General features: G+C 35.2%; 3 protein-coding genes and 3 non-coding genes across 18 annotated transcripts in view; 4 read left to right on the forward strand and 2 right to left on the reverse strand.

Moving 5' to 3' along the window:
• Positions 1-3,695, reverse strand: part of LOC148578242 (uncharacterized) — a 3,721-nt gene extending 26 nt beyond the window's left edge. The window contains exons 1-5 of one of the 2 annotated variants that reach the window (XM_088499265.1): positions 1,420-3,695; positions 1,222-1,316; positions 1,020-1,089; positions 829-928; positions 1-736 (exon numbers count right to left, since the gene is read on the reverse strand). The exon at positions 1-736 is cut by the window's left edge and continues 26 nt beyond it. In XM_088499265.1, coding sequence (XP_088355391.1) covers positions 1-736; positions 829-928; positions 1,020-1,089; positions 1,222-1,316; positions 1,420-3,695 — 3,277 coding nt within the window. Of the gene's footprint in view, positions 737-828; positions 929-1,019; positions 1,317-1,419 lie in introns of both variants that reach the window. The other variant, XM_088499262.1, reaches the window with a different exon arrangement.
• A 7,254-nt stretch (positions 3,696-10,949) lies between these two features.
• LOC148578243 (uncharacterized) lies at positions 10,950-12,055 on the forward strand. The gene is made up of 3 exons (XM_088500727.1): positions 10,950-11,237; positions 11,336-11,437; positions 11,552-12,055. Exons 1-3 carry the CDS (start codon positions 10,950-10,952, stop codon positions 12,053-12,055), a joined length of 894 nt encoding a protein of 297 aa, XP_088356853.1.
• Positions 12,056-23,577: 11,522 nt separating this feature from the next.
• LOC107633453 (uncharacterized) lies at positions 23,578-28,506 on the forward strand. 12 transcript variants are annotated; one of them, XM_088501698.1, is made up of 12 exons: positions 23,578-23,872; positions 23,961-24,033; positions 24,142-24,195; positions 24,824-24,973; positions 25,128-25,219; positions 25,487-25,686; positions 25,848-25,913; positions 25,995-26,063; positions 26,315-26,788; positions 27,052-27,173; positions 27,515-27,641; positions 27,780-28,506. In XM_088501698.1, the coding sequence occupies exons 1-7, from the start codon at positions 23,586-23,588 to the stop codon at positions 25,850-25,852; spliced, it is 861 nt and encodes a 286-aa protein (XP_088357824.1). In that variant the 5' UTR covers positions 23,578-23,585; the 3' UTR covers positions 25,853-25,913; positions 25,995-26,063; positions 26,315-26,788; positions 27,052-27,173; positions 27,515-27,641; positions 27,780-28,506. The 12 variants fall into 12 exon arrangements, with proteins under 12 accessions (XP_088357824.1, XP_088357818.1, XP_088357821.1 ...); XM_088501692.1 differs by lacking the exons at positions 25,848-25,913; positions 25,995-26,063; positions 26,315-26,788; ... (1 more) ...; positions 27,515-27,641; positions 27,780-28,506 and adding an exon at positions 25,312-25,359 and having other exon boundaries at positions 25,491-25,630; XM_088501695.1 differs by lacking the exons at positions 25,848-25,913; positions 25,995-26,063; positions 26,315-26,788; ... (1 more) ...; positions 27,515-27,641; positions 27,780-28,506 and adding an exon at positions 25,312-25,346 and having other exon boundaries at positions 25,487-25,626.
• A 14,190-nt stretch (positions 28,507-42,696) lies between these two features.
• Positions 42,697-42,804, forward strand: LOC148578244 (small nucleolar RNA R71). Its single transcript, XR_015904638.1, has one exon. It is a non-coding gene; the product is annotated as a small nucleolar RNA R71 (small nucleolar RNA).
• Positions 42,805-52,381: 9,577 nt separating this feature from the next.
• LOC148578245 (small nucleolar RNA R71) lies at positions 52,382-52,489 on the reverse strand. The gene has a single exon (XR_015903438.1). It is a non-coding gene; the product is annotated as a small nucleolar RNA R71 (small nucleolar RNA).
• A 10,819-nt stretch (positions 52,490-63,308) lies between these two features.
• LOC148578246 (small nucleolar RNA R71) lies at positions 63,309-63,416 on the forward strand. The gene has a single exon (XR_015903551.1). It is a non-coding gene; the product is annotated as a small nucleolar RNA R71 (small nucleolar RNA).
• The last annotated feature ends 8,673 nt before the right edge of the window (positions 63,417-72,089 follow it).

Raw genomic sequence — 72,089 nt, forward strand, 5'->3', positions numbered from 1 at the left:
TGTTCTCGTCGTCGTCCTCGTCTTCGTTCTCATCCTCATCCATATCTTCGTCTTCATCCCCAAGTGGCTCATCATCATCATCATCATCATCATCATCATCATCATCATCATCTTCTTCTTCTTCTTCATATCTTGTACTATTGGTATCCAGTAAATCAACAGTAATGTCAATATCATTTGAGATATGATTGTTAGATTGATTTGTGCCATCTTCTTGATATGCAAAATCCTCTGTTGTTTCAATCTCAATCTCACCTCTTGCTTTAGTCTTGAATACAAACCACCATTCTGCTTTTTCCTTGGTGTTGCTCATTGGATGAGGTGCAAAATATACTTGAATTGCTTTATGTGCAATGATAAACGGATCATATTTACCATATCGTCGATTCTTTCGAATCTGTATGATTCCATACTCTTTGTTTACCTTTGTTCCTTTGCCAATTGTGGGATCAAACCATTCACATTTAAATAGTACAACTCTTTTTAGTGGTAGCCCAGTATACTCAACTTGAATAATTTCATTAAGCTGGCCATAGAAATCATTTTCATATTCACCATAACCTGTGCCTTTGACACATATTCCATAATTCTGAGTTGACTTTCCACTTGAGTGAGATCTTGTGTGAAACTTGAAGCCATTGACTTTGTAGATAGGCCAACATTTAACAATTCTTAAAGGACCCCATGCCAAGGAATGAATATTCGAATCTGTCACATTATTTAAAGGATCATGAACCTGTATTAAATAAGAACCAATAAGTTAGAATATAATATGTCATCTACCAAAAATTGTGTGTACAATAAGACTATCATATCATGTTGACTTACATAATTTTTAAACCATTTTGCAAACTCCGCTTCAATAAATTGATCAACTTGTTCATCACTTAAAGTTATATGATCTTGGCGTATGAAATCCACAAAGATCCTATAGTACATAAATTTCAAATAAATTAAAATTATTAATATAAGAAAATATTATTAATAGTAAGAATATATATAGAAAGATAAATACTCACTCAATATATGGCTTAATTTCATCACAGTTTATTAGTATATGATTCATGGCTGCACTGAATTCTTTGTCATCTAAATAACGAGTTTTGCATTCACCAGCAAAACAACCAGGCAAATTAAAAATAGACAAATTTTGCTCAACTGAATCATCACCTTCATCATTTTGCTTTGCGTCGATGCTAGTTTGGTTAAAATAGTACTCACAAAAGTAAGAAATCTCCTCAATTAGGTATGATTCAACGATAGATCCTTCAACATGTGCTTTGTTCTTGACCTTTTTCTTAAGATGATGGAGAAACCTATCATGAAAAAATTCATAACAAAAATCAAATAACAAATAGTTGACCTAATAAAACAGTAAAAAGAAATTTGAGAGTAAATATAGAGGTGTAAATAAGGTACCTCTCAAAAGGATACATCCATCTATATTGCACAGGACCACCAAGCAATGCTTCAAATGGCAAATGAATAGGTAGATGTTCCATTGAGTCAAAAAATCCAGGAGGAAAAATACGTTCTAGCTTGCATAGCACAATTGGAATATTTTCTTCTAGCTTATTTAGAACATCTTCTCGTAACGATGTTGAGCACAAATCTCGAAAGAATTGACTTAACTCTGTTATTGGCTTCCATATCTGCTCTGGCAATGAACTAAAAGCAATTGGCAGTAAACGTTCCATAAATATATGACAATCATGACTTTTCATTCCATATAACTTGCCCTCCTTCATGTCAACACATCTCCCTAAATTTGAAACATACCCACCAGGCATCCTTAACTCTTTCACCCATTCACATATTGCCCTCTTTTGCTGGAGGGTAAATGTGTAGTTTGCTTTGGGTTTTATAATTTTACCTCCACTTTGTTCTGGCAGTTCTAAATTTTTTCGCTTGCAGTATAATGACAGATCCATTCTAGCCTTTACATTATCTTTAGTCTTCTCTTTGATGTCCATGACAGTATTGAATATATTATCAAATACGTTCTTCTCAATATGCATTACATCAAGGTTATGACGGATTAAATTATGACGCCAATAAGGTAAATCCCAAAATATGCTTCTTTTGGTCCAATTATGCGTACTTCCATATCCTTCTATCTCAAGTTGCTCAACATCACTTATCTTATCATAATTCTGAACTATATACCATATTTGATCTCCAGTCAATCTTGGAGGAGGTTCTGATCTCTCAATTCTATTCTTATAGAATGCATCCTTGTTTCTTCTAAACATGTGATTATTTGGCAAGAATTGTCTGTGGCAGTCAAACCATGATGGCTTTCCCCCATTTTTTAATTGGAATGCCTTGGTTCGTTCCATACAGTATGGGCATGCTAGCCTGCCTGCTGTCATCCATCCAGACAACATTCCATATGCAGGAAAATCATTAATAGTCCACAACAATGCAGCTCGCATTACAAAATTTGACTTGGAATGAATATCATAAGTTAAAACGCCATCTTTCCATAGTAGTTTTAGCTCATCAATCAAGGGCTGCAGGTATACATCAATCCTGGTTTTGGGATTACGAGGACCAGGGATAATCATGGATAAAAACATGTAAGGAGTTTTCATGCACATAGAAGGAGGCAGGTTATACGGAGTGACAATTATTGGCCAACATGAATATTGTTTACCGGATTGACCAAAAGGGGTGAATCCATCAGCACATAATCCTAGTCTGACATTGCGTGGTTCTTGAGAAAATTGTGGATGTTTTCTATCAAAATACTTCCATGCTTTTGAATCCGATGGATGCTCAAGAACTCCTTTAAACTCGTGATCAAAATGCCATCGCATGTGAGATGCTGTATTCATTGAAGCATAAAGTCTTCTTAAACGAGGTATAAGTGGTAAATAGTGCATTCGTTTCAAAGGAACTTGTTTACCCTTTTTACCTATCTTGTACCTTGGAGAATGACAAAATTTACATTCCTTTCGTAGTATATCATCCTCCTTGTAATACAGCATACAACCATTAATGCAACAATCAATTTTATTGCTTTTCATGCCAAGTTTCGATACTAGCTTCTTTGCTTCATAAAAATTGGAGACAAGTAAGTTATCCTTCGGCATCACTTCTTTCATAGCTTTCACGAAATCATAAAAGATTTGTTGAGATACATTTCCTTTAGCTTTTATACTCAACATTTTAACTGCCATTGATAATTCTGAATGATCAATACATCCCTCAAATAATGGGCGCTGAGCAGACTGTAATAAATCATAAAATTTTTTAGCTTCTGCATTCGGAGGCTCCTCCATGTTTTCTTCAAATTGACTCATAAATTCTGGTCCAGCAGCATCAACCACCATAGATTCATACGAATTTCTTATTGGCACATTAGCATGCGGAGAAGAACATGTACCTTCTTGATTATTATCTTGATCTAAATTCAAATGCAAAGGACTCTCTCCATGTGAATCCCAACACCAGTATCTTGGCATGAAACCATATTTATATAAATCTAATGAAACCTCATCCGGAGTTAAGAAAATCTTATTTTTATGTTTGTTGTAAGGACATCTAAGTACACTGCCTTCAAGTACAAATTGAGGTTGTTTTGTAACTGTATCAATAAAATTTCGAACGCCATTGACAAATTCCTGTCGTAATCCTCCTCGATTTGGCAAATTTCTATTGTACATCCACTTTCGATGTTCTGAAATTTCCATATCTACATATAAAGTATATTAAAAATTAGATTAATTAAATTATATTTTTATGAGATAACCAACTATGAGTATAATTAATTTAATGTTACAAAATTATAATATTATATTTTGATAAATAATAAATCATCTAAAAAATATGTACCACACTTCACCGATAATTCATATTACTATTAAAAAATTAGTATATCATACTATTAAAATGAACTATTTCACTATAATTTTTTAGGAAAAAAACTTAAATGTATGTGTTGAAATTTATAATATGAAAAAATGATAATAATAAATAAAATATATACTAATTTTAAAAACACAAGATAAAAATTACACAAAGTCAAATAAAATAATAATATTATTCTATAAAAAAATATATATCGATAATAATGATAAAAAAATTTATATCAACAATGAATAATAAAAATTCATGTAAAAAATTATAAAAATATACTTCAGTGAACATAAAAAAATTCCAAAAATTTTAAAAAATACAAAAATATAAAAATAAACTTGCAAAGATCTTATCCATTTTTATTAAAATTGAATCAGATCGACCGCTTCGACAAAAAAATCAGTCAAATCCAAAAAAACCGGTCAAATTCGATAAAGTCGGTCTGACCGCACCGTATGAAGTTTAAAATTTCTCAAAATGTGTGAATTGGGTTCGAACCCTTGTCATTTACAATAAAAATATCTTTTTATGCCACTAAGCTGATTTAACTCTCATTAATATATATGCAAATTATAATATATATATATATATATATATATATATATATATATATATATATATATTTTATCATATAGTTTACTTCTACTTAATTTATTTTAATTTTAATTATAAACTCATTCATTCTTAAATTAATTATATTTTTATTTAATAATAATTATAAATTCACTTATTTTTTTTAATAATGATATAATATCTATTAATATCATTTTTGAGACAATTACTTGTAGTATATAATAGATATAAACTAATAAATAAATTATTAAAATTTAAAAATAATAGTTATTTTAATATAAAAATAAAATACAAATATTTATAATAGAATAAAATTAACAAAATATTTATTATTTCTGTTCTATATTGTTTTAAATTAGCTAAATATTTTTAAAATATTAGTAAAAATATGTATTTTAAAAAATTTTTTTTTATTACATTACTTTTTCAAATTGTTCAATCATAAAATTTCAAAGAGATCTACTGGAACCTTACTAAATCATACGGTATTATAAATCTCATCGTTTTGAATATGACTGTTCATTGTTTCAAGTTTTTAACGTTATCTAATTTAAAACTTAAAAAGTATTCCATTCTTATGGCTGTGTTTGTTTATAGAGACAGGACATGATATGATACTGAGACAGAGACAATAGGATGGAGATACTAAAAATTATTCTTTGTGTATTATATTTGGATACGATGTACAAGACACTAATGTAATGTCCAGTATTATGTTTGGATACACATGGACAAGACTAAAATATTATAGTGAATGACTAAAATAGCCATGTAATTCCAAATTTTCTACATCAAATACAAACTAATTTAATAGAGAATGAGAGGACATAGGAGTACAGACAGAACTTGAAAAAAATGTTTGAAGAAGCCAAAAATTTTAATAAAAAAATATATAATAATATTTATATTAAAATAAAATTTATAAATATAATTATTTTATTTTTAAATTTAATATTTATATGTAGCAATACATATGGTTAAGATTAACAAAAAAATAAATCTGAGTTTGATTAATAAAAAAATTTGTTTAGGTTAATAAGCCAAACTAATTTTAAATAAAAAATCAGTATTAAAAAAGAATTCGTTTTTACATGAAAAAAAATAGTTTTTACACATAAAAATCTATTAAATATTTAGAAAACCAATTTTTTTATCTAAAAACTGATTTTTCTTTAAATTATATAAAATCAATTATAACTTATAAATTATTTTTTAGCATTTTAAAAGATCAATTTTACCTTTGATAATATTTTCAAAAGTTTTAAGATTAATTATTTTTGTCATTATTTTTATTACAAATCAAATAATATAATACAAAGTTAAAATGGTATTGAAGTAAGAACGATAAGAAGGAAGGAATTATGAAGTCCAATAAAAAATTCTACAAAAAGGAGAGAATACCTGAAAGAAAGAGAAAGAAAGAACGCAGAGATAAAGAAAGACCAGGAAGAAGATAGTACCTCTCTGAACATAACGCAATAAGAAAAATAAAAACGGGTAATAGTGGAATAATAAAAAATATCTATAGACACAAAGGAAAACAAAATTTATAAAAAAGTCTATGCCTATCCTTCTAAATCCTGTGTCCATCACTGTCCTTCGTAGAAGAATGGACACAAAAGTATAAAAAACTGTCTCGGTTAGATATTAAAAAAATTTTTATTCTTTATTCTTTTTTTTATAAAAAGACACAAATAACTTTTTATCTTAAAAATTATTAATTCAACTAAACAAGATAAAGTAAATAAAGAACTAATCGGTAAATAATAAATTATTAATAATAAAAAATTATAATAATAAACATTAAATCACATAATGATAGATATTAAAACAAATTTTACCTATGTACGGATTGTGTTTAAGACAATTTGTCTTATTGGAACGATGGGTGAGTACTTATAAAGATACTCCAACACAGAATATATTTAAAAAGTATATGTGTGTGGAATGAGTAATATAATTGAGGAGTCTTTAACACCTTTTTATATAATTTGAGACAATTATCTTATCTTATTTTATCTTATCTATCTTATCCATTAATATAAAATTTGTATTTAATTAATATGATCTTCTAAATATTTAGTTTTTAAGATTATTATGTAACAAAAATTTAAAAACATAATTTAATTCAAATACTTTAAAATTAATATTAGATATAATTTTTTAAAATATCTATCTTTTAAAAATCAATATTCCATAACTTATTTTTGGATATTTTCGTTATAATCTTTTTTTTTAATTTAAAAATAAAAATTAGATATAATATTAATTTTAAATATTTTCGTTATAATCTTATCTTTTTTAAAATTGATAGTAAAAAGTAGATATAATATTAATTTTAAAATTTATTATATGTAGTTATTTTAAAGCCACTTATTTACCTGCGCCAAAAATCCAAAATTTTTAATCAAGACCGCCATTTGGGTTCCAGGGATTTCAGATTTAGAGTGCCTTCTCCCTTCTCATATCACAGCTAGGGTCACTTTCTTCTGCGTGCTCTGCCTCCTACTTGTGGCCGCCGGTGATCTTCCGGGACGAACGCTAGGCAAGCCTCGGACCTCACACCTCAGGCAACCTCCACGCTCGTGCGTCGCGCTCAAGGCTACAACCCCAGTCGCTCACACTGCTTTGCTCACACCGTTCTGCCTCCTGCATGTGGCCACCTCTTCCGGTCTCAGCGCGCCAGTAAGGGAAGGCTTCCGTGCAGGTAGTTAAAGCCTGGGATCTGGATAGCGAAGAGAAGAGTTTTGCCCGGCAAGCGAATCATAGAAAAAGCACTTCCCTAATTCTTGACGTGAGAAAGGAATAGAATCTGGTAAGTAGAGGTGAGTGGGGTGTCTTCCATAGAGGAGGAATGCTCCACCGATCTATACATGCTTTTATTTTATTTTATTTTGTTTCGTATCTTATGGTGAATGAATGTGTTTTTTTGAAGTTTTGCTTTCAGTAAAGAGAAACCAGCTCCCTGGATTCTTTTGAAGTTTTGCTTTCAAAAATTGTAAATGTCTATTTTATTTTATTTATGATTTGTTATTAATTTATTATGATACTTCAATGAAACTATAATTGCTATGACCAGACTGAATCATAAGTTTTGTATTTCCGAAGCTTCAAATTGATGGTTTTATTAAGAGCTTTTGTCACAAATGGCTTTCCTGCTATCAATGTATCCTGTTTTGAATGAATGTGTTTTTTTGAAGTTTTGCTTTCAGTAAAGAGAAACCAGCTCCCTGGATTCTTTTGAAGTTTTGCTTTCAAAAATTGTAAATGTCTATTTTATTTTATTTATGATTTGTTATTAATTTATTATGATACTTCAATGAAACTATAATTGCTATGACCAGACTGAATCATAAGTTTTGTATTTCCGAAGCTTCAAATTGATGGTTTTATTAAGAGCTTTTGTCATAAATGGCTTTCCTGCTATCAATGTATCCTGTTTTGAATGAATGTGTTTTTTTGAAGTTTTGCTTTCAGTAAAGAGAAACCAGCTCCCTGGATTCTTTTGAAGTTTTGCTTTCAAAAATTGTAAATGTCTATTTTATTTTATTTATGATTTGTTATTAATTTATTATGATACTTCAATGAAACTATAATTGCTATGACCAGACTGAATCATAAGTTTTGTATTTCCGAAGCTTCAAATTGATGGTTTTATTAAGAGCTTTTATCACAAATGGCTTTCCTGCTATCAATGTATCCTGTTTTGAATGAATGTGTTTTTTTGAAGTTTTGCTTTCAGTAAAGAGAAACCAGCTCCCTGGATTCTTTTGAAGTTTTGCTTTCAAAAATTGTAAATGTCTATTTTATTTTATTTATGATTTGTTATTAATTTATTATGATACTTCAATGAAACTATAATTGCTATGACCAGACTGAATCATAAGTTTTGTATTTCCGAAGCTTCAAATTGATGGTTTTATTAAGAGCTTTTGTCACAAATGGCTTTCCTGCTATCAATGTATCCTGTTTTGAATGAATGTGTTTTTTTGAAGTTTTGCTTTCAGTAAAGAGAAACCAGCTCCCTGGATTCTTTTGAAGTTTTGCTTTCAAAAATTGTAAATGTCTATTTTATTTTATTTATGATTTGTTATTAATTTATTATGATACTTCAATGAAACTATAATTGCTATGACCAGACTGAATCATAAGTTTTGTATTTCCGAAGCTTCAAATTGATGGTTTTATTAAGAGCTTTTGTCACAAATGGCTTTCCTGCTATCAATGTATCATGTTTTCAACTGTGTTAACTGCTTTTATGATACTTATGTAGATAAACCTGTAAGAAAAATGTAGTACCTTACATATGAATTCTTCATTCTTTTGCACGCTTATCTATTGTCAACTGTTGATTTTCTGTGGTATGAGTCCTAAAACTATAATTGTCCCTCAATAATTGTTACATATGAATTCTTCATTCTTTTGCACGCTTATCTTCTTTTTTTAGTCTGATACTGTAAGTGTAAAAATTTCTGAACTTGAATTGAAATTGGCAAGTGGCACAAATAATTTTATTTATGCCAAAAGGTCTTGAAATGTATTGAAATGGAGAGCAAGTTAGAGATAATTTATGCCAAAAATATTATATGCCAAAAAGAATGTTTAAGAATCCATTGAGATGAAGTTTGAAATGGAGAGAGTGGCAGAGTACAAATGATAAATATTTTCTGTTAAAGTTTAGGAAGAATTTATCTTTTTAGTTGTGTTTATCTTTTTCTTTTATAAGAAAAAACAACATATTAGGAACACATAGAAGAACTATAAATTATTAAGTTGTTGAATAAAAAATATTCTTTAAATTTATTAAAAATAAAAAGAGTTTTGTTATTAAATCATATTAAATTCACAAATTATGAGTTGTTTGTACAATAATTTTATACTTTATTCATCCGGTTTTGAATCTATAGTCTTTTATAAATATGAGACTTTCTTTTCTTGATTGCATTCATCATATTATTATTAGTTTATCTATGTATATAAGTAATAAATATTGATAAGAATTATCTAATATAGTTGTGAGCAATAATAGTTCCTTATTGCATTATTTCATATTATTCTTTGGCTTCAATATGGAATTTGCACTTGTACAATGGAGTAGTTATGAGCAGTAGTGGAATATAAGTATAATATATATATAGAAAAAAAGGACCTTAATTTTAACAATATTTAAAACTATATAAAGTCAATTAGTTGCATTTTATTCAAATTGTTTCTTCTAGGCGCTTCTCAAGAGTTGTGAATCCTTCGTGAATTGTTTAAGTTTGTTAACTTTTTGATTGTGTCTTTTGTATGGCTTCTTTTAAGAAAGTGGGAGTCAGTAACAAGCTACACGCACACATATTTTAGTGAAGACTACGGCATAATCATGCATTCTTATGAAGAAAGGAGTAAAAAGGTATTTATGACTGGAAGTTTGATGTTAAAACACCCAGTGTTGTATTATGTGATTATTTGACGTAATTGACTTTAGTTTTTGACTATGAATTATAATTGTCATTGATATTATTGTGATTATAGTTTATTGGTTGGATTTAGTTTGATTATGTCTGTGTTGCAATTATGACTATGAACTTGTTAAAATACTCATGTGTACATATATATTAGTAGTTTAGTACTAAAGCATAGTAGCACTTTATTTTACATCCTCATTGATTATTTTGGCAGCTAAGTATTATTTTACATTGTTATTTTTTTAATTATTTCGATGATGTACATGTTACTGAAATTTAAATGCAATGTCTTAGTAATCTTATAAATCTTTGTTGTTTTAGATGTCAGGTTCTAAAAAAAATAAAACACACTTGTCAATTAAAGTACAACAGTCTGGTAATAAGGAGGTGATTAGTGCACACAAAACTAAGCTTTCACACCCTAAACCTACAAAATCACGAGCTCCAGTTCCTTCACATGTATCTAAAAAGCCTTCAGCATTACCACCCTCTTCTTCGCAGCCACCACAAAAATTCAAGAGAAATTTACTATCTTCCCATGCCGATCATACACCATCACCATCACAATCACCAGCTGAATCACCATATTGTTCACCTATCCAACCTCAGTCATTTGATAATGCTCCTAATAATGAACGAAATTTACATCATGCTCACTCATCGGATGAAAATCATCAAGATGAATCTCTTGCTCAAGAAGGTGAACTTGTCACTCAAGAAGGGCTCTTGAAAATAGAGCCTTTTGGCAATGAGTAAGTACAACAATCAGTTTTCTATTTTAATGTTCTCTCTATATTATTTTTATTATGAATACATGTGTAATTACTCATTATTTGAACTTCTTATAGGTTTAATCCATGTACTGCTGTTCGTCATGTAACAAATGCCATTAAAAGCAAATTTTCAGAATTCTGCCCTTCCTGGAGACATGCTAGTGAGCAAATGCGAGATTTGTGGTTTATTGAATTTAAGGTAAGTATTTATTATCATTTTTTTTGTTATTTTGATATTATACATAGTGGGTAATTCAATGTATATGTTTGTTTTCTTTTATAGAAAAATTGTATGTGGGAACCTCAACACAATGCAAGAATTCGTCAAATTTTTGAGATTAAAGGGAGTAATCGATTAAGATCATTGATGAATCAGAAGAGACGCAATTATTCAAAAGACCCTAACCATGTACCAAAATATATTCCTGAACCCGTTTGGCGTCAACTATTACATTATTTTGCTACAGATTCAAAATTTAAGAACTGGTCAGCAGCAAATACTGTGAATCGAGCATCAAATGCTGGAAGTTCTATGCATACTGGTGGTTCCATATCTATTGGTGAACATGCACGCAGAATGGTAAGATAAAAATAGTTTATTTATAGTCTTATTCTTATTATTTTTGCAATGTTCTCTTATTCTTTTTTTTTCTATCGATTAAAACTGTTATATTATAGGAGAAAGCTACGGGAGTAAAACCTTCTCTAGAAGAAGTTTATACTAAATGCCACACCAAAAAAGACAAAAGTTGGATTGATGAAAGATCTGAGAAAGTCATTGTATGTGATGCTAATTTGTTCTTCTTTTTGTTTTTTTCAACTGCTAATTTTCACTATATGTTAGTATTTGTTCATGGCATATTTAGTTGCGATTAACATGAATTGATTTTGTAGGGTGAATTCAAAAAGCAAAAGACAGAACTTTCTCAAGTAGCTTTATCCTTGGATAATGAGGGAGATGTTGAGGCATCTAAGGAAGGCCTAGATATACCAGATGATTATACTGTTTGGAACGAAGTTGTGACAAAGGGAAAAAAGAAAGCTGCTTTTGGTTTAGGTTCTTTTGGTTTAGATCTCTCTTCAAAGTTGGATTCCAGAAATTGTTCAGAGACATCCAAAGATAATCTAAATATTGAGCAAGAACTTCACATGTGGAAAGAAAAAGCAAAGGAGCAAGAAATGATCAATGAAGAGCAAAAGGTTAAGTTGAAAGATGCTGAGCACAAGTTAAAAGATCAAGGACGTCAACTAAAAGTTCAACAGAAAAGAATTGGTTCTACTGAAAAGACAATTCATGCTTTGTATAAAAAGTTGAATCTCCCACTTCCTTCAACCTTGTCTGATCCTACGGAAGATGAGCTTGGGACAGGCTCTAGTGATGATAACATGAGTGATTGATATTTGGAGTATATGTTTCTTCTGATTTAGATTAAGGAATTTTAGGTGAATTAGTTAGTACATTTTATTTTATTCATGATATTTGACCTTTTTAAAGGCTTTCTTTGTTTTAGTTTAAGTATTTTTTTTCTTATTTTAGTTTGATTACATTTATGGACAAAAGTATTTTAATAATAAATATTTTTTTAACTCTTTTATGGTAATTAACTTTTTCATGATTTTATTATGTGTTTATAATTTGGATGATGTAATATGAAAAAAATGATTATGATGGTCTTAATATAGAAAGCAAATCGAATACAATTTATTTTCTAAAATATTTATCTATTAAATAGCAAATTATTTTGTATGAAAATTATTTGAAATATTATATTAAATTTGTAGAAAATTTGTGCGAAAATAATTGGTTGTTTTGTATGAAATTTGTTTCAAATATTTAAATTCTTTTAAATTAAATTTGTCTGAAATTTAATTGAAAAGAAATATTTGATTTGTCTAAAATTTGTTCGAAAAAAATTTGTTATATTTGACTAAATTCGTTAGAAATTTGTCTGAAATAAAGTATATTTTTTGTTTGAAATTTGTCTGAAATACGTTGTTTTTATGTTAGCTAATCTGTCTGAAATTCGTCTAAAATATATCATAATAGTTAGAAATCTAGCAGATAAATGCCTATTCGAAATCTGTCACAAAATCGTCTGAAAAAATTTCGGACGAAATTTCAGACAAAATTTAAATTAGCAACAAGGCTTTTTGGGACAAAAAAAATCCGTCCCAATTTTGTTTGAAAGAAAAAATTTGTCTATAATTTGTTCGAAATTTATTTCAATTTCGTCTCAAATTCGTCCGAAAAAGCCTTATTTCTAGTAGTGTATTATATATTGCTGGAAAGCCCAGGATGTCTAATTTTTAACGCAATTGAGAGCGCGCCAATTGGGCTTCTGTAGCTTCAGAAAATCCACTTTGAGTGCACAGAGGTCAGAATCCAACAGCATCTGCAGTCCTTTTTCAGCCTCTGAATCATATTTTTGCTCAGGTCCCTCAATTTCAGCCAGAAAATACCTAAAATCACAGAAAAACACACAAACTCATAGTCAAGTCCAGAAGAGTGATTTTTATGTAAAAACTAAAAAAAATATAATAAAAACTAATTAAAATATACTGAAAACATACTAAAAATAATGCCAAAAAGCGTATAAATTATCCGCTCATCAGATACTTATGTAATTCATTGGTGAGAATTTCAGATAAGCGTATGGAGATGCTTTGGTCCTTCTGAATCTCTGCTTTCCTACTGTCTTCATTCAATCATTCATACTCCTTTTCCATGGCAAGCTGTATGTTGGGCATCACCGTTGTCAATGGCTACTTCCCGTTCTCTTAGTGAAAATGGTCCAAATGCGCTGTCACCGCATGGCTAATCATCTGTCGGTTCTCAATCATGTTGAAATAGGATCCATTAATCCTTTTGCGTCTGTCACTACGCCCAACACTCGCGAGTTTGAAGCTCGTCACAGTCATCCCTTCACAGATCCTACTCGGAATACCACAGACAAGGTTTAGACTTTCCGGATCTCAGGAATGGCCGCCAATAATTCTAGCTTATACCACGAAGACTCCGATCTTTCGGAATGGAGGCTAAGAGATACACGCTCAATCTAGGATAGGATGGAAGTAGTTGTCAGGCACGCGTTCATAGGTTGAGAATAGTGATGAGTGTCACGGATCATCATATTCATCATGTTGAAGTGCAAGCGAATATCTTAGAATATGAATAAGCTTGAATTGAATAATAAAACAATAGTACTTTGCATTAATTCATGAGGAACAGCAGAGTTCCACACTTTAATCTATGAGGTGTAGAAACTCTACTGTTGAAAATACATAAGTGATGAAGGTCCAGGCATGGCCGAATGGCCAGCCCCCTAAACGTGATCACTGAACATAAAATTATTCAAAGACTAACCAGAGATATAAAATAAATCACTAAAAGTAGTTTTTATACTAAACTAGTAGCTAGGGTTACATAAGATAAGTAAATGATGTAGAAATCCACTTCCGGGCCCACTTGGTGTGTGCTTGGGCTGAGCATTGAGCTTTCATGTGTAGAGACTCTTTTTGGAGTTAAACACCAGGTTGTAGCCTGTTTCTGGCGTTACTCTGATTTGCAACCTGTTTCTGGCGTTTAACTCCAGAATAGGGCAGGAAGTTGGCGTTTGAACGCCAGTTTTGCATCGTCAAAACTCGGGAAAAGTATAGAATATTATATATTGCTGGAAAGCCCTAGATGTCTACTTTCCAACGCAACTAAGAGGGCGCCAATTAGGTTTTTGTAGCTCCAGAAAATCCATTTCGAGTGCAGGGAGGTCAAAATCCAATAGCATCTGCAGTCCTTTTTCAACATCTGAATCAGATTTTTGCTCAAGTCCCTCAATTTCAGCCAGAAATGACCTGAAATCATAGAAAAACACACAAACTCATAGTAAAGTCCAGAAATATGATTTTTATTTAAAAATAATAAAAATATACTAAAAAGTAACTAAAACATACTAAAAACTATGCAAAAACAATGCCAATTGGTGACTCTTGAGTTATGAGTTAGATTTTGTTCCTCTTGGCCTAGGTAGAGTAATTGGGGACTCTTGAGTTATCAAACTCCTTTATTGATTGATAATTAGAAGTTGCTAATTAACTTGAATGCCACTAAAGCTAGTCTTTCATCATGATTAGGCTAGGACTTGTGGAATCAAGTTAATTCATCCACTTGACTTTCCTTCATAGTTAGAGGTTAACTAAGTGGAAGCAATGGACAATTGTTGTCACAATTGAGGGGGATAATGAGGATAGAACTTCTAGTTCTCATACCTTGCCAAGAGCTTTGTTAGTTGTTAGTTTATCTTCTTTGCCATTTATATTTCTTGTCTATTACCTCAAAAAACCCCAAACATACTTCATAACCAATAACAAGAACACTTTATTGCAACTCCTAGGGAGAACGACCCGAGGTTTGAATACTTTGGTTATTTTTATAGGGGTTTGTTACTTGTGACAACCAAATGTTTGAATGAATGAATTGTTTGTTAGTTTAGAACTATGCTTGCAACGAGATTTCATTTGTGAAATTCTTTACCATCAAAAAATCTATTCATAAAAATGGCGCCGTTGCCGGGAAGTTGCAATTGTGTGCCTTATTATTGGTTAATGTATATATGTGAATATTGTGAATATGTTTGCCTTTTGCTTCTTTGTTAGTTTTTGGTAGTTGTAGGAGTTTGTTCCCTTTATTTGTTACTAGTTTTTGTTGTAATTTTCTCTTGCTACTATGAATTCTCACTTTGGCTATGAGTTTGGTTCTCACTATGTTGTAGGAAGTGGGAGCTACAATGAAGATGTGCATCAAGGATGGGACACTCAAAGGTGGGAGGAGCCATATGTATATGATCAATTCTCTTGGCAACAACCACCACTAATGTACTATGAACAAGAGCCCTTCTATGATACATATCAATCTAATGGTTATGGTGAATCTCCTTGTGAATTTCAAAAACCACCACCATATGCCTATGAGCCATATCCTCAACATAATCCTCAACCACACTCCCAAGCCCCTTTTTACCAAACACCTCTATATGACCCTAACCCATATCCACCATACCAACCACCTTTTGAGCCATATGAGCCACATATAGAATCACTGCCATTCCAACCTCAATACTTCCAAGAACCACCTCCTCCATACTATGACCAAGATGACCACCTCCAATGTGTGCAAATTTTTAACCTCAAGATGAATTCTATCTCCTACCACAACTCTCCATGGAAGAATATCAATGTCCATCTCTCAAGGAAATCATGGATCGGCTTCAAGCAATAGTCCGTCAAAAGTTAGATGCATGGGACTCATACCACATGTCCACAGATGATTGCGGGAGAGCAACCGAAGAGGGTAGTTTGAAGGGGATTGTAGAATCTCAACTTGAGAACAATGGATTGGAGTGTGTTGAGCAACAAGAAGAACAAATGGAGAACATGGAACCACCACATCCTTACTATGATGAACCACCTTCTTATTATGAACCCTTCCTCCGATATAATGAACCCTCTCATCCACCCCAAGCTCCAATGGATGACATCCTTGGTGTTCTTCTTCAAGGGCAAGCGGAGATGAAAAGGGATATACAAAATTTCACGGCCGCCTTAGATGAGGTGGTAAACCGGTTAGCATCCCAATGCTTGGACACTCAAGGAACTCCCATGGCTACATGTGAAGAATCCAAGGAAGAGCATAGCATGAAGGAGAGATTGGATGATGAGAAATATTGCTTTGTGTTGGAACAATTAGAGGAAGCTATAATTGTTGAAGAAAAGAAAGAAGTGGTTGAAGACTTAGGAGATGCAGAACCTCCATGGGAACCTAGATTTGAAGAAAACCCCTCCAAAATGATTGAATTTGATGCTAAGGGGGAATGTGCACAACCTCCAAGGCATATTCCATATGAAAAATTGGACAGGATAGAGCAAGAGTTGAGTTCCCTTGGCAATGAAGATCAAGCATCAAGTCTTAGTGGTGAAGAATCCTTTGAGCATAAAGAACCTTCCCCTAGTGGATTTGAAAGCGTTGTGGAGGTAAATTTTTCTCATCCTCCCAATTATGATTTGAGTAAGGAAAAAGGCTTAGATAAAATTGTTGAACAAAGGATTACATTTGAGGAATCTTGTGAAGAGGTGGAAGTCCTTATAAGAAGAAGGACGGGAGATGGATACGCTTTGTCAAGATCCTTAGAAGCCTCTTTACCTGGGTTGTCATCTACTCCTTCACTTGAGTGGGTAAAATTCATCTCTATTAGCTTTATTATCCCACTTGAATATGGCTTGCTTGAAACGGATGGTCAACTTAGGACACTTTGCGGGATGAAGCGTAAAAGAAAGATGTTTCATGGTTGACGTTGCAAATCACACATGAAATATAAATGTTGGAATAATACTCAACTAGATGGGTCTAGAAGGATGTTTGGTCACTTCATTGAGAATTCATCTTGCTTACCACCCGGATGGACTAATAATGATCAACTTCAAGACGGGTGTGAAAATAAAGTGTGGGATCCTGGATTACAAGAAGCGGATCGACTTTGGGAGCCCCAAGCTTGTGAAGAACTCCACCAAGACTTGGTGCAACTCATGAGAAATCTTGGGGCACAATGGAGAACCAAGCATTGGTGGGAGTTCAAAGAAGAATTTAAGCACAAGCCACCTTGAGAGGAGCTCCCCATAAGTCCAACTTAAGGACAATAAACAAAAGTGTTAGGTGGGAGGCACCCCACCATGGTAAACTCTTTTCATTTTTTTTTCTTTTTTATAAATATTGGTAGAATTAGTGTAATTTCATGTTTTTTTTGGTTAGTTGAGTTTATTTGCTAGTCTAATATGTTAAATAAGGTTTTATGGTGTTTTGGTAGCTGTTTGGAGGTTTGGAATGCTTGGTTTAGTGCAAGAACATTGAAAAATTTTGAAAAATAGAGCACCAATCCACGCGTATGCGTGCCCCACGCATACGCGTGAAACAAGCATTTTCGACCATCCATGCACACGCGTCACCCACGCATACGCGTGGATGCAAAAATTTCACTTCCAAGCCATTTTCTCGAGAGTTGTGCCAACATCGCGCGAACTTTGTGCCTGAGGCACAAAAATCAACCCAGGCGTACGCGTACGCGTCGCTCTCAAAATAACACATCGATGTGCATGTGTACGCGTCACATCCATTTCAACCCCTCCACGCGCATGCGTCATTGCACGCGTACGCGTGAGTCGCCTTCTTTCACACACTTCTTTTCTTCTCTCCTTTCCATTTCTTTTCTTCTTCTTTTATCCTTCCCTTCTCTTTCCATCATCCAACACTACCAAACACCATTTATAATCATTTCTTTTATATAGTTCATTGTTTAGTTCATTTAATTTTCTATTTTTCATTAATAGTGTCGGATTATTAACCTTGTTTACTGTCTTTTGCTGCTGATTATTAATGCGATGTTAGTTTAACATCATTGTTGTTAATTGTCATTGTTAGATTCTCTTGATTGAGGTTACAAATTGTTACTTGGTTGGAGTTTTTAATGCTTAACTTTTGTGGATACCAAATGAACGAGAATTGCCTTTCAAGCTTTCTAAGTCTTTTTGAATTGCATGATTTGGCCACCATGTGATTTGAATTCTTTTCTTTGATTAGGCAATTTCTTGATATTGGATGTTGTGTATTTACCTCAATGCATTGTGTTCTTGATCATATGCATCCATATGTTATTTTTGGCTTGAATACTTTCATACTTCTTTATCGCTTGTTTGGTTGTCTTAACCTACGAGTTTAAAGTATTTCAAGCACACTAGAATACATGAAGTGAATTCTTCTTTTGTGTAAATGTGACAAAACTTTTTATGCTAGTGTGCGTGCGTTCTAAACCGCGCGCAATTTAGGACTAACACACTCTTTTCTTTAATGTCACACTTATTCACTCACTCAATTCTAGTGATTTACCTCATTCCAACAATGTATGCTTCCTTGCTTTTGTATTCTCTCATCTTACGGTGTTATTTTTTATTTTTCATGACTAATGCACCATAAGCAAAAACGGAAGCGGAAGAAAGAACACGCAGCACCGGTTGATCTACCAGCTGAAGGTAGCAACTCGGCAGTCGCCGTACCCCCTTGCTCATCTTTGAGTGCACCGAGGACGGTGCAAACTTTAAGTGTGGGGAGGTCATCCGACCAGTCGGCGCTTTTGGGTGACAAATTTATAATCCCAACACTTGTGCATTTTATTTTAGGTCTTTTAGGATTTTTAGTTTCATTTCCTATTTTGCATATATATAATAAGCTTAGTCAAAATAATGAAATTTTTCAAGAATTTATCTATAGGGCGACCTAATTGATTTGAGTAAAAATTTCATTGAACTTGCGTGAATAATATATCTTGTGGAACATGTTTTTGAGCTAAGAACACACAACCTTGGGAGTTTTGAGCCTAATGGTGTGGTTACATTTTATAACCACTTATTTTCCATTCTTGTGTGATTATTCTCTTCCTATGATTATAATCTTTGATTTGTTTAATTCTATATGTCCATTATTCCTTGTATTCATGCACTTATATGATTGATGCCATCGTTTCATTAGCTTACTCACCCAAATAGCCTACCGTTTATCAACCTTTGTTAGCCAACTTTGAGCCTACGATTAACCCACTTTGTTCTTAATTATAGCACATTACAAGCCTTAAAGCGAAAAATAATAAATGTCTTTAATTTGGATCTTTGATTAGCTTAGGCTAGTGTGTGTGTGTCATTCAAGTGTGGAGAAACTTGGGACATTGGTTGAGAGAAAAGGGTATTTTTGTTTTGTGTTTCTATATTTGGAAATTGGGTATATACTCATATTTTAATTAAATGTAAAACCATATGCCTTGATGCTCTTGTATATATTTTAGTTTGAAAAGAAAAAAAAATGAATGATAAAGAAAAAGAATATATATATATATATGAAAAATAGAAAGAAAAGAAAAAAATAGAAAAATAAAGAAAAAGAAAAAGAAAGAAATAAAAAGGGGACAAAATACCCCAAAGTAAAGTTCCACAAGAATTAATGCATAAGTGTTGTGAAATGAAAAGGAAATGCATGAGTGTGTGAAAAAGTGAAAAATGGGTAGTTAGGTTAGCTTTGAAATTGTATAGGATGTCATATGTTAGGTGGGAAGTCTAAGCTTATCAAGGATTCAAATTTCAAATCCACTTGACCAAATATGCATCCTACTTTGACCCTAACCCCATTACAACCTATGAAAAGACCTCATGATAATTGTATGCATGCACGAAATATTTGTTAATTGTTAGAAGAAGAACAAATCTTGGAAAGCATGATTAGAGGAGAATTGAGAGAATCAATCCTAAACACTTGAGTGACTAGAGCAGATACACATCCGGTGAGGGTTCGATTGCTCAATTACATATTTTCACCTATGATCATCTCTTCTTGCCAGTTTATAAAAATATTTAATAACTCAATTCAATTGTGGATTTGATTTGATTGCTATTGTTATTAGCCCTTGTGCTTATATATATTGTCTTGGAAGTTGATTTCTTTTGGCCAAGTAGTTGCATTCATATAGATAGTTGCATTTAGATAGGATGCATTTAGTAGTTGTTACATTGAATAAATGTTGATACCCTTTGTTTCCTTCTTGATTTAGCATGAGGACATGCTATGGTTTAAGTGTGGGGAGGTTGATAAACCCCATTTTTAGGATTTATCTTGTGCTTAATTTAGGGGATTTTATGACCTTTTACCCACATTTATTCAATGAAATAGCATGGTTTCATGATTGTCTCCTAATTTGTGCTTAAGTGTGAAAATGTGCTTTTTAGGCCCTTAATTGCTAATTTTGATTCACCTTTGATTCCACTAGATGCCTTGATATGTTTGTTAGTAAATTCAGATTGTAAAGGCTAGGAATGGATCAAAAGGGTGGAGAGGAAAAGCATGCAAGTGGAGAACTCATGAAGAAACAAGGATTTAGGATGCTGAGATCGACGCGCACGCGCAGCAGACGCGCACGCGTGGAAAATGACGTCGCAAGGCGACGCGTACGTGTACATGACGCGTACGTGTGGATAGCAATTTGTCAAGCGACGCGTACGCGTGACCCACGCGCACGCGTCGGTGCTCGCACGTGACCCACTTAAAGTGAATCTACTAGGGGCGATTTCTGGGCTTCCCAGGCCCAAATCCAACTCATCTCTGATGCTATTTAACCCAAGGATTGAAGGGGAATCAACACATTACATCACATTAGTTTAGTTTTGTTTAGTTTTGGAGGAAAAGTTAGTTTCTAGAGAGAGAAGCTCTCTCTTCTCTCTAGAATTAGGATTAGGTTTAGGTTAATTTCTTAGATCTAGATCTACTTCTTCTCTTGCTTCAATTTTCCTTTTGCTTTATGAATTCTTATGTAGATCTCTATTTCTCTTTCAATGCAATTTATGATTTCCATATCTTTTCATATTGCTTTGATTTTCTATTATGGATCTATTGCCTTTGTAGTTAGATCTTTCTTTAATTCTTGCAATTCATGTTGTTTACCATTATTGCCTTCTATGTGTTTGTTGAAATGCCTCTTTTAGTTATGAGTTAGATTTTGTTCCTCTTGGCCTAGGTAGAGTAATTGGTGACTCTTGAGTTATCAAACTCCTTTGTTGATTGATAATTAGAAGTTGCTAATTAACTTGAATGCCACTAAAGCTAGTCTTTCATCATGATTAGGCTAGGACTTGTGGAATCAACTTAATTCATCCACTTGACTTTCCTTCATAGTTAGAGGTTAACTAAGTGGGAGCAATGGACAATTGTTGTCACAATTGAGGGGGATAATGAGGATAGGACTTCTAGTTCTCATACCTTGCCAAGAGCTTTGTTAGTTGTTAGTTTATTTCCTTTGCCATTTATATTTCTTGTCTATTACCTCAAAAAACTCCAAACATACTTCATAACCAATAACAAGAACACTTTATTGCAACTCCTAGGGAGAACGACCTGAGGTTTGAATACTTTGGTTATTTTTATAGGGTTTGTTACTTGTGACAACCAAATATTTGATTGAATGAATTGTTTGTTAGTTTAGAACTATGCTTTCAACAAGATTTCATTTGTGAAATTTTTTACTATAAAAAAATCTATTCATCAGACAGCAGCAGCAGCAAAATTGACGATTATGTGCAAGGTGGCGACATCGGATGCTCCAGGTGGTGGCAACGACGATGTGCTTCCGGCGGTCACGACGGTGACAGCTTCGACGGCGAGAGAGAGAGAGTGTGTGTGTGTGTGTGTGTGTAATCGCCAAAGTGAGGGAGAAGGGTTTCGCATTTGAATTTTATCTCGAATTTACCGGCAGATTAATCTGCCAGTAAGTTACCAAAACGATACATTTCACTTAACCGTTATACCGGCAGAATATACCCACGGAAAATCTGACGGTAAATTTGGCGCGAGTGAGTTACGTTTTTGCGCCAACAATTACCGTCAGCTTTAGCGACAAAAAAGCTGTTCCGACAGTAATCTTTTTCTGGGGATGAATTTCGCCTCCTTTCCGTCAGAAAATCCGACGCTAAATCCACCAATAAAGGTTGTCGCTAAATCCGATGGTACTCGGTATTTTTCTTGTAGTGTCTATTGCAAATTTTTCTCTAACCAATTCATTTTTTATTTTAAAAAATCAATACATACAAATGTTATAAAATTTATCTATATAAACAAAATTTTAAAATTTTAAAATTTTAAAATTTTTTATGTACTCTTTTTGAGTTAATTCAAATGTGTTGGTTTTTAAGAAAATAATGTGCTGGTTGTAAATGGATAGCTTCAAATCACTAGTTTTAGATTAGTCAAAAGATACAATTCACGTCAAAAAATCATGAATAATCAAATTAGACAAAATTAAAAAATAAATAGTGAACTATCAAGTATTTTCTCTCTCCCTACTATTTTGATGCTATTATTTTGTTAGAATTTAGTGATTTTTTTAAGGTGAATTGTATCTTGCCTACTAATTTAAAACTAATGATTGAAAACGCCTATTTAAAATCAGTACATTATTTTTTCTAAAAATCAGCCCATTATTCTCTCCCATTATTTGAAACCGCCAAAAATTCAATACAAACAAACATGACAAAGTTATTAATTTAAAATTTAAAATTTAGATGAGATATAAATTAATTAAAATTGATCTAAATAGTAATAAAATATATCGATTTTTACTCTTTAAATCGATCCAAATCAAATTATTAATATTTTTTATTATTTTAAAAAATAATATTTTTATGCTTACAAATACTAATATCTCATTTATAGTGTAAACAAATTAATTATGAATATATCTCTTTTATACTGTAAAACGAAATATATTGAGTACGTCAATTTCCATGTATCACGGGTGCACCTTTTTTGTTTGTTTAAAATTTATGTCTTATTTCGTTTACAGTCTAAATGAGATATATTCATAATTAATTCATTTACACGATAAATGAGATAAATAATAGGACACAAAAATATAAATTGTGTTTAAATTATCTATACCAATAAATAAAACATTTATAAAATGTATATTGGTTTTGTGACATCTTATTACATTTTGTTATTTCATTTTCCTTCTATATTATTGTGTAACAAAATTACCATAAATCAAAACACTACTAGAAAATTAGTTATTACAGACAAATATTTCCGACGAATTTTATCCCACTGAAATACAAACAAAATTTTAGAGGAATTTTTTTGTCGAAAAACAAAAAAAATAGATTAGCATAAATTACAGACGGAAAAAAAATCCGTCTATAATTCTATCAAAAAAATTAAATTTTTTTCGTAAAAAATAGTTACAGACGAAAAATCCGTCTGTAATTAAATAAATAAAACGCTATATTTTATTAAATTATTACAAAATCCGTCTGTAATTTAAATTATTCCGTCGAAAGAGGTGAAAATAAGGGTATGAAAATCACGTTCTCCTTGACGGCGTCTTCATTTTACAAAATACCCCATCCTTCATCGACGCCGCTTCTCACCGATTCGCTTCTAATCCTTCATCATCGGCGCCTTTCGCCCCTTCACCGCCGTTCCCGAAGCTCCATCACACCCCTTCCCCAATCTCTCTCTTTCAGTTTCAATGCCGATGAATTTCGCTACCTTCTCCACGCCGTTTTCTGTCGTTGCTCGTTAAAGCTCGTCAGCGTCGTCGCCGCCGCTGCTACCTCTTCTTCTCGTCGCCGTTGGTTCAGGTAGGTTCCGTCGTTCCTTCAGATTACATTGATTTTCTTGCAATTGTATTTGTTCTGTTCTCAAAACAAATTTAGGGTTTTATTACAGTGACAGATATGGCAAGCTTTCTGTGAACGAACTCCCTTCATTCTTCTCTTCTTTGTTTCTTCCCTATGACTGTGTAACCCTTTCTAGTCTCTGCCATTTTTTTTCTATTGAATTGAAATTTTGGATTGAACTAACCAGTGTATTAATCCTTGGTTTATATATTCCAATGATTTGGTTGTAGCTTCTCCTATGGAGGATTACTTTTTATACATTGATGATCAAAAATCCTGATAAGGTTAGAATTTTGTTCAAATTACTTTTCTACTTTATCTCCAAAGAAAGAAACTAAAGGAGAAGAGAAAGTTCTATTACATGCTAGCTTTTATGGTGTAGATATAACTAATGTCAGCATAGATGATTCTTATAAGAGACTGACAGATGGGGATAGGAATCCTCCAAAACCCAAAATGCAGATAACTAAAGGAGAAGAGAAAATCCCAACTAGTGATATATTTCAAATTAGGAACTCCACAAAGATTTATTTATCTCCTGACTGCTGACGTAGATCTGAAACAGTAGTTATGCTTTTTACCGAACAAAAATCATATGTTAAAAGGATTATCTGGTTCTGATTAGAATGCCTTGGGTAATCATAAAATAATGTAGGTCTTGGGTACACTTTTGATATGAATTATAGAGCTTCACCTTGTATTTGGCTTGCTGACTCTCAAGCTACATTTATTTTCTTGAAATTCCTTTTAGACGTTTATAGCATTATATTTATTTATTTATTAAGGTTTCGTTACAAACAGGGTGTTATTGTTTAATCACTATTTAAAAGGTTATTATGCAATATACATTTAAATGTCTTCCTTTTTTCGCTGGACCTAGTGCATGCTTTGAACAAACTGCCTTATTCTAAGCTTTCTTCGAAGTCTGTTGGAGTCAAGGATGGGGTTGTTTTCTCAACTTACATTAGCCTCATAGCATCCTCTGATAAGGGTCAATCTCGTCTCAAACAACTTGTGCAGTGGTGTGGGCCAAAGTTTGATGGTCTTATAATATTCGATGAGGTTGGAAGATAATTGAATTATTTTCTTCCAAGTGAAAACTGTCAATTTTGTTGTTCGATTTCATATGATATTTGGTAGTGATGAGTATTTCTTGTAGTATTTTTTTTTGTTTGGTGTAACTTTCTGTTGCTAAGAGTGATCTGTTTAATTATAGTGTCACAAAGCGAAAAACCTGATGCCGGAAGCTAAAGGTGGTATGCAGCCAACACAAACTGGCAAAGCAGTGCTTGATATGCCGGAAGCTTGGTATTTTCTTCAATTTCAACACTCAAGAGCATCAGCTATAAGCACATTAATTGTGAAGCCTTACTGATCTTCTGTTGCTTGTTTATTGACAGCTACTAAGTTGGTGCCTATGGATTTTACTAAGTTGGTAAATTAATTTGGTATAAGAAAATATGCATGCGCTTTTCAGTCAAATAATGAGCCTTTCAACCTTTAAATCCTTATGGTTATTTGTTAACATTCTCTTAAAATGCTGATTCTCTTATGCATTCTTGTTGTTCTGTCAAGCAAGGCATCTGAAGCGGTTGAGTATCATTATGTGAATGCAAGTGATCTCAACTTGTTGGAGGCACATGAAGCTGAAGCGTCCTTAGCTGGAAGGGGTGCCTACACTCTTATGGTGGGACTCACCCTTATTCAAACTGCTGCCGCTAATAATTCGTGCCAAGTAGGGCTGTGCTACTCATCCAAGAAGCATTGCAGAGAGGGTAGAACTCACATCCCACTATTTGAACTCATTTTTTAAAAGTTTTAGATGCCAAATTGGATAGTTCTATGCATAGATACTTCAATTTTGTTCAATTTCTTTCTATGACTTGGAAAGCAGCAAAGAAATGATGTTGTCTTGTATGTGAATTACCATTCTCAGGTTAGAAGAACTAAAATTAGTGAGAGAATGAGGAAACTACAGGATCTCGTCCCTAACATGGACAAGGTAAGATATTTGACTTATTGCACGCACGTGCATTGTGGAGGCCATAACTGATCAATGTTCTGTTCTCTTTTCTCGTTTCAGCAAACAAACACGGCAGACATGTTGGACTTGGCTGTTGATTACGTCAAAGAACTTCAAAACCAAGTTGAGGTACTAACTCCCACATAAACAAATCAATTATCCCTTTACGTTACACTATGTTTATGTTTATGGACTATAATTATTTGCAGTCTAATCAAGTGCTGAAAAAAAATTATTTTTTAAGTAGAATCAACTTAGAATAAGTATAAGAAATTGAACTCATTAACTTAATATCTTGTCTTACTAGTGAAATTGTGTGATTAATAGAGAAACATTGCACATTTTATAGTTAATAATTGTTCATGTGTGTGTGTGTATAGACTCTTTCGGACAGTCAAGCCAAGTGTACGTGTGCACACAAGAAGCAGCAATAACGAGAAGAGAAGAGAAGAGAAGAGGGAAGGGATAGTGAGATATGAGATATGTGAGAGACACAATCTCTGTACAGATTTGTAATAATTTGGCCTAAACAACATCATCATAAGAGAGCACCTTTCTCTCTTATTACTACTAAGAGTTCACATTTGAGGCTCCAAATTTTATGATCATGATGATGATAATGCCACATAAGCAAAATCCAAAGGGAAATTTGTGTTTTGGGGGATTGAGATTACATGCATGATGATGCATCTTCATTATCGTGGGACCAATGAATGCAGGAACGTCAAGATCGGGTGTTCATTGGCATTGGCATGGCAAGCATGCATGCATGCATGGGGGGACCAACTTCGCATCACATGACATGGTTTCAATTTCTTGGTTCATCATACACTACTTAGCTTGTAATGAGAGAGGTTTTTTATTTTCTTATTTTTTTTTCTTTTCTAAGGAGAAAAAATATATAGATTGCTCTCCCTTTTCTATCGTCAACATATTAATATGTTTGAATCTAGGTTGACATATTTTAGATTATTATTATTATTGTTATAACTTAGTTTAATGTAATAATTATATTCCTAAATTTAGGAAATATTCTTTATGTGAGTTGTTATATTGGTTACATGCTTTATCATTTTTTCACTACTTGCTAAAGTTTCAAGTCTTTTTTCTTATGTAGATACCACCCTCCTCCTCCCTTCTTATGTGATGTGATGAGAGAATAAAGATTAATGTACCTCCAGATACCATGTTTGTTTATTGTTACTACTACTACTACTTCCTTGGAGTTTAATGGATAAGGTAATTTAATCTAATATTTAGGACATGTCTTGTAGCTTATTTCTCCTCATTAAACCAAATTTTGTTGCTTTATTCTAATTATTTGAATGTGTTCTTGTTTGACAATTGACTGAACAAAAATTGACAAGAAAGGAAGGTATAAGCTTTTCTTGTTTGAGGTTACTTGCTAAGATTAAAGCCTCGCTATCTTTCACTTGAAATTTCTGAAGGTTTTGATAAATTTTACCACCAATAGAAGCAGGAGGCTAATCTGATTCAATCTGCTCTTATTGTCAATTATCTCTGTTTCCATCTCAATGTGTTCCTGTCCTAAATAACATTGTTCATCTTTTGTTGTTTAGGAAGCTTGCAGACAAGATTGCAGCTTCTGGTTACTATGTGGTTGTTCGGGGCTTCTTTTATGGTGAACCCTATGATCCTCAGAATACTAATAGACCTTTAGGAGAGTGGCTAAAAGATCATGGAACGGTTAGTTCTTTTTAATGATTCAACATTATTTCTTTGTTCATAATTATTCAACATTATTTCCCCATGATCCAAACCACAAGCTGCAAATCCACCATATCCTCTCTCATCCTCTCCTCTTTCTCCAATGAAACCTCTCAGTTCCTGCTGCGATTCGATCCTCTGCTGATTGGAAGAACACTAGGAAGAACAAGAAGTGCAGAAGGAGGAACACTGAAAAAAGCAGCATAACATGTCACCATAAACATGCTGCTTCTTCTTCTTCTTCTTCTTTTCAGGATGTATGGTGTGGCCCTGGAATTGGATTCGCATCAGATCATGCTTCTGCTTCTGTGGATTGTGTGGTGGCAAGGAAGAATGCTTCTGTGGATTCTGTGCATTACATGTTCCAAATCTGCTATTGCTATTTGGCAGCGTCCATGATCTTTAAAAAGAACTAACCCTGAGAAATCTATGGAAGAGTTCCAAATTGTTGCAGGCAGATACTTGAAATTTAATCAAAAGTAACTGCAGTGGTAATAATTTCTTTTTGGTTCTTTTTTCTAATAACTGTAGTGTAGATCGGATACAGTAAGGTAGACATCCTCTGCTCAGAAAGTGAGAAGCAGCGAATAATTTTGATGGACCAAGAATCTCAAGAAGCAAGTATATTGCCATCATCACTAAGAAGTTCAAGAAAGAATGAAGCTATCCATATATTAGGATATTGAATCTTGATGAGTCCACTAGTAGTTATTTGTCATCTAATGTATTTAGATTGTATTATTGTATGGAAATAATTGCTTCTTATTATAAAGAAAGCGTTTTGTACTCACTGGTGTGTTTTTCTATTTATAACATCAATAAAAATTTGTATCTATTAAATTTATATTTATTTTGTATGAAAATAAGTTTATTTTGTAATTAGAAAAATAAAAAAAAAATTCTATTTTACTTTACTGACGGATTTATAGACGGATTTTCTGTCTGTAATTAAAGTGTAAGATGATTTTCCGAAGCTCAAATTACAGACGGAAAATCTGTCGGAAAATCCGTCTGTAATTACAGACGGAAAATCCGTCTGAAAATCCGTCTGTAATTACAGACGGAAAATCCGTCGAAAAGTTTTTCGCCTTTGGGAAATGGATAGAAAATTTACGGAGGGAAAATCCGTCGGTAACTGGTAAAAATCCATCTGTAATTTTCCGACGGGAAAAAAATCCGTCGGTAAATAATTTCCGACGGGGCTTTTACAGAGGGACAAAATCCGTCGGTAATTTCGTCGGTAACCAAAAATCCGTCTGTAATAAAGATTAAATCCGTCTGTAAATCTGTCTGTATTAATCAATTTTCTAGTTGTGAAATTTGAGACCTGACATGTAAAAATTGAAGTAACATGCATCCCCCCTCTATAGTCATTAGCTTAACTAACGTTTTTTTATTTTATCTTTTTATGTTATATAATAGAGTTAATAGTTAATATGGTTTCTGAAAGATATTTAGATTTCTATTTTTGTCCTCAAAAAAATAAATCAATCAAATTCGTCCTCGAAAGATAATGAATCTGGTCACCTTAGTCCTTCCGTTATTTTCCTTAATGATGGTGCTAATAGAAAATGTTGTGGCATGTTAAGTTATTTTTTTTCTTTATTGGTCAAAGCCTGGAACCAAAGCAGGCCCAAATCCGGAAAAACCAACCGTAACTACTACCCGACCTGGTTTTATATCCGAACTCCTTTACTGATAATCGTCTTCTCCTACTCCTTTATAGTGGAACACTGCGCGAATCCTCCTTCCTCTCTGGCAATGGCTTTGCCATCACGGCCTCGGTTATCGTCGGTTCTGTCGCTGCGGACACCTCTACTCTCGCTGCTGCCGCCCACGCCTCTGCTCCCGGTGTTGTTGCCGACCCTCTGCTGCCTCTGCTTCTGCAGTCGATGACTCCGCTACTGTAGCCGATGACGCCGGTGTGACTTCGAAGTTGACCCCCCGTCTCCGCTTCACTTCTGCGCGTTGTAATTCCTTCGAACCAGGCGCGTGATGAAGATGAAGGTGCAGCTGAATAACCATGGATGTTGTTCTTCCCTGAAATTCCATAACCACCGCAAGCACCGTCCTACTGGCCTTCATCACCACAGTGCTCAAGATTCCATTCTGATGCTTTTTCTTCCTATCACTGGATACCGTGCTGCACTTCGCGCCATTTATTTCGATGCTTGCTCTTTCCATCGTCGTTGGCTAGGCAGTTTTTTCGGATCTTTTAGAGATCTGCAACTCTTTCACTGGACTCCGTCAATTCCTTTTCCTTGTCCTCAAGAATGGCTTCTACCACTAGCACTTGTTCTGCAAGCTCGACAGCATCTTCGAAGCCTCATATGCCTTTGACACTTTTGATGACTACAACAAACTTGATGTACTTTACTACACTATGCTTAAAAAATATGCAAAAAAAATTTTTTTGTCTAAAGTCTTGGAATTTTACTATAAGATAAGGTCTGATGAATTAATAAGTATGATATATATAAGATGTTTAATAGAATGTCTCACAAAAAAATTTACTATAAAAAAAATGACAAAAGAACTAATCAAAAAAATGATAGAAAAATTACGTAATTAGATTTATTTTTTTTTTTAGAATTTGATTAATTTATTTTTTTGGAAATCTAAAATAGTGATCGAGATATTAACTCTTATATAATAATAATCGAAACGTTAAATCGCAAATAAAATAAAGCAAAATTGTTTTCTTGATTTTGACAGCATTGATCCATAAATGCCTCATCGTTGATTCGTTTCTATTATTATATATCTAGAACGAAGACAACTTTTAATTTGATATGTCAACGGAGTTGATCCCTAGATTGTCTATTTGCTATTAAACAAAAGAATGGAGAAAAAGCTGTATATATACAAAGCATAAACCTTGAGTGCCATTTGGTACATATAATTGTACATGAATATTAAATTAATGTATTACATACATAACTAATATGAATTGATTAAGTGATTAATTTATTTGTCTGTTTAAATAAATAAATAATTTTAAATTTTATTTTGTATATATAATGATATATATTTTAAATATTTGTGATATAAAAAGATTAAATATTATTTAAAAGTTATTAGTTTATTTTAATATATTTTTATTTTTGTTTTTTTTTAACTTAATAAAAGGTTATAAATATCTTTTTAATTATTGTAGTCATAGTATTGAGTGATTAGAAGTGTTAACGTACTTTTTTTTGTTTCATAAGAAAATTATGATGTGAACAAGTAAAGTTGAGTGAATCGGTTATCTTATTGCACAGAAAATTGAATACATATACAAGGTTGATGAGTTTCTTTAATTCAATTCTCAAATTATGATGTAGACAAGTTAGGTTGAGGGGTCATTTTTTTGTTGCAACAAGTAATTGGATAAAAAAATAGAATATTTCTCTTTGTATTCAATTTCAACCTATCTTTTTTATTTTTATTTCAATTTTAATTTATCTCTTATATTCAATTTCAATTTGTGTCTTGTTTATCCTTTTTTTTATCATTTGGTATCAGAACTCAAGTATTAGATTAATCCTTATTAATCTATGTCTTTTTTATCTAAAAAAAAAAATCAAGTGTCTCTCACGTCCTTCTTTATATTCTTGTCTTTTTTGTTTGTATTATTTTATTATTATCTTGTCGTTCTTATTATATTTAAAAAAAACATACATTGTAAAGAAAAAGAAAAAATACAAAAAAATTATCTTTTTTATAGTTGTCTTTTTTCATATATTATTTTTTCAGCTACAAGATTCGAGGACGAGTCTTTTTTAAAGAGGAGGAGAATGATACATGTTTCAAATATTCGTGATATGAAAAGATCAAATATTACTTAAAAGTTATTAGTTTATTTTGATATAGTTTAATTTTTATTTATTTAGTTACTAAATTGGACTTTATGTTGGTTTTAATTTTTTTTATTTTAACTTAATAAGAGGTTATTATAAATACCTTCTTAGCAATTGTTGTGATAGTATTGAGTGATTAGAGGTGCCAAAACACTTTTTTTAATTTCGTGATGAAATTATGGTGTGGACAAGTGAGGTTGAGTAAGACTCTCTTGTTACACGGGGAATTGAGTAGAAGGTTGAGGAGTTCTTTCGATTCAATTTTCAAACTATAATGTGGACAAATTAGGTTGGAGAATCTCCTTTTTTTATTGCATAAAAAAATTAGATAAAAAATAGAATAATTTTTTTTTATTCAATTTTAACCTATTTTTTTATTTTTATTTCAATTTTAATTTATTTAATTTCAATTCTTGTTTTCTTTATTTCTTTTTTTATCATGTAGTAATTTACTGATTGATATTAAATTTTTAAATAAATTTTAGATTTATACTGAGTTAATCTTTATCATATGCTAAAAATATTATGATAAAAAAATTAATGTATGACGTTATGCATACATATAGAAAGTAAATGGTCATGAGGGCTCCATATTATACAATATCATGTATCATTTGCCAACCTTAGCTTCTTTCTTTCCTCGTTTTATATATGTAATATGTCTGATTATTTACGACATATACGATAGTATTATATTAACAAATTGTCATATTTAAACGTGATGCATGACACAAATCAGTATTAAATATTGTGGAGTTTGGTTGACTAAGATTATACTCTTTTAGGTCGTTTGTGTAGACTGAATCATATGCGTGTACGGTAGATCCGTATTAAGTTGGTTTAATTTTTTCGCTATAAGTCAGACAAAAATTAAAATATACGGATAAGAAGTATAGATAACATTTACATTTTCTTTTTGTTTTACTTATAGTTACCAAACATATACTCATATCCATAGCAGACGATATCTCTGTCTTGTCCGGAGAAAAAAAAAAGGAAAAAAGAGGGGGAGGGGTTAATATTGTATTATGTGTGTCATTTTTTCGAATTTCTTATATTAACTCGTTATTCCTTTAGTATATCATTTAATAGATAGGTAGTGAATTTTCAATTTTGTCACTTTCAAAAACATAATATATCACTTCAAATTGAGATAAAATACTCTTGTATATTTATAACGAAAATTTAATTAAATTAAAGTAGTATTATCAATTTTCGAAGAAAAATATTATAAAGACAATAGTATAAAATTATCTTGTTTACTTTAATATTTATATTTTTATATATGTAAAATTTATAATTATATATTTATTACATCTAAAATTATCTATTTATTTCAGCAATAATTAAAGAATATAAAATAAGAAAATAATTACATTAAAAAAAATAAATAAATAAAATATGATTCCCTATGATTCTAAAGTTATGACTCCCAAATATTTTTGTTTCGAATAACATTATCCTCTTCTTATTTAATATTTTTAAGTTTATAATCTTTGTGCTCAATTCCATAATATAAACCTTTTATGTTTTAATTTATATCCTTTTATAAACTAAAAGGTTTAAAATATAGTATTATTTGTTATCAACGATTATAAGATACAAACTTGATTCAAATTCAACTCTTACAAGTCTCGCATTTTAAGAATAAAGCGTGAGACGGTTTTTATTTTCTTGAGCTAGTTTTTTATATTAAGTTAGGTCTATTTAATTTTGATTATAATATAGCATTAAAATTTATCTAATCTAATATTTAGGGGTGAGCACAGGTCGGTTTGGTTCGGATTCAAGGTACACTTAGAACCGAACCGATCAAAAAGTAATTGGTTCGGTTTGGTTTGAATTTGCGTTTTTTGTGCTTGTACTCGAACCAAACCAAACCGATTAAGAGTGGATTGGTTCGGTTCGGGTAGCGGGTACCCGATGACTTTGAAATTCATAAAAAAACTAAATTGGTAAATTTTTATCTTAAAAATTCAACAAATATAATAAACATGTAACATCAACAGAAATTATGCAAACATATTAAACACCAAATACATTAAAAACTAAACTCATCAAAATCCAAACATATTAATAGTGAATAATCTTGTCTAATGAAAATATAAAAGTGCAATAGAAATATTAGAAGTTAAATACAAAAGTCTATAGTGAATAATCTACCAAAACACATTAAAATCTAAATATTAGAAGCTAAATACAAAAGTGCAATAGAAATATTTGTCTAGTTTTCAAAGTCTTCACTCCATAATCTTTCACTCCATCAACCAAGCATATTCAAGAGTTTACTCCATGGTTGCGCCGTTAGTGAGATAGTATTAGGGTTATGATGGTTTTCAGTGGCTAAGAGAAGGGGGGTTGAATCTTAGCCCCTTTTTCGCTTATTAAAACTTGCTGGTCTTTGAAACAAATTCTGGAGACTTTTTTATTTTTGTCTCATACCCAGCCACGAGACTTTTTCTTTTTATCTCGTAACCCGGCACGAGATATTTTTCGGTTTTATCTCCTATGCAGCAGAAACAGAAATGGAGTAGAAGAAAGAGAGAGAATCACACCACGATATATCCTGGTTCAGCTGTCAAGTGCAATGCAGCCTACATCCAGTCTCCATCACAACAATGATGGAATTTGACTATAATCTTCATGATTACATACACCAATTCTCCCCTAGGAACTACCCTTCCTATCCGGAACAAGTCCAGAATCTAAACCCCAATCCTGAACTTGACTTGGTCACAGCCAAGCTTTCAACTGCTAAGTGCTAATCCAACTTGCAAGGGGCTTCCCACAGAATCATGAAACACAACACAGATGTACAAAGAAACTCTAAGGACATTCCCCACACTTAAACATTAGCTTGTCCTCATGCTTAGCTCAAGGAGATAAAATAAATGAGTAAGAAAAAGTAAGGCTCATGCAATGCAATGCAACCTATGTATGAATGCAACTATATGCTAAGATGATTCTGCCTGTCTGGTTGAAGACAAACAAGTTCTCCAAGACAAATATAAATCATATTCCACTAATTCAAATCATATAGTAAAGACAAGTAAACTTGTAAGAAGACAGCTCATGAAGGCAAGGAACATAGAATCAAGCATTGAACCCTCACTGATAGTATATGTGCATTCTAATCACTCAAGTGTATACGGTAATTCTCTCTAGTCTTCTCTAGTCATGCTTTCTAAACTTTGTTCTTCACCTAACCAATCAACAAGTATTTAATGTACTAATGCAAACATCATGAGGTCTTTTCAAGGTTGTAATGAGGCCAAGATAAAGGTGAGGGTATATATATATATATATATACGGTTAAGTGAACTATAAATTGAATCTTTGAATAGCCTAAGCTCTCACCTATACATACACTCTTTATACTTTTTAAAATCAGGCCTAGCTAACCAAAGTTCCCACTTTTGCATATTTCACATACTCATGCATCAACCTTCTTTTAATTTTTTTTATCACATATGCATTGATCTTTTATTAAACTTAGCATTTGGGGTAATTTTGTCCCCTTATTTATTTATTTATTTAATGAATATTTTTAGTTTTTTTTTTTTACATAACTTAATTAAAAGTAAAAGTAAACATAACTTATCAATGCACATGAATTTTTAATTTTTCTGGTTTCACATGAGTAGGTACCTAAATTCCTAATATTTTATCAAAGTAAAAACATAACATATTCCCTTATTAACCCATGTTCCCACAGTTTCCCCACACTTAATTGACACACAATCTCTATCTTAAGCTAACCAAAGATTCAATTGGGGTGATTACTTATTTTTCTGCTTAAGGCTAGTGATGTGGTAGAATATAGAACAAATGGGGATTTAAAAGGCTTAAAGTGGCTAACAAAGGTAAATGGAAGGGTAGGTTATTTGGGATAAGTGAGCTAATAATCAATTAATGGTCTCAATCATATGCAAGCATGTAAATACATTAAACATTGGACATATAGGATGGAACAAAGTAAAAATTACAATCATAGAGAAGAAAACACACAAGAACAAAATATTATGGTTAAATAGTGTAACCATGTAATTAGACTCAAAAATCTTACTGGGTTGTGTGTTCTTTAGCTATAATTCATGTTCCAATTTACAATCTTCAAACAAGTCTTAACACAAAGGTTTTGATTTAAATTAGTGAAATTTTTTAAAGATAGGGTCTTAAAAAGAAACTTATTATTTTTCAACCAAATAGAACATACATGCAGACACTTATTACTATGCAATCTATCCTATCCTAATAAAAGAAAAATAACTTATTGGTGTTAAGAAAAAGAAATTACCTCTGGAAGTCAGGTACTGACCGACCTCCCCACACTTAAAGCTTGGCACCGTCCTCGGTGCCATCAGTCAGGAATAAAGGGGGGCTGGTAGCAGCATCTCCACAGTCGGGGTCATCATGGCTCCCAGTGCTGGTAGGTAAGGTGGAGTCCGAAGTGTCTGGTTCTTCTTCAGGTGGGTGGTTGCCAACAATCAGCTCCTTGAGGTATGTAAATCGGCGCTTGTTACGGTGCTCCTTTCGCTTTGCCTACCGGCCAAGCCGGTTGATATGCGAAATTGTTACTCTGAGGTTGTAAAATTTGTTGTTCGTTCTCTCCCTGGCAATGGCGCCAATAACTGGTGCACAATACCATGGTCCACATATAACTTCACAACTTCGCACAACTAACCAGCAAGTGCACTGGGTCGTGCAAGTAATAAAACCTTACGTGAGTAAGGGTCGATCCCACGGAGATTGTTGGTATGAAGCAAGCTATGGTCACCTTGTAAATCTCAGTCAGGCGGATATCAAATGGTTATAGTATTTTCGAATAATAATAATAATAAATAAACAGAAAATAAAGATAGAAATACTTATGTAATTCATTGGTGAGAAATTCAGATAAGCGTATAGAGATGCTTTCGTTCCTCTGAATCTTTGCTTTCCTGCTGTCTTCATCCAATCAGTCTTACCCCTTTCCATGGCAAGCTTCCTGTAAGGGCATCACCGTTGTCAATGGCTACATCCCATCCTCTCTTGTGAAAATGGTCCAAATGCTCTGTCACGGTATGGCTAATCATCTGGAGGTTCTCGATCATACTGGAATAGGATTTACTATCCTTTTGCGTCTGTCACTACGCCCAGCACTCGCGAGTTTGAAGTTCGTCACAGCCATCCCTTCCCAGATCATACTCGGAATACCACAGACAAGGTTTAGACTTTCTGGATCTCAGGAATGGCCATCCATGGGTTCTAACTTATACCACGAGGATTCTAATATCTCGGACTCGGTCCCCTGTATTAGATATCCAAGAGATATTCATTCTAGCTTGTTTGCATGTAGAACGGAAGTGTTTGTCAGGCACGCGTTCATAAGTGAGAATGATGATGAGCGTCACATAATCATCACATTCATCATGTTCTTGGGTGCGAATGGATATCTTAGAAGCGGAATAAGTTGAATTGAATAGAAAAACAGTAGTACTTTGCATTAAATCATGAGGAACAGCAGAGCTCCACACCTTAATCTATGGAGTGCAGAAACTCTACCGTTGAAAATACATAAGTGAAAGGTTCAAGCATGGCCGAATGGCCAGCCCCCAAACGTGATCAATATGATTCTAAGTTGAACTAAAAATCATAAGATGATCCGAAGATGAAAATACAATAGTAAAAAGTTCTATTTATACTAAACTAGTTACTAGGGTTTACAGAAGTAAGTAATTGATGCATAAATCCACTTCCGGGGCCCACTTGGTGTGTGCTTAGGCTGAGCTTGAAGTTTACACGTGGAGAGGTCATTCTTGGAGTTGAACGCCAGTTTGTAACGTGTTTCTGGCGTTCAACTCTGGTTTGTGACGTGTTTCTGACGTTTAACTCCAGACTGCAGCGTAGAACTGGCGTTCAACGCCTTTTTGCGTCATCTAAACTCGACCAAAGTATGGACTATTATATATTGCTGGAAAGCCCTGGATGTCTACTTTCTAACGCAATTGGAAGCGCACCATTTTGAGTTTTGTAGCTCCAGAAAATCTACTTTGAGTGCAGGGAGGTCAGAATCCAACAACATCAGCAGTCCTTCTTCAACCTCTGAATCTGATTTTTGCTCAAGTCCCTCAATTTCAGCCAGAAAATACCTGAAATCACAGAAAAACACACAAACTCATAGTAAAGTCCAGAAATGTGAATTTAACATAAAAACTAATAAAAACATCCCTAAAAGTAACTAGATCCTACTAAAGACATACTAAAAACAATGCCAAAAAGCGTATAAATTATCCGCTCATCACAACACCAAACTTAAATTGTTGCTTGTCCCCAAGCAACTGAAAATCAAATAGGATAAAAAGAAGAGAATATACTATAAATTCCAAACTATCAATGAAACATAGCTCCAATCAGATGAGCGGGACTTGTAGCTTTTTGCCTCTTGAATAGTTTTGGCATCTCACTTTATCCATTGAGGTTCAGAATGATTGGCATCTATAGGAACTCAGAGTTCAGATTGTGTTATTGATTCTCCTAGTTCAGTATGTTGATTCTTGAACACAGCTACTTTATGAGTCTTGGCCGTGGCCCTAAGCACTTTGTTTTCCAGTATTACCACCGGATACATAAATGCCACAGACACATAACTGGGTGAACCTTTTCAGATTGTGACTCAGCTTTGCTAAAGTCCCCAATTAGAGGTGTCCAGGGTTCTTAAGCACACTCTTCTTTTGCCTTGGACCTTGACTTTAACCGCTCAGTCTCAAGTTTTCACTTGACACCTTCACGCCACAAGCACATGGTTAGGGACAGCTTGGTTTAGCCGCTTAGGCCAGGATTTTATTCCTTTAGGCCCTCCTATCCACTGATGCTCAAAGCCTTGGGATCCTTTTTTATTTACTCTTGCCTTTTGGTTTTAAGGGTTATTGGCTTTTTGCTCTTGCCTTTTGGTTTAAGAGCTTTTGGCTTTTTCTGCTTGCTTTTTCTTTTTATATTTTTTTTTGCCATTTTTTTTCTTTTTTTTGCAAGCTTTTGTATTCACTGCTTTTTCTTGCTTCAAGAATCATTTTAATGATTTTTCAGATTATCAAATAACATGTCTCCTGTTCATCATTCTTTCAAGAGCCAACATATTTAACATTCTAAAACAACAACTTCAAAAGACATATGCACTGTTCAAGCATTCATTCAGAAAACAAAAAGTATTGTCACCACATCAATATAATTAAACTAAGTTCAAGGATAAATTTGAAACTCATGTACTTCTTGTTCTTTTGTAATTAAAACATTTTTCATTTAAGAGAGGTGATGGATTCATAGGACATTCATAACTTTAAGACAAAGTTACTAAATACTAATGATCATGTAATAAGACACAAACATGGATAAGCACTTAACAAAAAGAAAATAAAAAACAGAGAATGTAAGAACAAGGAATGAGTCCACCTTAGTGATGGTGGCGTTTTCTCCTTGAGGAACCAATGATGTCCTTGAGCTCTTCTATGTCTCTTCCTTGTCTTTGTTGCTCCTCCCTCATTGCTTTTTGATCTTCTCTAATTTCATGAAGGATGATAGAGTGCTCTTGATGTTTCACCCTTAATTGTCCCATGTTGGAACTTAATTCTCCTAGGGAGGTGTTGATTTGCTCCCAAAAATTCTGTGGAGGAAAGTGCATCCCTTGAGGTATCTCAGGGATTTCTTAATGATGAGCTTCCTCACGTGTTTCTTGAGCTCCATGAGTAGGCTCTCTTGTTTGCTCCATCCTTTTCTTAGTGATGGGCTTCTCTTCCTCAATGGGAATGTCTCCTTCTATGAAAGCTCCAGCTGAGTAACATAGATGGCAAATAAGATGAGGGAAAGCTAGCCTTGCCAAGGGGGAGGGCTTTTCGGCTATTTTGTAGAGTTCAAGGGAGATGACTTCATGAACTTCTACTTCCTCACCAATCATGATGCTATGAATCATGATGGCCCGATCTACAGTAACTTCAGATCGGTTGCTAGTGGGGATGATGGAGCGTTGCATGAACTCCAACCATCCTCTAGCCACAGGCTTGAGGTCCAGTCTTCTAAGTTGAACCGGTTTGCCTTTTGAGTCAATCTTCCATTGAGCTCCTTTCACACATATGTCCATGAGGACTTGGTCCAACCTTTGATCAAAGTTGACCCTTCTAGTGTAGGGGCGTGCATCTCCTTGCATCATAGGCAAGTCAAATGCCAACCTCACATTTTCCGGACTAAAATCTAAGTATTTTCCCCGAACCATGGTGAGATAATTCTTTGGGTTCGGGTTCTTACTTTGATCATGGTTCTTAGTGATCCATGCATTGGCATAGAACTCTTGAACCATTAGGATGCCGACTTGTTGGATGGGATTTGTTAGAACTTTCCAACCTCTTCTTTGGATTTTATGTCGGATCTCCGGATACTCATTTCTCTTGAGCTTGAAAGGGACCTCGGGGATCACCTTCTTCTTGGCCACAACATCATAGAAGTGGTCTTGATGAGCTATGGGGATGAATCTTTCCATCTCCCATGACTCGGAGGTGGAAGCTTTTGTCTTCTCTTTCCCTTTTCTATAGGATTCTCCGGTCTTGGGTGCCATCAATGGTAATGGAAAAACAAAAAGCTTATGCTTTTACCACACCAAAATTAGAATATTGCTCACCCTCGAGCAAGAGAAGAAAGAATAGATGAAGAAGAAGAAGAAAATATGGAGGAGAGGAGGGATTAGGTTCGGCCATTTAGGGTGGGTTTGGGTGGTAAAGTGATTTTAAATTTTGAAGGTAGGTGGGGTGTATGAAGTAGGTTTATGGGGAAGAGTGGGTGGATGTGAGTGGTGAATAGGTAATAGGGAAGAGAGCTTGAGGTGATTGGTGAAGTTTGGGGAAGAGTGTTTATTGGGAAGAGAGGATGAACATTGAGAAGAGGGAAGAGAGTGAGTGGTGGTAGGTGGGGATCCTGTGGGGTCCACAGATGCTGAGTTGATCTTGTGGGGTCCACAGATCCTGAGGTGTCAAGGATTTGCATCCCTGCACCAATTAGGCATGTAAAATGCCTTTGCATGCAATTCTGGCGTTTAAACGCCGAATTGATGCTTGTTTTGGGCGTTCAGCGCCCAGATGCAGCATATTTCTGGCGTTGAACGCCAGCCAGATGCTTGTTTCTGGCGTTCAGCGCCAGCTCTTCCTCAGTATGCATTTCTGGCGTCTGAACACCAGTATGCTGCTTGTTTCTGGCGTTCAACACCAGATCCATACTCTGTTCTGGCGTTGAACGCCAGCCAGATGCTCCTTACTGGCGTTTAAACGCCAGTAAGATCCTCCTCCAGGGTGTGATTTTTCTTTTGCTGTTTTTGATTCCGTTTTCAATTTTATATTTATTTTGTGACTCCACATGATCATGAACCTAATAAAACATGAAATAACAATAAAAATAAATTAAAATTAGATAAATAAAAATTGGGTTGCCTCCCAACAAGCGCTTCTTTAATGTCAATAGCTTGACAGTGGGCTCTCATGGAGCCTCACAGATGTTCAGAGAATTGTTGAGACTTCCCAACACCAAATTTAGAGTTTGGATATGGGAGTTCAACACCAAACTTAGAGTTTGGTTGTGGCCTCCCAACACCAAACTTAGAGTTTGACTGTGGGGCTTTGGTTGACTCTGCAGTGAGAGAAGCTTTTTATGCTTCCTCTCCATGGGTACAGAGAGAGATCCTTGAGTTTTAAACACAAGGTTGTCCTCATTTAATTGAAGGATCAATTCTCCTCTGTCCACATCAATCACAGCTCTTGCTGTGGCTAGAGGGGTCTTCCAAGAATGATGGATTCATCCTCATCCTTCCCAGTATCCAGGATTATGAAATCAGCAGGGATGTAAAGGTCTTTAACCTTTACTAACATGTCCTCTACTTGTCCATAAGCTATTTTCATGGATTTGTCTGCCATTTCTAATGAGAAATTGGCTTCCTGTACCTCAAGGGTTCTTAGTTTCTCCATTATAGAGAGTGGCATGAGGTTTATTCTTGACCCAAGGTCACACAGAGCCTTCTCAAAGGTCATGGTGCCTATGGTACAAGGTATTAAGAACTTTCCAGGATCCTGTTTCTTCTGAGGCAATGTCAGTTGATCCAGATCACTCAGTTCATTGATGAGCAAGGGAGGTTCATCTTCCCAAGTCTCATTACCAAATAATTTGGCATTCAGCTTCATGATTGCACCAAGGTACTTGGCAACTTGCTCTTCAGTAACATCCTCATTCTCTTCATAAGAAGAATACTCATCAGAGCTCATGAATGGCATAAGGAGGTTCAATGGAATCTCTATGGTCTCTAGATGAGTCTCAGATTCCTTTGGTTCCTCAGAGAGAAACTCCTTATTGATCACTGGACGTCCCAGGAGGTCTTCCTCACTGGGATTCGCGTCCTCAACCTCCCTTACAGGTTCGGCCATGGTAATTAATTCAATGGCCTTGCACTCTCCTTTTGGATTCTCTTCTGTATTGCTTGGGAGAGCACTAGGAGGGGTTTCAGTGATCTTCTTACTCAACTGGCCCACTTGTGCCTCCAAATTTCTAATTGAGGACCTTGTTTCATTCATGAAACTCACAGTGGCCTTAGATAGATCAGAGACTAAATTTGCTAAATTAGAGGTATTTTGTTCAGAGTTCTCTATGTGTTGCTGAGTGGATGATGGAAAAGGCTTGCTATTGCTAAACCTGTTTCTTCCACCATTATTAAAGCCTTGTTGAGGCTTTTGATCCTTCCATGAGAGATTTGGATGATTTCTTCATGAGGGGTTATAGGTGTTTCCATATGGTTCACCCATATAATTTACCTCTGCTATTGCAGGGTTTTCAGGATCATAAGCTTCTTCTTCAGAAGATGCCTCTTGAGTACTGTTGGATGCAGCTTGCATTCCATTCAGACTCTGAGAAATCATATTGACTTGCTGAGTCAATATTTTATTCTGAGCCAATATGGCATTCAGAGTATCAATTTCAAGAACTCCCTTCTTTTGAGGCGTCCCATTACTCACAGGATTCCTCTCAGAAGTGTACATGAACTGGTTATTAGCAACCATGTCAATGAGTTCTTGAGCTTCTGCAGGCGTTTTCTTTAGGTGAATGGATCCACCTGCAGAAGTATCCAATGACATCTTAGCTAATTCAGACAGACCATCATAGAATATATCTAGGATGGTCCATTCTGAAAGCATGTCAGAAGGACACTTTTTGGTCAGTTCCTTGTATCTATCCCAAGCTTCATAGAGGGATTCACCTTCTTTCTGTCTAAAGGTTTGAACATCCACTCTAAGCTTACTCAGTTTTTGAGGAGGAAAGAACTTGGCTAAGAAAGCCTTGACCAGCTTATCCCAAGAGTTCAGGCTATCCTTAGGTTGAGAGTCCAACCATATTCTAGTTCTATCTCTTACAGCAAAAGGGAAAAGCATGATCCTGTAGACTTCAGGATCTACTCCATTAGTCTTAACAGTATCACATATCTGCAAGAATTCAGTTAAGAACTGAAAATGATCTTCAGATGGAAGTCCATAAAACTTGCAGTTTTGTTGCATCAGAGAAACTAATTGAGGTTTCAGCTCAAAATTGTTTGCTCCAATGGCAGGAATTGAGATGCTTCTTCCATGTAAATTGGAATTAGGTGCAGTAAAGTCACCAAGCATCCTCCTTGGATTATTATTTTTGGCTGCCATCTCCTCTTCCTGTTCGAAAATTCCTGTAAGGTTGTCTCTGGATTGTTGTATTTTAGCTTCTCTTAGTTTCCTCTTCAGAGTCCTTTCAGGTTCAGGGTCTGCTTCAACAAGAATGTTCTTGTCCTTGCTCCTGCTCATATGAAAAATAGGGAACAGAAAAATAATAATAATAGGGATCCTTTTTACCTAGGTATAGAGGTTCCCCTGTGTGAGTAGAAGAAGAAAAGAATGTAATGTAAAGAAGGGGAGAAGAGAAAATTCGAACACAGATGGAAGAGGGGGTTCGAATTTGGGGGAGATGAAGTGTTAGTAGATGAATAAATAAATAGAAGGAGATGAGAGAGAAAGAGGATTTTCAAAAATAAAATTTTGAAAAGGGGTTAGTGATTTTCGAAAATTAGGAATGAAAGCAAATTAAAATTAAAAATTGAAACAATTAGTTAATTAAAAAGAATTTTTGAAAAAGAGGGAAGAGATTTTCGAAAATTAGAGAGATAGAGTTAGTTAGGTAGTTTTGAAAAAAATAAGAAACAAACAAAAAGTCAATTAGTTAGTTGAAAAAGATTTGAAAATCAATTTTGAAAAGATAAGAAGATAAGAAGATAGAAAAGATATTTGAAAAAGATAAGATAAAAAGATATTTTTGAAAAGATATGATTGAAATTAGTTTTGAAAAAGATTTGATTTTTAAAATCACAATTAATGACTTGATTCACAAGAAATCACAAGATATGATTCTAGAACTTAAAGTTTGAATCTTTCTTAACAAGTAAGTAATAAACTTGAAATTTTTGAATCAAAACATTAATTATTGAAGATATTTTCAAAAATTATAAGATAAAATTAAGAAAAAGATTTTTGAAAAATATTTTTAAAATTTTTGAAAATAAATAAGAAAAATGAAAAAGATTTGATTTTTTTGAAAAAGATTTTGAAAAAGATAAGATTTTTAAATTGAAAATTTGATTTGACTCATAAGAAACAATTGAATTTTAAAAATTTTTGAAAAAGTCAATCCAAATTTTCGAAATTTATGAGAGAAAAAAGGAAAGATATTTTTTTGAATTTTGAATTTTTAATGATGAAAGAGAAAAACATGAAAAATGATGCAATGCATGAAAATTTTGGATCAAAGCATGTGATGAATGCAAGAACACTATGAATGTCAAGATGAACACCAAGAACACTTTGAAGATCAAGATGAACATCAAGACTTATTTTTGAAAATTTTTCAAGAAAAGAAAACATGCAAGACACCAAACTTAGAAATTTTTCATGTATAGACACTATGAATGCAAGAATGCATATGAAAAATAAGAAAAGACACAAAACAAGAAAATATGAAGATCAAACAAGAAGATTGGCCAAGAACAACTTGAAGATCATGAAGAACACTATGAATGCATGAATTTTTGAAAAAATGCATAAATAGTTTTTAGAAAAAAATGCAATTGACACCAAAGTTAAAAATTGACTCAAGACTCAAACAAGAAACACAAAATATTTTTGATTTTTATGATTTTATAAATTTTTTTGTATTTTCTTTTAATTTTTTCGAAAAACATATAGGAAAAAGAAAATAAGAAATTCAAAATTTTTAATAAGAATCCCAGGAATCTTGCAATGTTGGCCTAAAGCTCCAATCCAAGGGTTGGGCATGGCTTAATAGCCAGCCAGCTTTAGGATATACATCAGGCATGCAACAGCTGATATTCCAATTAACTTGCCTCTATGCTGATGGTTGGAAGCCACTATCCAAAAGAATTAGACCTGGTTTTACAGCCAGCCAGGCTTCAACATGCTTCATGAAACACTAGAATTCATTCTTAAAAATTTAGAATAATTTTCGAAAAAAGATGAGAAATTTTTGAAAGATTTTTGAAATTTTTTTTTTGAAAATAAAACAAAAAGAAAATTACCTAATCTGAGCAACAAGATGAAACGTCAGTTGTCCAAACTCGAACAATCCCCGGCAACGGCGCCAAAAACTTGATATGCGAAATTGTTACTCTGAGGTTGTAAAATTTATTGTTCGTTCTCTCCCTGGCAATGGCGCCAATAACTGGTGCACAATACCATGGTCCACATATAACTTCACAACTTCGTACAACTAACCAGCAGGTGCACTGGGTCGTCCAAGTAATAAAACCTTACGTGAGTAAGGGTCGATCCCACACAGATTGTTGGTATGAAGCAAGCTATGGTCACCTTGTAAATCTCAGACAGGCGGATATCAAATGGTTATAGTATTTTTGAATAATAATAATAAATAAACATAAAATAAAGATAGAAATACTTATGTAATTCATTGGTGAAAAATTCAGATAAGCGTATAGAGATGCTTTTGTTCCTCTGAAATACTTATGTAATTCTATAAGGGCATCACCGTTGTCAATGGCTACATCCCATCCTCTCTTGTGAAAATGGTCCAAATGCTCTGTCATGGCATGGCTAATCATCTGGAGGTTCTTGATCATACTGGAATAGGATTTACTATCCTTTTGCGTCTGTCACTACGCCCAGCACTCGCGAGTTTGAAGTTCGTCACAGCCATCCCTTCCCAGATCCTACTCGGAATACCACATACAGGGTTTAGACTTTCCGGATCTCAGGAATGGCCATCCATGCGTTCTAACTTATACCACGAGGATTCTAATATCTCGGACTCGGTCCCCTGTATTAGATATCCAAGAGATATTCATTCTAGCTTGTTTGCATGTAGAACGGAAGTGTTTGTCAGGCACGCATTCATAAGTGAGAATGATGATGAGCGTCACATAATCATCACATTCATCATGTTCTTGGGTGCGAATGGATATCTTAGAAGCGGAATAAGTTGAATTGAATAGAAAAACAGTAGTACTTTGCATTAAATCATGAGGAATAGCAGAGCTCCACACCTTAATCTATGGAGTGCAGAAACTCTACCGTTGAAAATACATAAGTGAAAGGTTCAGGCATGGCCGAATGGCCAGCCCCCAAACGTGATCAATATGATCCTAAGTTGAACTAAAAATCATAAGATGATCCGAAGATGAAAATACAATAGTAAAAAGTCCTATTTATACTAAACTAGTTACTAGGGTTTACAGAAGTAAGTAATTGATGCATAAATCCACTTTCGGGGCCCACTTGGTGTGTGCTTGGGCTGAGCTTGAAGTTTACACGTGGAGAGGTCATTCTTGGAGTTGAACGCCAGTTTGTAACGTGTTTCTGGCGTTCAACTCTTGTTTGTGTTTCTGGCGTTTAACTCCAGATTGCAGCATAGAAATGGCGTTCAACGCCTTTTTACATCATCTAAACTTGACCAAAGTATAGACTATTATATATTGCTGGAAAGCCCTGGATGTCTACTTTCTAACGCAATTGGAAGCACGCCAGTTTGAGTTCTGTAGCTCCAGAAAATCTACTTTGAGTGCAGGTAGGTCAGAATCCAACAGCATCAGCAGTCCTTCTTCAACCTCTGAATCTGATTTTTGCTCAAGTCCCTCAATTTCAGCCAGAAAATACCTGAAATCACAGAAAAACACACAAACTCATAGTAAAGTCCAGAAATGTGAATTTAATGTAAAAACTAATAAAAACATCCCTAAAAGTAACTAGATCCTACTAAAAACATACTAAAAACAATGCCAAAAAGCGTATAAATTATCCGCTCATCAAGGAGCGTTTTTGGTTCCCATCAATTTGGCTGTTGTATGTAATGCTCTGCTAAAGCTTGGCTGGCCATTTGGCCATGTCTAATTCTTTTGGACCGAAACTTTAGACTAACATTGCATGATTCTTGGAATTCTTATTAAAAATTTTGTATCTCTTTATTTCTTTTTTCCAAACAAAAATTCGAAAAAAAATATATAAAAAAACGTAATTAATAAAATCATAAAAACCAAAAAGATTTTGTGTTTCTTGTTGGAGTCTTGTGTCAAATTTTAAGTCTGGTGTCAATTGCATGCTTTAATTTTTCTTTAATTTTCGAAAATATATGCATTATGTTCTTGTTTGATCTTCAAGTTGTTCTTGATAATTTTCCTTGTTTGATCTTTAAATCTTCTTGTTTTGTGTCTTTTCTTGTTTTTCATATGCACTTTTGAATTACAAGTGTCTAAAGTTTAAAAATTTTTAAGTTTGGTGTCTTGCATGTTTTTCTTTTCTTAAAAATTTTCAAAAATATGTTCTTGGTGTTCATCATGATCTTCAAAGTATTCTTGGTGTTCATCTTGACATTCAAAGTGTTCTTGCATGCATTTTTTGTTTTGATCTTAAACTTTTATGTTTTGTGTCATTTTGTGTTTTTCTCTCTCCTTATTAAAATTTTAAAAATAAAAAATAATATCTTTTCCATATTTTACTCATAAATTTCGAAATTCTGGGTTGATTTAGTCAAAAGTTTTAAATTTTAGTTGTTTCTTATTAATCAAGTCAAAATTTCAATTTAAAAATTCTATCTTTTCAAATCTTTTTCAAAATCAAATCTTTTTTCATTTTTCTTTCATGTTTTTCGAAAATTTTAAAAATTAATTTTCAAAATCTTTTTTTTATTTTTATTTTATATTTTCGAAATTATTGCTAACATTTAATATTTTGATTCAAAAAAGGTTTCAAGTTGTTACTTGCCTATTAAGAAAGGTTCAATCTTTAAATTATAGAATCATATCTTTTAGTTTCTTGTTAGTCAAGTAATCAACTTTAATTTCAAAAATCTAATCTTTTTAATTTCCTTTTCAAATCTTTTTCAAAATAAATTTCAATCATATCTTTTCAAAACTTAATTTCAAATCCTTTTTTAACTTCTTATCTTTTCAAAATTGATTTTCAAATCTTTTTCAATGACTTGTTTGTTTAATTTTAAAAAGTTTACTATTTCTTATCTTTTTCAAAACCACCTAACTACCTTTCTCTCTCTCTAATTTTCGAAAAACCCCTCACCACTTTTTCAAAATTCTTTTTAATTAACTAATTGTTTTAAATTCTAATTTCATTTTATTTCTTTTAATAATTTCAAATTCTAACTAATAATTAAAATAAAAACAAAAATATGTTTCTTTTCCTTTTAAGTATATTCGAAAACTCTCTCTCTCATCTCTTTCTATTTATTTTATCTATTTACTAACACTTCTCTTCTTCTTATAATTTGAACCCTCTCCCTCTCTCTATGTTCGAATTCTTCTCATTCTATCTCTACCTCATTTTTCTATTCTTCTACTCACATAAAGGAATCTCTATACTGTGACATAGAAGATTCCTCTTTTTTTCTGTTCTCTTCTTTTTCATATGAGCAGGAAAAAGGATAAGAACATTCTTGTTGAAGCTGATCCTGAACCTGAAAGGACTCTAAAGAGGAAGCTAAGAGAAGCTAAAGCACTACACTCTAGAGAGGACCTGACAGAAATTTTTGAAAAATAAGAAGACATGGCCGAACCCAATAACAATGGTGGAGATGCAAGGAAGGTGCTTGGTGACTTTACTGCATCAACTTCTGACTTCTATGGAAGAAGCATCTCAATTCCTGCAATTGGAGCAAACAACTTTGAGCTTAAGCCTCAATTAGTTTCTCTAATGCAGCATAATTGCAAGTTTCATGGACTTCCATTAGAAGATCCTCATCAGTTCTTAGCTGAATTCTTGCAAATCTGTGACACTGTTAAGACCAATGGGGTTAATACTGAGGTCTACAGACTTATGCTTTTTCCTTTTGCTGTAAGAGACAGAGCTAGGACATGGTTGGACTTACAACCTAAAGAAAGCCTGAACTCTTGGGAAAAGTTTGTCAATGCTTTCTTGCTCAATTTCTTTCCACCTCAAAAGTTGAGCAGGCTTAGAGTGGAAGTCCAAACCTTCAGACAGAAGGAAGGTAAATCCCTCTATAAAGCTTGGGAAAGATACAGGCAATTGATCAGAAGGTGTCCTTCTGACATGCTTTCAGAATGGAGCATTCTATGTATATTCTATGATGGTCTATCTGAATTATCCAAGATGTCCTTGGATCACTCTGCTGGTCGATCTCTTCATCTGAAGAAGACGCCTGCAGAAGCCCAGGAACTCATTGAAATGGTTGCAAATAACCATTTCATGTATACTTCTGAAAGAAATCCTGTGAATAAAGGGATGACTCAGAAGAAAGGAGTTCTTGAGATTGATACTCTGAATACAATATTGGCTCAGAATAAAATATTGACTCAGCAAGTCAATATGATTTCTCAGAATCTGACTGGAATGCGAGCTGCATCCAGCAGTGCTAAAGAAGCCTCCTCTGAAGGAGAAGCTTATGACCCTGAGAATCCTGCAATGGAAGAGGTGAATTATATGGGAGAATCTTATGGAAACACCTATAATCCTTCATGGAGAAATCACACTAATTTCTCATGGAAGGATCAACAGAAGCTTAATCAAGGCTTCAATAATAATGGTGGGAGAAATAGGTTTGGCAATAGCAAGACTTTTCCATCATCTTCTGAACAACAGACAGAGAATTCTAAGCAGATCCTCTCTGACTTAGCAACCATAGTCTCTGATCTATCTAAGACCACTCTCAGTTTCATGACTGAAACAAAGTCCTCCATAAGAAATTTGGAGGCACAAGTGGGACAACTGAGTAAAAGAGTGACTGAAACCCCTCCTAGTACTCTCCCAAGCAAGACAGAAGAGAATCCAAAAAGAGAGTGCAAGGCCATCAATATATCCAACACCAAGTTTTTGGCGCCGTTGCCCGGGATTGTTCGAGTTTGGACAACTGACGGTTCATCTTGTTACTTAGATTAGGTAATTTTATTTTATGTTTGAGCTTTTTATTTTTATTTTCGAAAAAAAATACAAAAAAAAATTAGTTTTCAAAAAATTCAAAAAAAATTTACAAAAAAATTTTGTTCTTCAGAATTTTTAAGAATGAATTCTAGAGTTTTATAAGATATGTTGAAACCTGGCTGGCTGTTAAGCTATGTCTAATCTTTTGGACCGAGGTTTCCACTTATCTTTGCAGGAGCCTTTTTGGTTGCCATCAATTTGGCTGTTGTCTGTAATGCTCTGCTAAAGCTTGGATGGCCATTTGGCCATGTCTAATTCTTTTGGACCAAAGCTTTAGACTAACATTGCATGATTCCTGGAATTCTTATTAAAAATTTGGTATCTCTTTATTTCTTTTTTCCGAAAAAAATTTACAAAACAAATATAAAAAAATTAATAAAATCATAAAAACCAAAAAGATTTTGTGTTTCTTGTTGGAGTCTTGTGTCAAATTTTAAGTTTGGTGTCAATTGCATGCTTTAATTTTTCTTTAATTTTCGAAAATATATGCATTGTGTTCTTTATTGATCTTCAAGTTGTTCTTGATGACTTTTCTTATTTGATCTTTAAATTTTCTTGTTTTGTGTCTTTTCTTATTTTTCATATGCATTCTTGAATTATTAGCGTCTAAAATTTAAAAATTTTTAAGTTTGGTGTCTTGCATGTTTTTCTTTTCTTAAAAATTTTCAAAAATATGTTCTTGGTGTTCATCATGATCTTCAAAGTGTTCTTGGTGTTCATCTTGACATTCAAAGTGTTCTTGCATGCATTTATTATTTTGATCTTAAATTTGTATGTTTTGTTTCATTTTTGCTGTTTAATGAAAAAAAAGAGAAAAACAATAAAATGATATCTTTTTTTTTCTCTCTCCTCATTAAAAATTCAATATTCAAAAATAATATATTTCCCTTACTTTACTTATAAATTTTTGAAATCATTGGGTTGACTTAATCAAAATTTTTAAAATTTAGTTGTTTTTTTTTAGTCAAGTCAAAATTTCAATTTCAAAAATCTATCTTTTCAAATCTTTTTCAAAATCAAATCTTTTTTATTTTTCTTTCATGTTTTTTTGAAAATTTTAAAAATTGATTTTCAAAATCTTTTTCTTATTTTTATTTCATATTTTCGAAATTATTGCTAACATTTGATATTTTGATTCAAAAAAATTTTTCAAGTTGTTACTTGCCTATTAAGAAAGGATCAATCTTTAAATTCTAGAATCATATCTTTTAGTTTCTTGTTAGTCAAGTAATCAACTTTAATTTCAAAAATCAAATCTTTTTAATTTCCTATTCAAATCTTTTTCAAAATGAATTTCAATCATATCTTTTTCAAAACTTAAATTCAAAATCTTTTTCTAACTTCTTATCTTTTCAAAATTGATTTTTAAATCTTTTTCAATTAACTGCTTGACTTTTTGTTTGATTTTAAAACTTTACTATTTCTTATCTTTCTCAAAACCACCTAACTACTTTTCTCTCTCATTAATTTCAAAAACTAACTAACAAATTTTTCAAAAATCTTTTTAATTAATTAATTTATTTAGTTTTCAAATTACTCTTATTTCTTTTCTTAATTTTCGAATACTAACCAATAATTAAAATAAAAACAAAAATATTTTTATTTTTTTTAAATTGATATTCGAATTTTTTCTCTCTCATCTCTTTCTATTTATTTTATTTAATTACTAACACTTCTCTTCTTCTTAAAATTCGAACCCTCTCCCTCTCTTTATGTTCAAATTCTCTTCATTCTTTCTCTACCTCATTCTTCTATTCTTCCGTTCTTCTACTTACATAAAGGAATCTCTATACTGTGACATAGAGGATTCCTCTTCTTTTCTACTCTCTTCTTTTTTCATATGAGCAGAAATAGGGATAAAGACATTTTTGTTGAAGTTGATCCTGAACCTGAAAGGACTCTGAAGAGGAAGCTAAGAGAAGCTAAAACACAACACTCTGGAGAGGACCTTACAGAAATTTTCAAAAAGGAAGAAGATATGGCAGCCAAAAATAACAACAATGATGGGGATGCAAGGAAGGTGCTTGGTGACTTTACTGCACCAACTTCTGACTTCTATGGAAGAAGCATCTCAATTCCTGCAATTGGAGCAAACAACTTTGAGCTTAAGCCTCAATTAGTTTCTCTAATGCAGCAGAATTGCAAGTTTCATGGACTTCCATTGGAAGATCCTCATCAGTTCTTAGCTGAATTCTTGCAAATCTGTGACACTGTTAACACCAATGGGATTAATCCTGAGGTCTACAGACTTATGCTTTTCCCTTTTGCTGTAAGAGACAGAGCTAGGATATGGTTAGACTCACAACCTAAAGAAAGTCTGAACTCTTGGGAAAAGTTGGTCAATGCTTTCTTGGCCAAATTCTTTCCACCTCAAAAGTTGAGCAAGCTTAGAGTGGAAGTCCAAACCTTCAGACAGAAGGAAGGTGAATCCCTCTATGAAGCTTGGGAAAGATACAAGCAATTGATCAGAATGTGTCCTTTTGACATGCTTTTAGAATGGAGCATCCTATGTATATTCTATGATGGTCTGTCTAAATTGTCCAAGATATCATTGGACCACTCTGCTGGTGGATCTCTTCATCTGAAGAAGACACCTGCAGAAGTCCAGGAACTCATTGAAATGGTTGCTAATAACCAGTTCATGTACACTTCTGAAAGAAACCCTATGAATAATGGGACAACTCAGAAGAAAGGAGTTCTTGAGATTGATACTCTGAATGCCATATTGGCTCAGAAAAAAATATTGACTCAGCAAGTCAATATAATTTATCAGAGTTTGACTGAAATGCAAGCTGCATCAGGCAGTACTAAAGAAGCCTCCCCTGAAGGAGAAGCTTATGACCCTGAGAATCCTGCAATGGAAGAGGTGAATTACATGGGAGAATCCTATGGAAACACCTATAATCCTTCATGGAGGAATCATCTTAATTTCTTATGGAAGTATCAGCAGAAGCCTAATCAAGGCTTCAATAATAATAATGGTGGAAGAAATAGGTTTGGCAATAGTAAGCCTTTTCCATCATCCTCTGAGCAACAGACAGAGAATTCTAAGCAGAGCCTCTCTGACTTAGCAACCATAGTCTCTGATCTATCTAAGACCACTTTCAGTTTCATGACTGAAACAAGGTCCTCCATCAGAAATTTGGAGGCACAAGTGGGTCAACTGAGTAAAAGAGTTACTGAAATCCCTCCTAGTACACTCCCAAGCAATACAGAAGAGAATCCAAAGAGAGAGTACAAGGCCATCAATATACCCCACACGGCCGAACCTGGAGAGAGTCAAAAGGCAGTGATTTCCAATAAGGAAGACCTCAATGGACGTCCATTGGCCACCAAGGAGTTCTCTAATGAGGAACCAAAGGAATCTGAGGCTCACATAGAGACCATAGAGATTCCATTGAACTTACTGTCGCCATTCATGAGCTCTGATGAGTATTCTTCCTCTGAAGAGGATGAAGATATTATTGAAGAGCAAGTTGCTTAGTATCTAGGAGCAATCATGAAGCTGAATGCTAAGTTATTTGGTAATGAGACTTGGGAGGATGAACCTCCATTGCTCATCAATGAATTGAATGCTTTGGGGCAACTGAAATTACCTCAGAAGAAATCGGATCCCGGAAAGTTCTTAATACCTTGCACCATAGGCACCATGACCTTTAAAAAGGCTCTGTGTGACCTGGGGTCAGGAATAAACCTCATGCCACTCTCTGTAATGGAGAAACTAGGGATCTTTGAGGTACAAGCTACTAGATTCTCACTAGAATTGGCAGACAAATCAAGGAAACAAGCTTATGGACTTGTAGAGGATGTCTTGGTGAAGGTTGAAGGCATGTACATCCCTGCTGACTTCATAATCCTAGACACTGGGAAGGATGAGGATGAATCCATTATCCTTGAAAGACCCTTCCTAACCACAGTAAAAGCTGTGATTGATGTAGACAGAGGAGAGTTAGTCCTGCAACGGAATGAGGACTACCTTGTGTTTAAGGCTCAAGGATCTTCTTCTGCAACCATGGAGAGGAAGCATGAAAAGCTTCTCTCAATACAGAGTCAAACAGAGCCCCCACACTCAACTTCTAAGTTTGGTGTTTGGAGGCCACCATTAAGCTCTGAGTCTCTGTGAAGCTCTCTAAGAGCTTACTGTGAAGCTATTGACATTAAAGAAGTGCTTATTGGGAGGCAACCTAATGTTACTTAATTATATTTATTTGTTTTCTATTGTTATTTTATGTTTTCTTTAGGTTGATGATCATGTGAAGTCATAAAAATAACTGCAAAATTAAAGCGGAATCAAAAATAGCATCAAAAACAGCACACCCTGGAGAACAGGCTTACTGGCGTTTAAACACCAGTAAGGATAGCAGACAGAATGGGCAGCATTCTGGGCGTTTAATGCCAGAAAAGGGTGTCTGGCGTCTGGCTGGCGTTAAACGCCAGAAATGGCAGACAGAATGGCATTAAACGCCAGAAAGGGGCAGCAGACTAGCGTTTAACACCAGGAAAGGTAGTAGAGCTGGCGTTAAATGCCAGAATTGGCACACAGAGGGCGTTTAAATGCCAGAATGGTGCAGGGAGCAGAATTCCTTAACACCTCAGGATCTGTGGACCCCACAGGATCCCCACCTACCCCACCTCTTCTTCTCTCATCTTCACACCTTTCCATAACACTCTTTCCCAAATACCCTTGACCAATCCCATCAATAACTCTTCCCCAAATACCCTTCACCTATCAAACCTTACCCTCTTCTCCATAATCTCTTCACCACTCACATCCATCCATCATAAACCCTACCTACCTCACCATTCAAATTTAAACCATTTCCCTCCCAAACCCACCCCTTCATAATCGAATTCCCTCTCTCTCTCTTACCCTATAAATACCTCTCCTTACCACCTTCCAATTCACACATCATACACACTTACCCCCTTGGCCGAACCCACTCCTCACCTCCATCTCCTCCATCTCTTCTTCTTTTTCTACTCCTTTCTTTCTTCTTTTGCTCGAGGACGAGCAAACCTTCTAAGTTTGGTGTGGAAAAAGCCCTGCTTTTTGTTTTTTCCATAACCATTAATGGCACCTAAGGCCAGAGAAACCTCTAGAAAGAGGAAGGGGAAGGCAATTGCTTCCACCTCCGAGTCATGGGAGCTGGAGAGATTCATCTCAAAAGTGCATCAAGACCACTTCTATGAGGTTGTGACCAAGAAAAAGGTGATCCCCGAGGTCCCCTTCATGGTCAAAAAGAGTGAATATCTGGAGATCCGACATGAGATTCAAAGAAGAGATTGGAAAGCTCTCACCAACTCCATTCAACAAGTCAGAATCTTAATGGTTCAAGAGTTCTATGCTAATGCATGGATCACTAAGAACCATGACCAAAGTGTGAACCCAAACCCAAAGAATTGGCTCACAATGGCTAGGGGATGGTTGGAGTTCATCCAACGCTCTATCATTCCTACTAGCAACCGGTCTGAAGTTACAATCAAGGTTCAGAAAACCAGACCGGTCATCAAACCATTCTAATCACTGGGTCACTGGTTTATTGGTCTAACCGGTCTAACCGATGGTTTAACCAAAAAAACTGTTTTAGAATAGAATAATAAATAAATTATAAATACACATCCTAAAATATAATTATAGTCTAATATAAATCTTAAAATATCTTCAAAATTTAAAACACTACATAAAATATCATCAACCAAATACATATGATCTTATCAAAATCCAAACTCAAAAGTTAAATAGTAATATATCTAAATATTAAATCCCAACATCATGGTTTATCAATCATCAAAATCTGCAAGAACTTGTTGCAAATATGCTTCGGTGGGATGATCTTCACCTTCATTCCCACCCTGTTGAGCAGAAGAATCAAGAGATGCGGCATAAAGACCACTACTACCACCGCCACTTTGATATAAATCAGCATCAATTTCAACTAATAAAATACACGTTATCATTATATTATAAACTAACAACATTCTAATAAATCATTAGAAATTAAATATACTATACTCAGGTTCTTTCTCTACAACCTCTTCAGTCACCCAAAAATCAACAGCATGCTAAAAGGCCTGATCTGGTTTGAGGCTTTGAGCAGCTAGTGTGTTGACCGTGAAGTACACAGACACCAGAAATAGCCATCATTCAGGTTCAATAAGTCACAAACTTGTAGACGGACAAAGATTGCATGACCTCCAGCTCCAACAATTTATAAACTCAAAAATTGATAGTAAAGGAGTCAAGGCAGGCTGCTGCCCACATCTTTCTAAAACCACCAATGCCCATAGCCCCATACCCTAGTTCTAGTTGTGGCTCATTTTAGCAACTTATTTGTCAGTTAATTTACAAAATGGAAATTAAATTACAGAATGGAATCATTGAAATTTGAGTGAAGAGCTCGTCTCAAGTCGATGGACACTTAAAAAACTATAGCAAGAGACATTTCAGTAAGCAAAATGCCACAACACAATCTGCCACTTGACACTATCTTAAGCAAAATACCACAACACAATCAGACACGCCACTCCTACATTATCAAATCCTGCAATGTTCTTGTTCTCAGCAAAGAATTTCGGGGACATTCTGCAAATTTGAACAGAGACACAAAACCCTATAATCAATATAATCATTCAATGATTTGTTGATTTCAGAACAAAGAGTCAGAGAATAAAATGAAAAACGAAGAACAAGTGCACACCAAAGTCACTGACCATCAAGAGGGCGACGAGCAGGACGAATCCAATAGAGGATGGGGAGAACTTACTTTCCCATCAGGCAGTGAAACAGCAGACTTAGTTCCAGAATAAATAATCACCCTAACCTTCAAATCAATAACTATTTCAACAAAAATTCAGAAATATCATACTCAAAAATAAAAAAATGGCAGCAGCAGGCCAGCAACATAACAAATCTATTTCAACAACATAATTTCAACAACACAAAACCAATGATTTACGTCATTTCAGATTCAGAAGTCACTAATTATCAGACATTCAAGTTTCAACACAGACTCAACAGAGCATAGGGAATCACTAAACAGTGCCACTAACCTTCAACTGAGAGCAAGACGATGACGGCGACACCACGGCAAGCATCTCAAACTCGAAGCCTCGAACAGCGAAGCTAGAAGACGACGCGACGACGATGTGCCGAGCTAGGGATTTGGTTTAGAACAGGGGGGAGGAGGAGGCCGCGGAGGCGCCTACAACGACGAGCGGCGGCGTCGAATCCGTTGAAGAGGCTAGGTTTTTGGTTTGGTTTCTGAATTCTTGAAGAAGCTAGGGTTGGTGAGTGGTGAGGGACTGAGGGCATTTGATTTGCGAAGGCGTTTGGGGGAGGGGGGTAAGTGACGCGGCGTGGGTTTGTTTTTTTAAGAACTGGCCGGTTTCTGGTCCGGCCCAACTGACCAGTTTTCTGCCGGTTCGCCAGTTTTCCAACGGTTTTGAAATTGGCGGTTTTAGGAGGAGGACCAGACTGTTTCTCTCACCGATTCCCGGTTTAATCGGTTCAACTGGCCGGTCAGGTCCGGTTTTCAGAACATTGGTTACAATAGACCGGGCTATCATGATCCATAGCATCATGAATGGAGAGGAAGTAGAAGTTCATGAGATCATATCCCTAGAACTCTACAAGGTGGCAGACAAGCACTCTACTTTGGCAAGGTTAGCATTCCCTCATCTCATCTATCACCTATGCAATTCAGCTGGAGTTGTCATAGAGGGAGACATCCTCATTGAAGGAGACAAGCCCATCACTAAGAAAAGGATGGAGCAAACAAGAGAGCCCACTCAAGGACCTCAACAAGAGTATGAGGAAGTTCTTCATCATGAAATCCCTGAGATGCCTCAAGGGATGCACTTTTCTCCACACAATTATTGGAAGCAAATCAACACCTCCTTAGGAGAATTGAGTTCCAACAGGGGGCAACTAAGGATGGAGCACCAAGAGCATTCCATCATCCTTCATGAAATTAGAGAGGACCAAAGAGCCATGAGAGAGGAACAACAAAGGCAAAGAAGAGACATAGAGGAGCTCAAGCACTCCATAAGATCTTCAAGAGGAAGAACTAGCCGCCATCACTAAGGTGACCTGTTCTTTAATTTTCTTGTTCTTATTTTACTATTTTTTTGATTCACATGCTTTATGTTTCATCTATGTTTGTATCTTTATTACATGATCATTAGTGTCTTGTGTCTATGTCTTAAAGCTATGAATGTCCTATGAATCCTTCACCTTTCTTAAATGAAAAATATTTTTATTTGCAAAAGAACAAGAAGTACATGAATTTCGAATTCTATCTTGAAAATAATCTAATTATTTTGATATGGTGGCAATACTTTTTGTTTTCTGAATGAATGCTTGAACAGTGCATATTTTTGATATTGTTGTTTATGAATGTTAAAATTGTTGGCTCTTGAAAGAATAATGAAAAAGGAGAAATGTTATTGATAATCTAAAAAATCATAAAATTGATTCTTGAAGCAAGAAAAAGCAGTGAAACACAAAGCTTGCGGAAAAAAAATGGCAAAAAAAAAAAGAAAAGAAGAAAGAAAAAGAAAAGGCAAGCAGAAAAAGCCAATAACCCTTTAAACCAAAAGGCAAGGGTAAAAAGGATCCAAGGCTTTGAGCATTAATGGATAGGAGGGCCCAAAGGAATAAAATCCTGGCCTAAGTGGCTAAACCAAGCTGTCCCTAACCATGTGCTTGTGGCGTAAAGGTGTCAAGTGAAAAGCTTGAGACTGAGCGGTTAAAGTCGTGGTCCAAAGCAAAAAGAGTGTGCTTAAGAGCTCTGGACACCTCTAACTGGGGACTCTAGCAAAGCTAAGTCACAATCTGAAAAGGTTCACCCAGTTATGTGTCTGTGGCATTTATGTATCCGGTGGTAATACTGGAAAACAAAATGCTTAGGATCATGGCCAAGACTCATAAAGTAGCTGTGTTCAAGAATCAACATACTGAAATAGGAGAATCAATAACACTATCTGAATTCTGAGTTCCTATAGATGCCAATCATTCTGAACTTCAAAGGATAAAGTGAGATGCCAAAACTATTCAAAAGCAAAAGACCACTAGCCCCGCTCATCTAATTGGAAATGAGCTTCATTGATATTTGGAATTTATTGTATATTCTCTTTTTTTATCCTATTTTGTTTTTAGTTACTTGGGGACAAGCAACAATTTAAGTTTGGTGTTGTGATGAGCGGATAATTTATACCCTTTTTGGCATTGTTTTTACATAGTTTTTAGTATGTTTTAGTTACTTTTTATTATATTTTTATTAGTTTTTATTAAAAAATAACATTTCTGGACTTTACTATGGTTTGTTTATTTTTCTGTGATTTCAGGTATTTTCTGGCTGAAATTGAGGGACCTGAGCAAATATCTGATCTAGAGGCTGAAAAAGGACTGCAGATGCTGTTGGATTCTGACCCTCCTGCACTCGAAGTGGATTTTCTGGAGCTATAGAAACCCAATTGGCGCACTTTCAATTGTGTTAGAACGTAGACATCCTGGGCTTTCCATCAGTATATAATAGTCTATACTTTGCTCGAGATTTGATGGCCCAAACTGGCATCCAAAGCCAGCCTAAAACTTTCTGGCGTAAAACGCCCAAACTGGCACCAGAATTGAAGTTAAACGCCTAAACTGGCACCCAAGCTGGCGTTTAACTCCAAGAACAGCCTATGCACAAAAACACTTCAATTCTAAGCCCAAGCACACACCAAGTGGGCCTCAGAAGTGGATTTCTGCACTATTTGCACTTAGTTACTCATTTTCTGTAAACCCTTAGCACTTTTTACTATTGTATTGGGGGACTATCTTTTGATCTATCTTTTTATCATTGTTCACATTTTGGAGGCTGGCCTCACGGCCATGCCTAGACCTCTTTCACTTATGTATTTTCTATGGTGGAGTTTCTACACCCCATAGATTAAGGTGTGGAGCTCTGCTGTTCTTCATGAATTAATGGAAGTACTATTATTTTTCTTTCAATTCACGCCTACTTCTTCTCCAAGATATACTCTCGTACTTAATTCAGTTAAGTCAGAATGAAGGGGTGACCCGTGACAATCACCCACTATCTTTGTTACTCGCTTAGCCAAGATCCGCGTGCCTGACAACCACAAGCGGTCTACATGATGTTCAACGTAGTCATTGGACGACAGCCGGAGTATATTCTCTTAGATATCTAATACATGGACCGAATCCGTGAGATTAGTATCTTCGTGGTATAGGCTAGAACCAATTGGCAGCCATTCCTGGGATCCAGAAAGTCTAATCTGTGGTATTCCGAGTAGGATCTGGGAAGGGATGACTGTGACGAGCTTCGAACTCACGAATGTTGGGTGCAGTGACAGTGTGCAAAAGGTTCAATAGATCCTATTCCGACGCTAGCGAGAACCGACAGATGATTAGCCATGCGGTAGCTGTGCCTGGTATTTTTCATCCGAGACGAGAAATCCGACAGTTGATTAGCCGTACAGAAATTGTAGAGGACCATTTTCACTGAGAGGATCATACAGCTTGCCATGGAAGGGAGCACGCATGGTTGGAAGAAGGCAATAGGAAAGCAGAGGTTCAGAAGCAATAAAGCATCTCCAGACGCTTATCTGAAATTCCCACAAATGAATTACATAAGTAACTTTTTCTTATTTTATGTTTTATTTATCTTTTAATTATTAAAACCTCATCACCATTTGAATCCGCCTGACTGAGATTTACAAGGATGACCATAGCTTGCTTCAAGCCGACAATCTCCATGGGATCGACCCTTACTCACGTAAGGTATTACTTGGACGACCCAGTGCACTTGTTGGTTAGTTGTGTGGAGTAGTGAAAAGTGTGAATCACGATTTTCCACACCAAGACGCTTGTAATCAATGCAAACTCTCCATGAATTCTGCACTCTAGTTGTCAGGAGCTCTCCATGCTCATTCTTTACTATTGTGACTCCAGACTTCTTGGGCACCACTTGTACTGGACTGACCCATTCACTGTCCTAGATGGGGTAGATGATATCTGCTTCAAGTAGCCTGGTCACTTCTTTCTTGACAACTTCTAAGATGGTGAGATTCAATCTTCTTTGGGGTTGATGGACAGGTTTTGCTCCCTCTTCTAAGAATATTTTGTGCTCACAAACTTGAGGGCTGATGCCTACTATATCCACCAAGCTCCACCCAATTGCCTTCTTGTGTCTTCTCAGCACACTGAGCAGTTGCTTCTCCTATTGGGAAGTGAGTTCCCTTGCAATGATAACTGGGAGCTTCTGATTATCCTCAAGGTAAGCATACTTGAGGTGGGGTGGAAGGGGCTTTAATTCCAATGTCTGCTCATGGCTGGGCTCTGGATCATCTGGAGCTAGTGATAATGGCAAAGTGTCCTCATTGTGTTCAGAGGGTGTCCCCACACTTGGACCTTGCTCCATGTGCCTCATATTCTGTTTTTTCTTGGTGAACTACAGCTATAGTTTCATCAATAATATCGCACTAGAAGACGGAATGATCTTCCGGAGGGTGCTTCATAGCTTCATTCAAATTGAAACTCACTGTTCTGCCATCTATCTCAAAGGAGTAATTGCCTGAGAAGGCATCCAGCTTGAACTTTGAAGTCTTCAGGAATGGCCTTCCAAGCAGGATTGATGATGGTCTTCCTGAGTCATTAGGGGGCATTTCCAAGATATAGAAGTCAATGGAAAATGTGAGCCCCTTAATGCTTACTAGCACGTCTTCAGCAATTCCAACCATAGTGATGATGCTTTTAACTGCTAAAACAAAACGAGCTACTGACCTTTTTAAGGGAGGGAGCCTCAAAGCATCATATATAGACAATGGCATTATACTAACACACGCTCCTAAATCACACATGCAGTCAGAAAATATTACACCCCAATGGTACAGTTAACCATGCATGGACCTGGATCACTACATTTTTCAGGTATACCTCCCATTAAAGCAGATATAGAACTACCTAAAGGAATAGTTTCTAATTCATTAATTTTATCTTTATGTATGCATAAATCTTTCAGAAACTTTGCATATTTAGGTACTTGTTGAATAACATCAAAAAGGGGAACAATTACCTCAACCTTTTTGAAATTTCTTACCATTTTGGGATCAAGTTCCATATGCTTCCTGGACTTCCTTGCAAGGTGTGGAAATGGAACAGGGATGGTGCCACTTGCAGCTTCTGTGTCCTTTGGTGCTCCATTCCTTGGCTGTGCTTCTTCTTCTTTAACCATGTCATGTACTTCCTCTTCCTCTTCAGCATCTTCCACTTTAACTATGTCTTTAACTGGGGCGTGTTCTTATGGGCTTGGCTCCTCCTGATTCCTCTCTTGCAGTGTGGTTCCGAACCTCAAAGTTATGGCATTGATGCCACCCTTGGGGTTGGGTAAGGGTTGAGAAGAAATTCCATTAGAGCTTGAAGGCTGATTATTAGAACTATTCATTGATCCAATCTGTGAGGCAAGAGCTTGTACAGCAGAGGTTAGACCGTTCAAGGTGAAGCTAAGTGTGTTCTCCATGGTCTTTTGCCTTTGCTCAATAAACTGAAGCATTTCGTCATGAGAAGAAGGAGAAGGGTAAGTGATCTGAGGGGCCTGCTGTTGGTTATTCTGAGGGGCCTGTGACTGCCTTAAGTAAGGTATTCTGTAGGGCTGGTTTTGGTTCTACTGTCTATTGTTATTATTCCACCTCTGATTTCCATTATTGTCTCTGCCTCCTCTGTTGTAGTTGTCCCTTCAACCTTGGTTAGAATTATCCCTCCATCCCTGGTTGGAATGGTCTCTCCATCCCTGGTTGGAGTTGTCTTGCCAACCTTGGTTGTAGTTGTCACCTTGGTTGTAATTGCCACCTTGCTGATTGTACCCTTGATTTGGGCGGTCATAGAAATTATGAGTGGCTGCTACGGTGTTGTCCTCTTGTTGGAGCTGCGGACACTCATCAGTGTAATGACTATAATCAGCACATATTCCACATACTCTCTGAGGGACTAACTATTGACTTTGTTGTGGTGGAAGAGGCTGAGGTTGTTGTTGATTTAGCTGTATTTGCTTCAGTGGGTTGGTCATCTCACATATACTCTGTGTAAGAGCAGAAGTCTCAATGCTAGAGGAAACTTCTGCAACAGCCTTTGAGTGGCTGTTCCTGTGCCTGTGATTCCGAGTGGACTCAGCTAGGTCGCTGATCAGTTGCCACGCTTCATCTGCGGTCTTGTACTTTTTCAGAGAACCATTACTAGCACCATCTAATGTAGTATTATCCCGAGGCTTCATGCCTTGAGTGAAGTAGCTGATCAACACTAACTTGTCAATCATGTGATGGGGGCATGCGTCCAGAAGATTCTTGAAGCGCTCCCAGTACTCATAAAGAGTCTCTGATTCGCCTTGAATAATGCAAGAGATCTCTTTCCTTAGTCTATCTGTAACTTCAGCTGGAAAGTATTTTTCTAGGAATTCTCTCCTGAGCATATCCCAGTTAGTAACTGTTGCTTCAGGTTGAGTGTAGTACCACTCCCTCGCCTTTCCCTCAAGAGAAAACGGGAAGGCGGTTAGCAGAATAGAAGTTTCATCTGCACCATGATGCCTAACAATAGAACAGGCTGTCTGAAAATCCCTGAGGTGCTTGATAGGCTCCTGAGCAGGTAAGCCATGAAACTTGGGCATCAAGTTTATTAGTGCGGTCTTCAGTTCGAAATCTGCAGCCAGATTTGGATGACGCACTTGATACGGTTGTAGAGTAAAGTCTGGGGCTCCAGCCTCCTGGAGAGTGATCCTCCTAGGTGCTACCATACTATCTGCACGTGAATCAACTGAATCAGTAGTAAAGGATCTTGTTTCTCCCTCATATGGCGGTTCAGATTCGCCCTCAGATGAGACTGGTGAATCGATAACAATCACTTCACCACCCTCAGAGGCTAACCGACGCCGAGCTCACCTAATACGTGAAAGAGTTCTTTCAATTTCAGGATAAAATGCAGCTAAACTTGGATCAGGCAGTGAACGCGTCATTCAATGAGAGAAACATATAGCTCATGATAATAAAATAAATTAAACTAGGCAAATAAATAAAATTAGAAATATTTACACCAATTAATAATTTAGCACTCTATTGCAACTCTCCGGCAACGACGCCAAAAATTGATGTAGGGCGGAAATCAGCCAATTAAGAAATCAATATGGAAATACGTTGCGAGTATAGTTCTTAACCAGCTAAAATCCGCTCATCAATTTAGAAAGGTTGTCACAAAATTAGAAAAAAAAAATACTGGGAGTATGAATCCCAGGTCGTCTCCCAACGAGGTGACAAAAGGGTGCTATCTTATTAATCAGGAGTTTTCCGAGAGATTTTGAGTTTGGGCAATGGGCAAATAAATGATTGTAAATTAAAGCAATGAAAATTAAAAGAGATTTATATATTCAGAAATAAAAAAGCCTTGATTGGTTGTATGATTAATTGGAAGTTCTATCCTTGTTGGAATTCTCTCAAGTGTAGTGTAAAGAGGTTGTTATTTTCACTTATTTAACCCTTACTAAATAAAGGAAAGTCAAGTGATTGAGTTAACTCTTATTCGCAAATCCTAGTCCTCTACCTTGGGAAGGTCTAGCGTTAGTAAATAGAGAATTAGCCAACAACTTCCAATTTAACTAATCACTTGAGCATTCCAACTCAAGTGTCTCCTCTTAATCAACCCCCGTGTCAAGTTGGGAGTCTACTCCATTGACATGAAAATTAATTGCACAGAATTAAAAAGGGAATAAAAGGAAGACATGATAGACAATAACTGCAAATCAATTAAAAGTAAAAGTAATCCTTTGCATAAATAAATTCTAAAAACAATCCAATTGTAACTCTAAAAAAGAATTAAGAATATGGAATAGTAAAGGAATAAGAAAACAAACTAGAATAATAACTTCAACGGAGGTGATGACTCTTCAATATCCAAAAGCAAAAGCATAAAACTAATAAACTATGAATGTAAAGAAAACCTAGAGGAAAAGTAATTTTTCTCTAGATTCAGATCTAAAAACAAAAACTATGCTAATGAGAATGTGTGTTGAGTGTCTGCATGTTCCCTGGCTCTAGTCTGTGTTTCTGGGCTAGAAACTGGGTCAAAACTGGGCCCAAAATCGCCCCCATCGTTTTCTGTTATTTCTGCAGATCGCGCATGTCACGCGTACGCGTAGGTCACGTGTGCGCGTCGCTGGTCATCTTCGCGAGTCACGCATACGCGTCAGGAATGCACACGCGTCGTCTTGTAGAACTCCAATCCACGCGTACGCGTCAGGCACGCGCACGCGTCGCTGTGAAAATCTCCAGATCACGCGCACGCGTGAGCCATGCGTGCGTGTCGATGCTCGCTGGTTATCTCCTTAGTTTCTTGTGTTCCTTCCATTTTTGCAAGCTTCCTCTCCATTCTCTAAGCCATTCCTGCTCTATAAAGCCTGAAACACTTAACACACGGATCACGGCATCGAATGGTATAAAGGAGAATTAAAATACACAAATTAAAGATTTCTAGGAAGCAAGTTTTCAACCATAGAACAAAACTAGGAAGGAATTGTAAAATCATGCAATTTGTATGAATAAGTGGGCAAAGACTTGATGAAACCACTCAATTGAACACAAGATAAACCATAAAATAGTGGTTTATCAGACATCTATGGCTTTTTCTTTTAATTTTGCACTCTCTGCATTTTTCTGCTCTATGGCTTTTTCATACAAACCTCACTGTTTGCCTTTTTTTATGAGACTCAAGACAGACAAAATTAAACAGAAAAATTACAAAACAAAAAACATTGAAGGAGAAGAACTTCTGTTAGCTTAGTAATGAGCGGATAATTTATACGCTTTTTGGCATTGTTTTTACATAGTTTTTAGTATGATTTAATTAGTTTTTAGTATATTTTTATTATTTTTTAAATAAAAATCACATTTCTGGACTTTACTATGAGTTTGTGTGTTTTTCTATGATTTCAAGTAATTTCTGGCTGAAATTGAGGGACCTGAGCAAAAATCTGATTCAGAGGCTGAAAAAGGACTGTAGATGCTGTTGGATTCTGAACTCCCTGCACTCAAAGTGGATTTTCTAGAGCTAAAAAAACCAAATGGCATGCTCTTAATTTCGTTGGAAAGTAGACATCTAGGGCTTTCCAGCAATATATAATAGTCCATACTTTTCCCGAGTTTAAATGACGCAAACTGGCGTTCAACGCCAGTTCCATGTTACATTCTGGCGTTAAACGCCAGAAACAGGTTATAAGTTGGAGTTAAACGCCCAAAACAGGATACAACCTGGCGTTTAACTCTAAAAACAGCCTAGGCACGTGTAAAGCTCAATTCTCAGCCTAGCACATACCAAGTGGGCCCCAGAAGTTGATTTCTGCACTATCTGTCGTAGTTTACTCATTTTCTGTAAACCTAGGTTACTAGTTTAGTATTTAAACAACTTTTAGAGATTTATTTTGGACCTCATGACATTTTCACGTTTTACATTGTATTTCTGATGGCATGAGTCTCTAAACCCCATGGTTGGGGGCGAGGAGCTCTGCTGTGTGTCGATGAATTAATGCAATTACTACAGTTTTCCATTCAATCACGCTTGTCTTTATTCTAAGATATTCACTCGCACTTCATCCTGATGAATGTGATGATCCGTGACACTCATCACCATTCTCAACCTATGAATGCGTGCCTGATAACCACTTCCGTTCTACTTTAGATTGAGTGTATATCTCTTAGCCTCTTGGTTCATGATCAGAGTCTTTGTAGTATAGGCTAGGACTATTGGCGGCCATTCCTGAGATCCGAAAAGTCTAAACCTTGTCTGTGGTATTCCAAGTAGGATCTGGGAGGGGATGACTGTGACGAGCTTCAAACTCACAAGTGCTGGGCATAGTAACAGACTCAAAAGGATCAATAGATCCTATTCCAACATGAGTGAGAACCGACAGATGATTAGCCGTGCGGTGACAGCGCATTTGGACCATTTTCACTGAGAGGACAGATGGTAGCCATTGACAACGGTGATCCACCAACATACAGCTTGCCATGGAAGGAGCCTTGCGTGCGTGAAGAAGAAGACAGTAGGAAAGCAGAGATTCGGAAGACAGAGCATCTCCAAATCCTCAATCTGTTCTCCATTACTGCATAACAAGTATTATTTAATTTATGCTATTTACTCTTCAGAAACCCAATCATTTTTATTACTAATTTCCTGACTAAGAATTACAAAATAACCATAGCTTGCTTCAAGCCAACAATCTCCATGGGATCGACCCTTACTCACGTAAGGTATTACTTGGACGACCCAGTGCACTTGCTGGTTAGTGGTACGAGTTGTGAAAAGTGTGATTTACAATTCGTGCACCACTTAGGTAGCTATAGGAACTCTGTGCTCACTTTTTTCCTCACTCTTTTTCATATTTGATCTTTAGTTTTTCCTGTTCTGTGTATTTTCTTGTTCTTCTTGTGCGTTTTCAAATTATCAGTATTAAAAAAAAAACACTTTAAATTTATAGCTCAATTGGCTAGAGCGTTGTGCTTATGTTCTTAGTAATTAAGAATCTTCTTTCAAAAATTTTTCAAAATTAATTTTTCTTTGATTAAATCTCGTGTCAAACTTTTAAGTTTGGTGTTCTCTTGTTATTATTTTTTATTTATTTTCGAAAACTTATTTTTAGTTTTCTAAAAGTTTTAAGTTTGGTGTTCTTTTTATGTTCTTGTGAGCCTTCAAGGTGTTCTTGAGGCCTCTTTGTGTTTTGATCTTAAAATTTTTAAGTTTGGTGTTCCTTGGTGTTTTCCCTCCAAAACTTTCGAAAAACAAGGAGCATTAGATCTAAAAATTTTAAGTCTTGTATCATTTTATTGTTTTTCTCTTTCCTCATTAAATTCAAAAATATCTTTTCTCTTTATTTTAAATTGAATTTTTGAAAATTACGTTTAAAAATTCATATTTTTATTTTAAAAATCAAATCTTTTCAAAATTCAAAATCTTTTTCAAAAATCATATCCAAAGTTTTACAAATCTTCTTAATTAAGCAATTATTTTCATTTTCAAATTTATTTTTTTCTTGGTTTTTGAAATTTACATTTTAATTTCAAAATATTTTATTTTATTTTATCTTATTCTTTTTATTTATCTTAATAATTTGGTTTGTCCTACTTAAATAAAATAAAGACAAAAATATATTTTCTTTGCAATTCATATCAATTCCATTTTATCCATCATGGATCTAAGTGGAAAGGAACAGTCCAGAAGGACTCTGGGGTCATATGCTAATCCTTCTACTGCTGCATATGGGAGTAGTATCTGTATACCTCCCATTAAAGCAGGCAGTTTTGAGCTAAATCCTCAGCTCATTGTCATGGTGTAGCAAAACTGCCAGTATTCCGGTCATCCGCAGGAAGAACCTACTGAGTTTCTGGCATAATTCTTGCAAATTGCTGACACAGTACGTGGCAAGGAGGTAGATCAGGATGTATACATGCTGTTACTATTTTCGTTTGCTGTAAAAGATCAAGCTAAAAGGTAGTTAAATAACCAACCCACAGCAAGCATAAGAACATGGAAACAGTTATCAGACAAATTCTTGAATCAATATTTCCCTCCAAAAAGGATGACACAGCTAAGGCTGGACATCCAAGGCTTTAAACAAGAGGATGATGAATCCCTTTATAATGCCTAGGAGAGGTACAAAGGGATGCTAAGAAAATGCCCCTCTGAAATATTTTCAGAGTGGGTGCAATTAGACATATTCTCAAGAGCTTATTGATATAGTTGCTAGAAATCAGCATCTGTACATAAGTAGTGGGTTCTCCATAAAGGAAGAAGCCAAAGTAGTATCTACTGAACCTGGTCCTCCAGAACAAGTTGCTGAACTCAATCAACAATTGTGTTTTCTAACAAAACAGCTAGCAGAATTCAAGGAGATGCTACAAGACACTAAAAATGCTAATAAAAATATGGAAGCACAATTGAATCAGACAAAACAGCAGATATCAAAGCAGATAATAGAAGAATGCTAGGCAGTTCAATTAAGAAGTGGGAAAATATTAAATACCTCACTTTAGAGCAGTAGAAAGCAAAGAAAAGAACAACTGACAGAGGATGAGCAAAATATCATCCAAAATCCCTCTGAGGACAGTAAGAGCCCAGAGAGGAATAACTCTGGCGTTCAAACGCTAGAAAAGGATGCAAAGCTGGCGTTAAACGCCCAACCCATGCACAGTTTTGGTGTTCAAACACCAGAAACAGGCAAGGAGCTGGCGTCAAACGCCCAATGGAAGCTTAGTTCTGGTGTTCAAACGCCAGAAACAGGCAAGAAGTTGGCGTCCAGCGCTAATCCAGCTTCCAACCCTGGCATTCAAACGCCAGTGAGGGATCAGACACATACAAGTGCTGATAGCAACCCCTCTAAGAAGGCTTCTCCAACCACCTCTGTAGGAAATAAACCTGCAGCAACTAAGGTTGAGGAATACAAAGTCAAGATGCCTTATCCTCAAAAACTCTGCCAAGAGGAGCAGGATAAGCAATTTTCTCGCTTTGCAGACTATCTCAGGACTCTTGAAATAAAGATTCCGTTTGCAGAGGTACTCGAGCAAATACCCTCTTATGCCAAGTTCATGAAAGAGATCTTGAGTCATAAGAAGGATTGGAGAGAAACTGAAAGAGTTCTCCTCACTGAAGAATGCAGTGCAGTCATTCTGAAAAGCTTCCCAGAAAAGCTTAAAGATCTCGGGAGCTTTATGATACCATGCATATTAGAGGGTAATTGCACCAAGACAGCTTTATGTGATCTTGGGGCAAGTATCAACCGAATACCTGCATCCACTATCAGAAAGCTTGGTTTAACCGAAGAAGTCAAACCAACCCGGATATGTCTCCAACTTGCTGATGCCTCCATTAAATACCCATCAGGCGTGATTGAAGACATGATTGTCAGGGTTGGGCCATTTGCCTTTCCCACTGACTTTGTAGTGCTGGAAATGGGGGAGCACAAGACTGCTACTCTCATTCTAGGAAGACCTTTCCTAGCAACTGGACAAACTCTCATTGATGTCCAAAAGGGGGAAGTAACCTTGAGAGTCAATGAGGATGAGTTTAAGTTGAATGTTGTCAAAGCCATGCAGCATCCAGACACACCAAAAGACTGCATGAAAGTTGATCTTATTGACTCTCTGGTAGAGGAGATCAACATGGCTGAGAGTCTCGAATCAGAGCTGGAAGACATCTTTAAAGATGTTCAGCCTGATCTGGAGGATTCAGAGGAATTGAAAGAGCCTCTGGAATTTCCTCAGGAAGAGGAGGAACCTCCTAAACCCAAGCTCAAATCACTACCACCATCCCTGAAATATGCATTTCTGGGAGAAGGTAACACTTTTCCGGTGATCATAAGCCCTGCTTTAAATCCATTGGAAGAGGAAGCACTACTTCAAGTGCTAAGGACACACAAGGCAGCTCTTGGGTGGTCCATAAGTGATCTTAAGGCCATCAGCCCAGCAAGATGCATGCACAAGATCCTATTGGAGGATGATGCTAAGCCAGTGGTTCAACCACAGAGGCGGATAAATCCAGTCATGAAGGAGGTGGTGCAGAAAAAGGTCACCAAGTTACTGGAGGCTGGGATTATTTATCCTATTTCTGATAGCCCTTGGGTAATCCCTGTCCAAGTTGTCCTCAAGAAGGGAGGCATGACAGTGGTTCATAATGAAAGAAATGAACTGGTTCCTACAAGGACAGTTATAGGATGGCGTATGTGTATTGATTACAGAAGGCTCAATACAGCCACCAGGAAGGATCACCTTCCTTTACAATTCATAGACCATATGCTAGAAAGACTAGCAGGTCATGAATACTACTTCTTTTTAGATGGTTATTCAGGTTACAACCAAATTATAGTGGATCCTCAGGACCAAGAGAAAACAATATTCACATGTCCTTCTGGAGTGTTTGCCTACAAAAGGATGCCTTTTGGTCTGTGCAATGCACCTACAACCTTTCAGAGGTGCATGCTCTCTATCTTCTCTGATATGGTAGAGAAATTTTTGGAAGTCTTCATGGATGATTTTTCAGTCTTTGGAGACTCATTCAGCTCCTGCCTTAACCATTTAGCACTTGTTCTGAAAAGATGCCAAGAGACCAACCTAGTTTTAAACTGGGAAAAATATCACTTTATGGTGACTGAAGGGATTTTCCTTGGGCATAAAATTTCAAACAAGGGAATAGAGGTGGATCAAGCTAAAGTTGAAGTAATTGAAAAATTATCACCACTTGCCAATATTAAGGCAATCAGAAGCTTTCTGGGGCATGCAGGATTCTATAGGAGGTTTATAAAGGATTTTTCAAAAATTGCAAAACCTCTTAGCAACCTGCTAGCTGCTGACACGCCATTTGTGTTTGACACAGAGTGTCTGCAGGTGTTTAAAACTCTAAAAGCTAAGCTGGTTACAGCACCAGTTATTTCTGCACCAGACTGGACATTACCATTCGAACTAATGTGTGATGCCAGTGACCATGCCATTAGTGCAATATTGGGGCAGAGGCATGACAAGCTTCTGCATGTCATTTATTATGCTAGCCGTGTTTTAAATGATGCCCAGAAAAATTACACAACCACAGAAAAAGAATTGCTTGCAGTGGTTTATGCCATTGACAAGTTTAGATCATACTTAGTAAGATCAAAAGTGATTGTGTACACTGACCATGCTGCTCTTAAATATCTACTTACAAAGAAGGATCAAAACCCAGGCTCATAAGATGGGTGTTGCTTCTGCAAGAGTTTGATATAGAAATAAGAGACAGAAAAGGGACAGAAAACCAAGTAGCTGATCATCTATCCCGGATAGAACCAGTAGAAGGGGCGTCCTTTCCCTCTATTGAGATCTCTGAAACCTTTCCGGATGAGCATTTATTTGCCATTCAGGAAACACCATGGTTTGCAGACATTGTAAACTATAAAGCTGCAAGATTCATACCCAAGGAGTACAGCAGGCAACAAAAGAAAAAATTAATTACTGATGCAAAGTACTATTTGTGGGATGAACCCTATCTCTTTAAGAGATGTGCAGACAGAATAATCTGTAGGTGTGTG

Source organism: Arachis ipaensis, chromosome B1 (genome assembly GCF_059453495.1).
Source record: "Arachis ipaensis isolate K30076 ecotype BB chromosome B1, ASM5945349v1, whole genome shotgun sequence".
NCBI classification, from domain to species: Eukaryota; Viridiplantae; Streptophyta; class Magnoliopsida; order Fabales; family Fabaceae; genus Arachis; species Arachis ipaensis.

Excerpts from the sequence above, each read along its gene's own strand:
- LOC148578243 (XM_088500727.1), top strand. The coding sequence starts at position 10,950 with ATGTGGGAACCTCAACACAATGCAAGAATTCGTCAAATTTTTGAGATT. Across the intron at positions 11,238-11,335 it reads GTGAACATGCACGCAGAATG|GAGAAAGCTACGGGAGTAAA; the intron begins GTAAGATAAAAA and ends GTTATATTATAG. Across the intron at positions 11,438-11,551 it reads AAAGATCTGAGAAAGTCATT|GGTGAATTCAAAAAGCAAAA; the intron begins GTATGTGATGCT and ends TTGATTTTGTAG.
- LOC107633453 (XM_088501698.1), top strand. The coding sequence starts at position 23,586 with ATGAAAATCACGTTCTCCTTGACGGCGTCTTCATTTTACAAAATACCC. Across the intron at positions 24,034-24,141 it reads TGTTTCTTCCCTATGACTGT|CTTCTCCTATGGAGGATTAC; the intron begins GTAACCCTTTCT and ends ATTTGGTTGTAG. Across the intron at positions 25,220-25,486 it reads CTTGATATGCCGGAAGCTTG|CAAGGCATCTGAAGCGGTTG; the intron begins GTATTTTCTTCA and ends TGTTCTGTCAAG.